This window comes from Periophthalmus magnuspinnatus, chromosome 17, assembly GCF_009829125.3.
Source record: "Periophthalmus magnuspinnatus isolate fPerMag1 chromosome 17, fPerMag1.2.pri, whole genome shotgun sequence".
NCBI lineage: Eukaryota > Metazoa > Chordata > Actinopteri > Gobiiformes > Gobiidae > Periophthalmus > Periophthalmus magnuspinnatus.
In genome coordinates this window covers 20,782,288-20,852,616 of record NC_047142.1, presented here as the reverse complement: position 1 = coordinate 20,852,616, position 70,329 = coordinate 20,782,288, and the positions used below count along the sequence as shown (strand labels likewise).

The following is a 70,329-nucleotide window of genomic DNA, read 5'->3' as shown; positions in this document are numbered from 1 at the left end:
ACAGAGAGAGCGGTGACAAATTTTCAATAGAAAGTGAATCGGAGCCAAAGTCGATGGAGCCAGAAGCGCGACCATGCTCATTTCTTATTTAGAACACAGCGGCTAGCAGGTTAGCTATGTCCATTTAGATATACAGTCAATTCTTATCGCCTAACACTACTTCCTACTGCTGTTCCAAACCAGTTTTCAAATCAAACATGCAAACTCAACCTTTATTTCCCCTTGTTTTGCTTTAGTTCATTTTGGATTGAGATTAATACCGCGGCCTCTCGGGGGACTTTATCTGTAACAGCGGTGCAGTGTCCCTTGTTTACTAAAGCGAAAGTGCATAGTCTCTCCTCTATGTGATGAATGTTGACTATCAGTATTCAACCAGCTATATTCTCATTCACTATACGGCGCAGTCAGTGAGGCAGGAGGAGTCCATTCTGGTTGTGGCCTCGCATAACAATGAGAAACAGAGCTCGAGTCCCATAGAAAACCAGTCCTGTTTATCATTATGAAAGATGCTACCTGCCCGGATTACTGTTTGCAAATAGGAACACTTTTACTATAGAACGTGGTTAAATGCATGTAGCTGTTTTGACATTTTTACACAAGGTTAAGCAGGGCAGCTCAGAAGTAAGTAAATATCCCTTGGGACTTTGTTGTGCTATATTGTTAAGATCCTAAATGATTCACAGATTTTCCCACAATGCCTCGGTGGAATTCAAACTGGAGCTTAGCCCAGTTTGCATGAGATGTAGAAATGAGGGTAATGAATATGCAACAAGATGGTGCGCTCTTTGGCCCTGATCTGAACGCAGTACAACAAGCGGAGGTAATTACCAGAGACTGTACAATTAAACCAATGCATGTTGTTGGATTATGCGTTCCTACTGCAATGCATACCACAACAGAGATGTATTCTTCCGCTGCAAGTAAACTCAACATTCTCTTTTAGTTATATTTTCTTTTCTTTTTTTAATTTAATTTAAACCATTGTTATTTCGGGGATAAAATAACTAGCTACACCAGTCCTTTGCATCTTATAATTCCGTTGAAATACTTAAAACGTACATTTTGAAACAATGCATATTCATATTCATGCAGTTTATGTATACAGTAGCGTTATAGTCTTTTGGTGGGATAACAGTGGTGCAGTTTGTTAAGGATTCACCCACCAAATGGAAGGTACAATTCCCATATTGCTATTGCTTACTCTAGACCCATATGTGGGTGCACAAAAATACATTATATAAAGCCAAATGCTATGGCAGAAAATATTGGTTTCAAAATGTCTGTGTATAAACGTGGTTGCAAGGGACTACTTATTGTAACATCTTGGTCTTGCTGGTCTAAAGAAGACCTATTGTGCTTGTGTCTGCTATATAGTCTATAATCTATGACATTCGTGGATCATTATGTTACAGTTTGGACATTTTAAATCGCAATATTGATCTAAAACAACCTAATAAGAGAAATGAGTCCACTGACTTCCGCCTTAGAAAACTACGACGCCCAACGGGAGCTGACGTCGCCGTAAACGTCGTCACAACAAAGAGCCGCAGAGTTGTTGGCACCTTCTATGGATAGCTGCACATCACACTAGCGAATCCTACGTGCATCACCGATTAAGAAAATAAAATCGGAGAACAAAGTACAGAGCAGTGGCGGTGAAACTGATCAATGACGTCTTGAATAAAAGAGTATAAAGATTACTCAAACATGCATGAATCACGCTAAATACACCTTTGAGAGGGGAAGTGAGAAGGGGAAACAACTCTAAAAAGTCGATTTTGCTGCTTTACAGTTGCTTGAATATGGGGAAAACAAAACATCATAGGTTTTGTCACTATTATTTGGCTCATACTGAAATCACATTAATTTGATCAAACTATTTATGCTGAAAGTTAACCAAATATGTAACATGTAAACATCATTTATTAGTGATTTGTAATTCTTGTTCGTTTCGTCTTGTTCTGTTAATTACACAAATTGCCTTTATGGGGCAGAACCACATATACTGTATTCTTTTCAACTGCATAATGCTAGTCCACGAAATCACTTGCTCTCTCTATGACACTACATTCTTTACTTAGCTGACAGTTAGACTTTTAAACCGCTCTATCTGATCCGTACAAGCCGTCTACGCGTATCCCTCCTCCTCTCCAGACACTTGAGGAGAGCTTCCTGCCTCCATTGATGCCATAGGGGCCCTGTTTGATTCTTTTGTGCAGAAATAGATGTTGAGGCGTATGCACTGACGGGAGCATTGGTCTGAAGCTGACATCCTGGTTCTACAGAAGATCATTAAGAAGAGGCTTTTGTTGAACACAGAAGAGGCCTGTCCCGTTTACTCAATGCACATGCCAGTCGAATTTAGTGCTTATCAAACTGTGGTAAAAGTACGTCATTTTTTAGACCCTAACCGACAGAGATGGGTAGCACTTGGTTACATTTGTTCAGTTATATTTACTTGAGTTACTTTTTGAAGAAATTTGACTTTTCATGGTATTTTTCTAGCATGCTAGCAGCATACTTTACTTTTTAATGAAGTAAAAGTACTCTTACTTGAGGAAATGTTTTGGTTACTCTTCCGGCTGTGAGCAAGTCTACAAGTCACAAAAGTTTTATGTTAATATTAAGTGATTCGAACATTTGTGTTTCCTGCACCGCTCCTCATTTTTGTGTAACCTTTGAAAATACCAGGGCATTATTTAATTCTCCATGGAGGTAGAAAAGTTTTATGCCATACTTTTATTTACTAAAACGTTACATACTGGCTGTAAATAAAAAGTGTGAATTTCAATGTATAATTTGTTGTTTTGGTCTTGCTTTAGTCCCTATTTTCCTCTATTTAAACCTGGTTCATTTGTAGTTTAGCTTTAATTTAATCCTGCTCCTGATGTATCACTTTTAGTATTGCTTTAGTCTTGGTTAAATCTCAATGAATAATTTACCCATGTTGTATTGCCAAAGGGGGAGAGCTCAGACTACCTGTTTTATTTCTGTTAAGGCTGTATGCCAGGGTAGAGTTTCCATCAAAATCACTTGCACACTTGCTAAGAAATATTTCAACAACACAAAACAACAAGCAAGACTGTAGTGATTGATTGTGAGCATTTACAGTAGTGCAGGGTGAAGCCTTAGCACCTCCTGTTGGCCAGATGCGGAAGTGCACGTCTCTTTGTCTTGCAGCACCATTGCTCCCTGATTGCAGCAGTGTTGTGAGTCTAAAGCAATCACACAGCATTCAATTATTCTTTATTTCTGTCATTCAAGTTGAGCTGTTTAACTTTTTGGCATATTTGATGTTGTTAGGATCAACTTTGCACCAGCATAGCACAAACAACAATACTATAGGCTACAATTGAGGGGTATTTACAGTGTCCAACTCTATCTCCAAGTCTGTTCCACCTGAATGTGTGGTATTAATTGGTCAGGAACAATTGTTTTACACACATATAATGGGATTCATGTGACAGCACAACATCGCAACTAGAATACATGTATTTAAACTGAGCAAGAGGACAGCTCAGATCTGGTTCTTTGATGAAATTTGCAGATTTCAGATGTGTTGACCTGGTTTATGGTACATATTCCTGTAATTAATGGACATGTTCTTATAAATAAACAAAGGCAAAATTATGGTTTGACAATAGCTTTAGAAAGTGGTGCCTTTTTTGAACCCCAATGATGTCATCTTTGTCAACTGAAAGAGCTATATACATTAGTATGTCAAGTTTGTGGAACCAATTTTACATTTTTACATTTGTCATGTTTGGATATTTCTTTCAATAACAGAAAGTCTTCCTTAGTTATATAGACCCCTGCCCTCTGTCTGAAATAAGCTCTATAATGTGTTTGCAACCTATTAAGTATTTTAAATAGGGCTGAATGAATTTGGGAAAAATATCTAATCTAACTGTGATTTTGACAAACATGGCAATTACGAGATTTGTGATTTATGTTTTAATAAGAGGATTCTGCTCAAAGTTCACATTTTATAACCGTCCAGAAGAATTCACTAAAAGACAAACTAACACAAGAATCGCATTTCAGAACATGTTTGTACAGGGTTAGCAGCTTGTTAAACAGAATAAGACAGGATATTTTGTTGTTTAGGGAGAAAATGATGGTATTTTCTTCTGTTTCTTCTCAGATTCAACAAGATCCAGAACACCAAGAACACCATGAAGAAGGACGGAATCAGCTCTCTGACGTACAAACTGCTGGAGGTACGACGATTTCCCCTTTACACAAACATATCAGTGGAGATCGGCAAGCCCCCTCCGCGCCCATTCAAAGGATAGACTCCGCCAGACTGGTATCTCGGCGTTATCCTGTGTAATACCGTCACAAGCACATCTTCTTCCTGTATTCGTATTGGGATTTCCGCTCGCCATAGTCTTTCTCCTGATCGGGACATTAGGACGGCAGGCTTCTTTTCTGTGGGGAGTGCTTGAGATATCACTGACCAAGAAGACACGCTGCCAAAAACTTGTTGGAGCAGTTCCACCAAGAATCATTTGAGAACTGGAAGCCCTCCAAAAGCATATCAAGCTGGGATATTCACTGATATAAAACGTCTCCTGGTACATTTGGCAGGCAAGGTCGAGAAATTATCACTAAAACTGTATAAAATTGCAGGTAATGGAGAATTCAGAACGGTTTTCTAGACTGTGGCATTTTACACTGAGACGGCATGCAGCGATAAACCATTGGATTGTATAGGGGATATTCGCAATGACATTTTGGGATTATTTCCTCGAGTAGTGAATGTGTTTTGTGCCTGCGACTTCCAGCAGAGGACATCAAACTGTGCTAAAATGTGTTGATCAAACCACAACAAACTTTTTATATCTATCTTTAGACTGAAAGTGACTCAGAGGAGAGACTGGAAGTTTGAATAACCAATTTCTTTTTTTTTTCTGTGTGTTGGCTTACAATGCATTCAACTCAATAGTGTATAATGGCCAGCTCGTTGCACCAATTGGGCATTACGTTAAATAAATTTTACTAGCTGGTTTGTACATTTTAGGACTCATGTATTCAGTACATTGCGATTTTCAGCCTTATCATACTTATATACAGTACATGTTATTGTTAAAACATATACAGTAGGTTATTCAAGGGTCGGCTTTTGAAACGTGTTGTCAGACCACGTAGCCTGCCCAGTTACCGTTCATTTAATTCTATTTTCAGCTACAGTTATTCATTTGTATTGACATTCAGTGCACTCAACGCACCAGTAAGAGCGTAGCCATCTTGGAACTTGGAATATATGTACGCCTAAAAATGAACGTCTCCTCTCCTCTAAATTAGGGGCAAGCGCTCTGTCTCGCTCACAAATAGACACAACACAATCAGTACCGTTATGTTTATTACATAAAGCTTTCCCACATAATGATTTGCGTCATTACAAGTGATCTGGTTGGATTTCTTCACTGTAAACATGTTTTTCAGTTTTACAGTAGCTTGAGGAGAATTTTGAAATTATTAACTTTTCAAATAACTAACTTTGTCGCCGCGCTTTGCCTGGAATGTTTCAAAGTATGGCATTAAATGTTTCAAAATACCTTACATTCATTCATTCTTTGATTGTTAAAGCCTTGAATAACATGCATTCTTACTTAAAATGGCCCACTTTTACACGGATCTGACCTGTAACTTGGTCTCTCCATGAAGATAGATAAGTTTAATGCTCACTGTGGATCATTACAGGCAAAGCAGCAACGTCTCTGTGGTGACAAGTCCTCAAGTTGCATAGTGTACCTTTAAAGTTAATATTTTTACTCCTTTTAGATTTTTAGATTTCCTCCCCATGAAGAGGATTGTTTTCAGTTGAAGTAATCTCATACCTTTTCACTTCATAATTAAATAAATAGTAAGACTGGCCAGGTAAACACTTAACTATTGTGTGTAAAGAAATACACTACCAGTCAAAAGTTTGGAAACACTTTTTCATTTATGTTTCTTTGCTATTTCCTTTTTTATGTACACTATAGATTCTCACAAGACATCAAAACTGTGATTGGCACATATGCAACGTAATGAACAAAAGTAGTAAACTCAAAATGGCTCAAACTTTTATTTTATTTGACTAAATTTAGAATTTTTAAAAATGGCCACCTTTTGCTTTGTCTATTGCTCTGCACTTTTCTTTGACCCTTGACCCTGAAAAGACATAGCTGCGATGAGAAACCATTTCATATGAATTCATGATGACGCACATTGAGAGAAGGTCAAGGGTTTGCAGCTCTGTCAGCAAAGCAAACGGTGGATACTTTGAGGATTTCGTTGGGTTATTTCACTTTTTTCATTGCTACATAATTCCATAAATTATGCTTCATATGTTTGATGACTTATGTGTGTATCTAAAAGTAGTACATAAGCAAAAAAAAAACACATCGAAAAGAATGTTTGTCCAAACTTTTGCCTGGTAGTGTGCAAAAAATGAGAATTGGTAGGAAGTTGTCATTGTGAGTGCATACAAAGGACACTATTTCATTACACAACCTGCCGTCTGGTTTGAAGATCTATTCACTATGGGCCTATTGTTTTCATGTCATCTTAGCAACCTTCATTTTAATACCGGAAAAGTTTATTATCCCGAGGTGAAGGCAAAGATGAAAGTGTGAAACTTATCATTTAGTTTGACTGGCATCTGTTCATTTAGTGTCTCCTTGAGGCTGCTGCAAGGCAAATGAATCTGCCATCGCACCTGCCACAGAAAGATAGAACTTAATATCCTTTGTTAAGTTGTTTTTTTAATGTTTTGTACATTTTTCTTGTCTTTTTATTTAATATGTTTTATATGTTAATTTTTGTCGCCTCAAACACCAAATGGATGCCTTGGAGAGTAAAGATAAGGGGAAATAAACAAAGGAGACTATGGGACCTTATGAAGAGAATGAAGCAATGATTTGTCAGAAATGTAAATGTCCTCTTTAAGACAAAACTAATTTAATGGAAAACTGTTGAGCTGTTATGGTTTGTTCAGCTATGGCAATTTAAAAAGCACTTATTCTACAATGAACTATATCAATCAATCTCAAAATTAAAACATGAATTTTCTAATTTGTTGCCTTAAACAAGGATTTATTCAGAACAGATACAATCTGTAATATCTAGTATAAACCAAATCTGTAACAAGACTAAATCAGGTCTAAAAATGTATTAAAGTCTGACTAAAGTATTTCTGTATGAGTACAACACAAACAATGCCAAAAAGTAAATGTATTTTATAAATGAAGTAAAGCTAGTTTCTTGTTCCATCATTGGTACCCAGGCCACAGTTTGAGAATTAATGTTTATAATATCGGCGGATAACCAATAGTGTGAGTATAAGTTATAAATCAGTCTCCCCACAGATATGTTGACCTTAAATTCAAGTTTTACGTCATAGTTTTACATCTCATTCAATTTTGTTTACCCAAAGCAACTGTTATGAATTTGAAGTGTATGTATTAATTTAAATGAACATGAACTGTTTAGTAAAAATGAAAATATGACATGCACAGTGTTGGGAAGTAACCAAATACATGTATTTTGAGTAAATTTGGTGCAGTTACTCTTTCATTTAAGGTATTCATGATAGTTACTTTTCTAAAATCAAAGGAATTCATTATGGTGTTTGATCTCACAATTTCGTCTTCAAACTGCACAGTATTAATGAGCAAAACAGAAAACACCATTCATACAGAGCATACATGAGCAGTTTCTCCTTGTTTAATCAGTAATAAATGCATGCATTACAAATGGTGCAATTAAATACAAGTATCCTTCCCAACACCAAACATACAGTAATACAATGATTCAAGTCACCATTTCATTTTTACTGTATGTATCATATATCTTTTGTCAATCTCTGGCCCTTTTTTGCCCTGCCTTGGGGTTGACTGGTTCCCATCTGTTCTGCCTTTGCTCCTGTCTTTCTGCCTGCAGCTTCTTGGACAGCACTGCACAGTCACATCTCCACACGGTCCTGCTTTATCCTTCCTTTTTGTCTCTCTGTTTTCTCCTCTTTTATCGTCTCTTCTTTCAAACCGCGCCAGTCTTTGCCCCATGTGTCAATGGACCACTCTTGTTCGTTGCGGTGGACCCTCCTTCCCATTCAATACCTATCGACAGAGATTCTCCACGTGTCGCCATGTTTTTTGCCTATGTCTATTCTCTGCTCATTATTTTGTGCCTCCTCGTTCGATTATCTACAACACATTCAAATAGATCTTTTACGGACTGTTTACAATTTCCTGTGCAATATTCAAACATGTATTTTCTGTGTAAAACTGGTAGGAACGAGAATTTTGTGAAGATATTTGAAGGTCATTTGTTTACTGCATTATACTACATACTATACATACTACTATTGGTCACTGTTAGCATATAGGTCAACTCATATAACCAGTTTGTTTTGATTAGCAGTGTGGTCAGCATGTGTTGAGCACCTTCATTGTGGGGTAAAGAAGTTATTTTCTGCCAATACAATGGAGTAATAAAGATATGATTGGAATATTTGATTATAATTATCTTGAAGATGTCTATTACTACCATATTTACTTCATTTTTGAGGTGCAGCCTGTAACTTCTATGGTAGAGGCCCCACCTCCTTTGGTCCATTGCATTTCCTGAAATGTTCCATAGTATGACATTAAACTCATCTGTCTTGTCTTTATTTAATTGCAGGTGTTTTTATTGCTCAAATAGATAGATAAGTTTAAGTCTACTGTGGAACATCCCAAAAGTAAAGCGAGTCCATCTCCATGGATATAAGAAGGTGGTAGAACCTCCACCAGAATAGTGACATTATGCACTTTTAATTTTTAAATTGTGTATTTATTTGTGCATATCTTTTATAACTTGACATTTGGAGTTATTTTTTGTCAACACACACTTTTGTGTGCTAAATATACCTAAATGAAGTATGTCTATTGCTATTATTTTAGAATGTACCGGTAACTTAAAACATATTTGGGAGAATTTCTGCACAAAAAATTCTTCAGCTCCTCTACATTGGTGGAAAATAACTTCTACAACCAGTACTGTGTTGATGGCAACTGCCGACCATGTCTTTTCTTCAGTCATAACAGAGCTGACATGTACAGACAGTATAGTGGACGTGTTTGAAGTGTGTTTTTACAGATTCTGTGAGGAGTCTTTGAAGGTCTCATGCCCTTTGACCTTTGGAGTGTCTCATCTCAAGCACACCTCAAACATCAAACTTTTACACCGCCGACTCCGAGTGAACTTTTCAGGCCTGTGTGGCACTTTTTAAACATTACTGTATCTCTGACTAGGGTTTTTGTACATTGAATGTTGAAAATGTTATATCTTATATAGAATGCATTATGTCATATCAAACCTACTTTTTCTATACAATCAATAAAACTGATGATGGCTTAACGTTGTCTTGTAGATCACTCTTTTCTTTCAAAATTCAATGTAAGGTTTGCTGCATGTAACATGGAAATACAGTAGATAAGTTAAATGCCATACTGTGGAACATTCCAGGCAATAACATGTCCATGAAGAGGTACCAGGTAGAAGACTCGCCACCAGAAAAAGTACATATTGTACATTTAATACAATAGAACTAAATGTATACATAGTAGTCAGTTTCTGTGGCAACCCTTTTACAGGCACAGGCAACTAAAAGTCATTGATGTCTATGATTAAAAGTGACCTTTTATTATTCATTTTGACAAGTTACCATAGACACCTCATGGTAGACCATATACTGTCTGTGAGGTTGACATGTTTTACTAAAATAAAACCAGTGTTACGGCCTGGCTCGACAGACTGCAACAAAGAACAAGGAGGACACAGGCTGCAGTGTTTTAACCATTGTTAAAACCCTTGGACTTTATTTAAAAAGCAATAATGGTTATGTTTCTGTTATCAGTATGTGGATTGTGTACAGTGGGTGAGCTTGGTGCGAATGACAATCAGTAAGACAACGTTTTGCGTATGTGAATGTTGAGGTGTGTGAAGATGCAAAAACAAAAGAAAAGCAGCGGCGTGGCGGACTGGAGGATGGAGTGTGGAGAGAGCGAAGAGGTGGCGGAAGTAGCCTTTTATACTCCGGGGAACACTGGGCCCTCGTGGTCCCCGGAACTCTCTGTCGCTGTGCCTCAGACAACAAACACAGCGATAGTAAAGGGTCACCGTGACATCAGCTTTGTACATTTTACAGGAAATGTTTTGTATTTTTGTGCAAAATCCAACTTTTTTTTTTTTTTTCCCCATAGCCACTGTGTTTTTCCTGCCATTGTCCAAGGAGTCTGGTCTCATTTGTAATGCCGTACCAGTATCTCTGCTGCTCTTGTTGTGTTTTTATCAGATTCTTGCTTCACAAAAGGCTACAGTCCCCAGTGAAAAACCTCCAAGGAGAAATCGCACACACATCCTCCCATAGCAAGCCCCAAACACAGCAAATATTCAGCTTAAACATAGGCAAGGTACAGCAGAAAAGCCAAAATGAAAATAACCTTGGAGAACTTTTACATACTTTATTATTGAACCCATCACCATCAACAACTCAACTGTCACTGTCTTGGATAATACAAAAATAGTATTTACAGTGCTATATCTTCGCACCCTGGACATATTTTTCTTGTGCTCAAACTGTAGGTGTATGATTTGATAGCAAAGGTAACAAAAAATCGATGAGTTTTTATGCAACTTTTCACAATGCAGTGACTTACAGTGTCAGGTCATGCATCTTTACAGTCCACTGAACATGCAAAAAACTACAATCTGAAATAGATAACCTGATCCAACATATAATTTCATACAAAGTTATTCCAAGTGTTTGACTGGATAAATGCTCTTGATAATGAAGACACAAAATATGGTCTAATAATACATATGTGCTATTCACTGATGACCGAATGGTGATCAACAAATATATTTTAAACTTACAATCCTTGCCATCACAGAAAGAAACAAAGTTATACTTTGTTTTATTTGGTCTGTAATAAGGTAATCAAAACAGTCTAGACTCCACTCTATAAAAAACGTTACATCATTGATTTTGAGAATAACAGACCTCATAGAAATACTCATAAAGCAGTATACTACAGTTGTTTACCCTCTCTGCAGTCCAGGTATAATAACATTTTATTGTTTTTCAATATTGCTTGTGATTACAAATAATATACAATCACGTTTGGCCTTAGTCAACTACTATACATTATATTTCAATTCAAACTTAATGAGGACTTGGGTATATTTATTGCTAGGCTAAACTTTATCACAGATGTGCACACATTTCAGTACTGCATGAACACAGTGACAGGTCAATTACCACGTTCATGTTGCTAAACCAAACACATGTCTGGAGATGATCAAAATTATTCTAAACAGAAAAATGTATAAAATTAATTTTCTCTCTAAATTAAACAAGAGAACTCAGGTATGTCAAAATAGATGTACAGTTTAGTTTATAATTTAGTGATCCTTCACACTGGTTAGTGATGGGTGACACCAGTGACATTTGTTTCTATTTGAAGCAACATAATACTATGGCAATATTAGTTCTGTATTAAAATGCATTGAAACTTCTCTACTATTAACAATTACCTTGGCATATAGAGGCTGTTATTATTTCCATTCAAACCCAGTTTGAACTGATGCAAAACTTACATGTATATACAGATATAGAATTTAAACAATGCATTTTTTTTTTAAATCTAAGAATTTATATTTGCAGATGAGATTCAGTATCGATATATATTTTAGCATTGATCCACCCATCACTAATACAGGTTACAAGGTTCTATCAAAGCCCCTTTGTTGTGATTTACAAGCAGAATATGCACACATACATAGTCTACACAAAACTCCTGAAGAAAAATGGAAGGGTACTATGATGAGGACTAGCCATTAATCCTGTACTTTTTACATGACGTATGAGAGGTATAATGTTCTGCCCAAAAAGGAATTTGCTATAAAACATTGTGGTATTAAATGGTCGGTAATATCTGTGTCTAAATTATGTATGTATTTCTTTGTCAGGCAAGGTACCAAATTACCTGTTACCCCACTTTTATTAGCTTAACATCTATTTAGCAACATGTCAAATAAAATAACTATTTATTTACTTAGTGTTATCTTGGCCTCTTTTCAACATACCTGCTCATACCTGCAGCTCCATTCACTTGCATCCATCATGTTTAAAAACATTATTCATACAGTCCGTGCTAACAGTGATTTCTGTCTCAGTTCTGTTGGACAGAGGGCTGTTCCGGGCTGCAATTCTTGAGCCTGGAGCAGGTGGCCAGGCGGTTCCCTTCCCAGTACCCAGCATCCTGGCCGTCATGGCAACGGCATTTGGTGCAAGGGTCCACCCAGACCGGGTCTCCAGCCGGGATCACCTGAGTCCGGGAGTCATCCACGTAACAGTTGGGTCCTTCATGTGAACAAGAAGGTAAAGGTAAAGAAACATGAGGTATAGAGTGCAATCAGTAGGGTTTCAAACAGCATATGTTGAATATATGAAAGGTAAAAACAGATTCAAGTGAAACCTGATATCAAATTATTATTTTGTTCAAGGTGTTTAGTGCCACATGTCAGAATTATGGTAATTTCACAATTACTGGTCAAACAGTAAATGATAATGAATGTATAGGATTTTTTGTGAGTTTCACTTTTGTGCAGCTCAAAATCACTAAATTGTTGGTTTAACTACACAAATAGTTAAAATAAAAACACAATCAGAGTGACTGCCATACACATGAAACCAGCAAATGGATTGTTTGCAAGGAACTCAAAAACTAAAAATGTGGAAGTATGGATGTGTGGCTTGCGAATTTTAGTTTGGTTGGATGTTCTCAAAATGTGGCATATAAAGTGAAAAGTGTGAATACACTATCACATCAATAAGAATATGACTTTCAGGCTTATGTCAGGTATAACCTCTCTTTAGAGGCACACTGCTCATATTTCTGTAAAGGCCACATTTCCTAGTCCAGCCCAAACAGTTTGACCTTCATGATGGACAGACAAGCCATTTTTGTTTCCCAGAGGAGGCCTTTGTGTAGAGGCAGACTCACCCTCTTGGCACTCGGGACAGCACTTCCCGGGCTGGTACACTGGGTTAACACAGGGGGGAGGGGCACAGTCGGCCACCAGACAGCGGGCAATGCCATCACTGTCACAGGTGCACTGCTCACACTCTGACGGCTGTAGACGAACAAAACACACTAACTGTAAGGACTGTCTGAACTACAATTTTATATTGACTATAAAGGGTGTCAGTATCCGGAGTATTTTTATATAAAGGCTACATACAATATTATATTGCCTGATATATTTAACACAATACAACTCTGACCCCCTCAGAAGAGGGCGCCATTTACCTCTTATTCCCTATTGCATGTTAAACAATGCCACTTATCTTTTTCATATTATTTCAATTCATTAAGTTTTAAAGAAAATAATATTTTTGCTATTTCTGTACTGTGCATACAAAAATGACCTTAAAATATTTATATGATATCACACAATTGTGTCTGAAGAATTATAAAGACTACTGCAACACAAAGACAACTGCAGAGTAGCGTAGTTGGAATATAGATCTCAAAGCAATCTTGACTCCAAGTCACGTTATTTATGGTTAATCCAAACGTTCCATCTCTTGCGTAAAAACGAACCATTTCAGATTCTTCATACCAACATAACATGATCATCTGGACTGGAAGAAAATAGGAAATGGTAGCAAATCTCACCTGGAAGTTCTGTCCCAGGTCGTAGACCACCCCTCGGTACTCGCAGCCGATCCTCTCGCAGCGGGGGCAGCAGTCAGTGGGGTAGTGACTCACGTGGATGCAGGCGGCCGGGAGAGACGTGCACTCGGTGCGGGCACACGCAGAGCCGTCGGCCGTGCACTCACACTGAGTGCAGTGGTCAGAGTCCAGGAAGTACCATTCCCCCACGTAGTAAATGCTCCCGTTGGCCTCACAGGTGCCCTCATGGTGCCCGGCCACAGAGAAACCAAGCCCGGCCCGCGCGCACAGTAGCAGTGCCAAAACTGTGCGCACCAAACGCGCATTGAATGCCATCTTTCCAAAAGCCATTTTCAGTTCTTCGACATAAAAAGTATAAAACAACGTATTTTATAGCTTGGTCTAAGTTAACAATTAAATTCTAAGAGTTTACATTGTAAAGCATCCAGTAGTCCTGCTCCTGGCTGGGCTCTAGCCGCGCCTCGCTTCTCCCAGTATGCTCCTGGCTCCGCGCTCCGTCTGCTCAGTCCGGAAAGGAGAGGGGTGGAGGAAGGGGGCATTATGAGGGAAGGATCTCTTAGAGTTCAACTTTCTCAAAGTTCACCCGTCTGCGTCCCACCCCGCAATACATCATCCTAAATTAGGTAATAAAGACTTTTACTGAGCAGGTGGCCTTTATAACCATGGGACTTTTAGGGTTAAACAATTTCTTCTTGCTTCCATGGATAGCTCACGAGTCAAAGGATAAATACAACTAGCTTCATATACCGTTTGAAAAAACACACTAAAAGATTTTCTGTTCATCCAAAGTACACAACAACGAAGCTGATGGAGCTGCTCTCGCGATATCTCCCCATAACAACAAGAAAGTTTGTCCTAGCAACAGCAGCCGGGATAAAGCCAAAGCTAAACAGAAAAGCAAAAACGGTAAAAATGTGTCTTTCTCTTTATAATCTAGCCTAATGTGCTTGGTAAAATATTCTACTATCAAATGGATTTTTTCTAACGCTGCTCTTTGTTTTCTCTCGTAAAGTTTAACATGATATCACAGCTCACAGAGATCACAGCTAGCTCATATTTGGCACCTCTGACTAGCTAAGCTTCCATTTAAGGAAAAGCTACATTTTATTATGGATAGCCTATTTTTAGGGCCATATTTTTAGTTAAGATCCTCTAAGCATAACCTACTCACATAAAGTTAACATTTTAGCATGTTGTCAAAATGCCTAAATTTACAAGTTACACAAGTAGTTTGTTTACACTGTGTTAATGTTAAATTACTGGTTGTTTCCACTCCCACATTACAGTTCCATGCAGTCCTCTGATGGACAAGAGTTCTGGAGTCCTGGCCAGTCTCTCTGGAGCCTCATCAGGGAGCATGTGTCCACGTCAGAGCTGCCAAAGATCTATAATGCCCTGGGACACTCGCTGGTGGACAGGTACACCGAGGCATATCAGGAGGTAAGAGGTAATACTTATTTGGATTTGTAAGAAGTAGGACTACTGCTTTGCCCAAAATACTACTAAGTTCATATAGTACACTACTTCCAAGTTTAAACAAACATTCAAAATGACAGATATTCATTCATATAAGCCCAGACACTTGCAAATATGCGTGAAGTGTCATGCCCAGGTACACAACGGCTAGCCATGCTGTGGTGGAAACAGGGTCTGTAAGTTGTGGTGATTTAATCTGCATAAACAACATCGAAAGACACTGAAAGTATTGAAAAGTAACACAGGGACCTTTGTAGAAACAATACAGAAAAGATAATTGACTGGAAAACAAGATTAATTAATTGAATAATGTTAGCGTAGTAATTTATTGTTTGAACCTTTGACATCATTTTCCCCTCCATTATGTCAAAATTAAGCAAGGCGGCCCCCCTCTTTTCAATGGCTTATATGCCGTCTCTGTTTTTGTCATTTAGTCCAATCAAAAAATCCAGTAAAGCCACTGCGCCACCTCAAAGAATTTCCTTTTGAGCAGAGAAGAAAACGCGCACATAAGCATTCCTGACCAAACCGTTTGAGAAGTGTAGAGTTACGTTGTGTAAGTGGGTTGAAAGTGGGTTAAGTTCACTACCATATTAATAAGGAACAGCATTATAAAAACATAGGTATATGGTTGAGCTTTCCTGGCACTGTAACAAGTCATGTCTAAAATATGAACCAGACAGACTTCAATATTTATTCAGCACAGCCAGACTGACCTGAGAAGATGAGGGGGACACAGAGGAGAAATTGTAACAGTAAATGGGCCAACTGCCAAATGTTCTTCACGCTACTGTAGGCACTGCTAAGCAATGTGTATGGATGGGGTTTTTTTAACATCGTCATGAACAAATTTACTCTCACGTCAACCCTGTTTTCTCTTTCATTTGGGTAAATGCTGTAAAGTCAAACTGTTGGTATGTTTAATTTTGAGTCAGTGTAACTTATAAATTAGCATTCAAAAAACTTATGCCATCTTTTTCCATCTCCATTTTTAGCAGATTAAAATACACTCAAAAAATAATTTAAAGGGTAAGTCAATGTTTCACTCATCACCAATGACAAGTACAAAATTATTGCAAGAACAAAATGAGCATAGGATTGATATACACTATATTTTGACCTAAAGATGCACTATGTAATATTTTTGATGTGTGTGCCCAAAAATACTTGCATTGTGAGCAGGGTTGTCTCTCCTCAGATAGGACCTGTAACTTGCTTGTCTCCATGCAGATAGATAAGTGTAATGTCATAATATGGAGCATTACAGACATAACAATAAGGTAAGGCAAAGGAACTTAGTATAGCGTAATTCATACACAAAATAATTCAAAGTGCTTTACAGAATAAGAAAGACATTAAAATCACAATACAATAAACCAAAACATAAATAATCATAAATAATTGTCATAAAATAAACATTAAAAAAGAAGAATAAAAACCTATCAGTCATATGCACAGCTAAACAGAACCATTTTGAGCCTGGAGTTAAACACTCTCACATTATCAGCAAGAATGTTCCAGGTTTTAGTTGCAGAAAACAGAAACTCTGATTCTCCATGTTTAGTCCTGACTCTGGGCACCAGCAGGAGGCCGGTCCCTGAGGTCCTCAGAGTGTGAGATGGTTCATATGGCACTAACATCTCCATGGAGACAAGCAGATGGTGTAGAAAAAAACACCAGAAAAGTACCATAGTGCACCTTTAAATGATTGTGGAATTAAAACTATACTAATGATCTGTTGCCTGAAAGCTGTCAGTATCCACAGTATAAACTTCCTCGCTTTACACATGACTACATCTTAAAAGTGAGTGGAGTTTGAATAAACATGCTACTTCCTCTACTCTGTTCTCTTTTTCCCTCCATCATTCCCTCTCAAACATGTCTGTAAAATATTTCCATGTGTTTGGATGTTATCTACGACCCGGGCCTCCGCTCTGAACAGTGCTCTGTGTTTGGGGAAAGTGCTGGGTCATGGTTGGCCTCATATCTCCCCTGCAGTCTCACGGAGCACTTCCTGCTTCACATACATCATCACTGTACACACTATTATTGTTATGGCCAATCCAAGCTCCACATGCGAAAAGCAATAATGTTCTCCAAATGAATAATGCATTTTACTGTGTTTTGGTAATAGTCAAAACAATGACCAGTGTTTCCCATTATTAGAGGAGACTATGATAGCCCCCTGTAGTCTAGTACTTTATACTTGTACCATTATCATAAATATAAATAAATCTGTAATCAGTGCTTTTTTGAGCAGTGGGGGTAAGAAGTGACATTTATACACCAAAATATTGGTTTAAATAAAACGATTCAAATACGTATCACTTATGCCACCATAGTCTTCATATAAACATGTGGGAAACACTGAATCACATAATAATTTTGATACTAAAGAATAACCTTGATACCCAATACTGATTTTGATAGCAATGATAAAAAGAGTGCTCTTTTTTACATAATAGACCCGTTTTCAACACAAAATAACATGACTTTTTTGTGTGTAACATGTGGTCTTATGCTACTTCTGAGAAAGCTCAAGATTCATCTAAGGGTGTGTTCACACTTGCCCAGTAACCACATCAAAATTAGGACTAAACGGGCACGAAACCCAGATTTACACCTCAACTAGACCAGGACTAGACCAAAACTACATTTGGACAAAGGTCAAATTTGGTCATTTTGTGTGTTTTTTTTCAGTATCCTGGTCAGATGACTATTGTGTGTTGATTCTTAGTATAGATTAGAAACTGATTTTCAATACTTTTTCAATACATTTGCTACCGCCGTAATAATAATACAATAATAAAATAATGGAAAAAAACTGTCTGTAGTTGAAAAGGCCAGCGTGTAAGAGTTAGCAGTTGGATCTACAGTGTTAAAAGGTTAATTCTTCAGTGTGGATAAAAGCATTAGTAACACATATTCCCTGTTCTGTGTGAGTCAGAGAGATAGAGGAGCTCTTCGCTTCCTTTTGCTTTGTATTGTATTTCTATTGGACTGCACCACAATGATGAGTCTTTTGGCGATTAAAGGAAAACTAAATATGCAGTGAAGTGCTTGGTCATTTTTGTTTCTAATATTGATTGAGTCCTGCAAATGCAATTATGTTTCTCAGTATAGCAATTAAAGCTGCATTATCCAATTTTCAAACCACGACAGGAGGAAGAATTCAAATCTATCTAACTAGTTCCTAGCTCTTGCAAACCCTTTAGCACATCTGTAGTACTCATGCATGAGTCTTTTGGTGTGTGCACGGCTTTAGCACAGCTTTTTTCATATGGGGAAGTGAAGCAAGGTGAATCTCAAATGCATAATAAATCCTAGTGATGCTTAATTTCTTTCTTTAATATTAAATAAGACAGCATGCAGCAGTTTGATTTTGTCACAAAGTTTTTTGTTACAATCTGTCTATTTAAAATACTAATTTAGTGAGTACCCCACATTTATTTGTTAGTATTTTAGTATCAATTAAATCCAAAACTTAATAATAATCATGATCAAGCTGATGTCATCAACATCCCCTGGGGGTGTGATGCTAACTGTAGGCATTGCTCTGTCTGAGGCTCTGTTAGACCTAAATTTCAGTTTTAATTTAACACAATCTGAGCAGAAAGAGCTGACTTAGTTGGAACTACAACAAGTGAGCTGATTTGTACTGTTAAACAAGTCATAAAACTACCATCACAAGTTAGCTAGAATTAGCCAACTGTTTTTAGACACTCTCACCCATTTTATTGAGTTTTCAGTTAATCTAACAACATATCATACTGTGTGTGCCAGTGTGTCATCATGGTTTAGTTAACTGCTGAACATTCCGCCATAGCTGTACATGAAGAACACCCCAGGCGTACCGTCACTGCAAAGTACCAATATACAAATGTTTGCCTGTAAATATTTACACCTTTAAAACCAATATCATCATCTATTCATCTATTCTTACATTTGCAAGATCCATTTATTTTGTGATGTGGAATTTGTTTTGAAACCCAGAACATATGATATTCGGTATGTTAATAAATATATTTTGGAGTGTTATAGGGCCGTATTTAACACAGCATTTTTATAAGCAAACCAATGTGACATGTTTGTTTTTACTTACATCCCTTTTTCATTATAGACACTAATGTAGATGCTCAAATTACCCAGATCTGTGCCACTTTTGTTCCTCCAGTGCACACATCTCCCCAGACTGAGGCCCGAAGTTATTTCCTGTGAAAATATACATCACAGCGCACCTTGTTTAACTCTCAGGTGTGCGTTCAAAGCTCTGCATCTCTCTCTCTTCATTCTCTCAATGTCTCCAGCTCCTGTCTCTCTCCTCTTGTCTACTTCTGTTTGAGCACTATAATGAATTCCATCCCTGGGCGAGCTACTCTGAAAAGTAATAGTACCCTCTCCATTCCTGCGCTCCATCAAGGTCCCCATTGTCTACGCCGGTTACATCAGAGGGAACATTAGACCCCTTTTTTCAGGCCTCCTACAAGATCAATCTGGCAACCTCTGAAATGTAGCTCTCCTCTACACAAAATGGACCCTTAAAAGCTCAGCGGATTTTGCATTATAGTTCTTAAAATAACTCCCGAAAGAAGTGTAACATTTTCAGGGGAGGGTCCACCACCTTCTTGTCTCCGTAGAGGTGCTATTGCTTTGCCTGGAATGATTCACAGTGCTGTATACTTTTCTCAAGGTATTTTTGAGCAATAAATAAATAAATGAGCATAGATATGTGTAATGCTATACCGTTGAACATTCCAGGGAAAGCAATGACACATCTCCATGGCGACAAGAAAAATGGCCAAAAAAGCTGCATAGTGCACACCTTCAAATGAAAGTTTTAAACATACAGAGGAAACTAGTTTGAGTTGAAAGAGTTAAGTGTGAACGTGTTAATAGCCCACACAACTTCCCAGCAGTAATTATGTGTTACTTTCTAAATTATAGGTTTTATTGGAGGTTTAAAATGAGTTTTTGTAGGAGCTGTCTCGTTGCTGTGGAAATGGCACAAATGCTGTTTGTGTTTCCCAGGTGCCTACCAGGTGTGAAGTAATATGGCAGCTATTTATTATTTAAGACCAACTGTTTGACCTGCCCTAATCCCGTCTAGAACATTGTTATTCTGGCATTTTTGATGCTACAAAATGAGTTGAGATTCTAGTAGTAGAGGTGGGATATAGATAGAAAAAAATCATAATATCGCAATTACTGTTTCCTCTCGAATCAAAAAAACAAAATTACATAGTGTTCCTGGTGTATAAGGAAATATTTTTGTACTTTTAGCACAATACTTGAAACTTAGCCACAACATTTTTAGCACATTTGTCTGAATATTGAATAATGTCACTGTGATAAACTTGTCATTATCACTTTTCCACAACAGGAGTACCTCATCTTTCTAGTACTGTGTTAATGTTTTTTCTGTGTAATAGTTTAACTCAGACCTCTCTTATTGTTACCATTGGCTTCATAGTTATAGCAAAACATCAATCCAAGCTAAAATATCTGTAAGAAATAGCATTTTCCCTGCTGCATCATGACAGAGTAACCTCAGCTGTCGCCTCGGGGACATAAACGTCACTCTCTGATCTCAGTCAGGGTTCAGCGCATGGGGTGCAGGGCCACACATCTCTGAATCACTGCTGGTACGGCTTATTGCATTTTGCCCCCATGAGATCCAAGAAGAAATTTAGACCAAAATACTGCATCGGGCTGCACAATTAATCAGACGGAAGTGGAAATTGCACTTTTGAATTGTTGTAAATATCAAATCAGAAATGCTTCTTAGGTCATGGAAACAACAAATAGTTTAGACCTCCACAAATATGTTCTGACACATATGTTTTTTGTTTTTTTTCTGCAATTTTCGTACATGTTAAAGGTGCATTATGTAACTGTTACTGAGGTGTACCCTACCTGCCCTTCTCCACGGAAATGTTATTGTCTTTCCCACATTTTTCCACAATATAGCAGTAATTTTTCCATGTATTCATGTACGTCTCTCCACAGAACTGATTTGTAACTTGGTCCTGTGCTGTCACCTGCTTGTTTCCATGGAGATAGATAATGCCATACACCCACTATTAAGTGCAATAACGCCACCATGGAGAAAAGACGGCTGATTTTGAAGGTTGGCGGTTCGAATCCCGCCCTCGACATAAACATCACTGGTTGAGCGGACAGAACCACTAACCCACAGGTTGGCGGTGCAAATCTGGCTCCCACAGATGAATGCTGTCATTGTGTCCTTGGCCAAAACACTTCACCCACCTCATCCCTAGTGTCTGTGCACACTGGTGTATGAATGTGTGTGTGTGAATGGAGTGAATGGTAAAGCTCTTGAAGCCTTGAAGGTCAAAATCGCTATATAAAAAAGTGACTATTTGGCATTTACCAGTGAGAACAAAAGTCTAGCTTGGAAACATATATTACAAACGCATAATTCAACTTGCCTGAAAAATCCTCGTCTTGGTACATAGAGCTCTAATACACACCACTAAGTCTTACCCATGTTTGTTTGCAGATGCAGATGTGGCAGAAGATGTTGGCGGACACTCAGCGTGGAGGGTGCAGCCGTACCGGGACCCTCCTCTCTGGGTCGGGACGACACAGAGCCCCCCTGGCCGACCCCCCTGCAGTGAAGGAGCTGGTGAGAGCCGAGGTGTGCATGTTACTGCAGACCCTGAGAGAGAGGGCGGGCAGGTACGGACGCACTCACAATAGTAATTAAAACAATGTAATATCTTATGAATGGTCAACCTCAAAATGGCACAATATAACCATGGACTGTATATAACTGAAACCCATGAATAGTTAGGCACAGATTCATTCATCTACACCAGTACTAGCAAAACCACTTGCTCATTTATATTGCACAATTAAAAACAACAGAGAGTACTAAAGTTCATCACACACTGAAAAACAAAACATAATACAGTACAAAGATATACAAACAATCAGACATTTGCAACAACAAGACAATAATGAAATAGTAGCACTAGTTAAAAGCCAGATCATAGAGGTGAGTCTTTAATATACTTTTAAAATGATCAATAGATGTGGCATGGATCAGGAGCTCATTGCAGAGTTTTGGGGGTATGACAGAGAAGACCCTATCACCTTTAGTTTTGAGATGGGATTTGATCTGAGGGTCCAGGAGACCGAGTAAGCAATCAGGAGATCAGACAGGTAACCTGGGGCAGCATCATTAAGAGCTTTAAAAACAAATAGTAAAATTTTAAAATCTTCACTGGCAGCCAGCGAAGTTGAACTAAACTGGGGTGATGTGGTCTTTTTTTTAGTACCTGTTAAAAACCTGGCTGCAGCATTTTGGACAAACTGTAATCTGCTGTAATCTGCTGATGCTGGTGTTTAGGAGACCCGCATATAAGGAGTTGCAGTATTCCAGTCTGGTAGTTATAAATGCAGGGATAATTGTTGCCAAGTCTTTTGTACTAACACTTTTCTGAACAATTTTCAAAGTGCATCACTCAAAATCCCAATAAGACACAATGAAAAAAGACATAAATCAGAAATGCACTTTTCATCTATCTGCAGCAGTGGTGGAAGGTAACAAAATACAAGTACTGGTAGTAAAGTACTGTACTTAAGTAGAATTTTTAGGTATCTGTACTTTACTTAATACATTTAACAGTAGATACTTTTAACTTTGAATCCACTACATTTGAAAGGAGGCATCAATACTTTCTGCTCTACTACATTTTTTTAACAGGACTGAAAAGTCAAAAGTACTTTTCATACGATTTGAGAGGTTATTTTTTTACCATGTTTGTTGTAACATCCTGATTAAAGTTTTTGAGTTCAAGCTTTGACTTTGCGCAAACAAAAATAAATACACAAAATTCATAAGAAAGATCAAGAAATTGATTTGTATTGCTACTGTTGGCCAAAATATGTGTTATTTTTTATCAATACCTTTACATTCAACACAAATAAAATGAACACAAATACATTTTTAAACAAGTATTTAAATACTTTTACATAAGTAGATTTTACTTTTACTTGAGTAACTTTTTACCTCTGTATCTGTACTTTTACTTAAGTAGCGGAATTGAGTACTTCAGCCATCATGATTTGCAATACCTATTGTGTAAAGCAGAACAGACATGTTTTTATGTATAGTAGCAAAATTGAGCCAGTCTTGACTTGGCCATATTCTATATTTTAAGATTTGAAGCTGGATAATGATTCTCTCCTTTTGTAAATTGGTTGAATATTTCCGCATGATCTCCTTTAGCCACTTGGCATTTCTCTCTTGGTACAAATCCAATTCTGGCCAAATAATAGAAGAAATATGAGTCTTTGGCCCTAATAGGGTTGCCCAAATGTACACCACACTGCATTTTATTTTACATTTTTTGGTAGGGTGCCTGGAAATCTATTTCAATGCCATGTCTAATGTTTATAGCCCTGACCAGAAAATGAATTAGGACTGCTGCCCGAGCTATAAAATTAAACGCCCTTAACCGCTGCCATACGGTGCTCTCCCAAAGTTAAAATTCCATGAAACAGCCGTAAAACTTCTTCGTCTAAAGCAAATATTGTACTGCGTTCTTTTCCACTTCAGCTCTCAGACAAAATATTCGCGCTCACATTGTTGGAAAAGCGCCCAAGTATTGAGAAACCATTATGTTGTTTTAAAGTGCTGATGTCAAGAAACAGTATGGCCTCATAGTATAAATCATTTATTTTTAGATCCGAGCTGGCCTTGTGTTTGAATTAGAAAATCATTCATGTTCCTTTTTATTTGAATCTCTTAACCTGGCACTCATCTCAATTAAATATTTGAAGTGCAGGAACTTCTGTGTAAAAGTCAAACTAATAATTTACGTAATATGGATTTAGCTTTGAAAAAAATGAACTAACATATTTAAGTAAAAAGTTAAATTGAAAATGACATATAAATACGGGAGTCTCCACTATCTTGTTTTTTATGTGCGTTTGTCATAGTGACTTTTTCCTAATTGGGGTTTTAGGTTAAGACCTCTCTCTCTCACACTCTCGCACAAAAAGCACCATAAAAACCCATATTGTGTTCCGTGTCAGTTACTAATAGGATGGAAAGAAAGAGGGAGCAAAGGTTTTCAGAGCAGCCATGTTGCAAAGTGCTTTGGGAAACGTGCAACAATGGTGCAGTTACAACACAAGGGGAATGAATATTTATATGCAGCACAATAGCACTTTTATATGAGATGCTGTTAGGCTTTTGCGAAATTTGCAATAAAAAGGCAAGTTTTTGGAGATGTTTTTTTAGTAAACATTTAGTAAAAGTTCTGTGCTGCTACTACTAATACTACTGCTGGTGCTGCTACTACTACAACTACTGCTACTACTATCCTATAGCTACTTCCATATGTTTACTCTGGTTTTTACTGCTGTATTTCAACCATTTTTCAACCATTACTGCTTAAAGGGCCCAGACTAAACTGTTTTCTGATCTATGTTTTAAAGTTTTTTCCTCATCACAAACATACCTGGGGTTGTGTTTTGTTTCATTCACACATGTTTAATGCACAAATCCTGCATATTTCTTCTCTTCTCTCAACAAAAAACACGCTGTTCCACCTTGTGATGTCATTTGGTAATACAAGAAGTCTCCAATGTGTTTTTAAATTCCACACACCTTCACTAGAATCATTTGGATAATTTCAGCCTTGGAATTGCCAGTCTCTACTAAACTAAAGGTAAAAGGAGCTGTTAACTTGAAAACTACTACTTCATGACATCACAAAGTGGAACAGAGCATTTTAAGCTGTGGAGATTTAAACAAACTAATAATGCAAGACTACAAGATGTGTGAATGAAACAAAACACAACTCCAGGTATGCTTTTGATGAGGTAACAGCATTAGAGCATGACTAAAAGCTCACAAGAGTCAATTTTGCACAATATAGAACCTTTAAACAACAATTATCTGTATTATTACTGCTGGTATTACTACATACTACCACAATTATCTCAATTACACAGCAAGACTGAAAAATACTCAGTTTACTTTGAATTTACTTTTAATCTATTAAAAGTGAAAAATAAATGCCAAATATCCAAATAAAAGTTAACAAATGCACATTTATTATTGATTTATTTGAGCAGTTCCAGTAGTAAAAAATCCATAAACACAAAATACTATACAGAACCCCAAAGGAGGAAGCAGAATTAAAGTACTTTCAGTGTTTGTACTGAATTGCATTAAATAACTGAATAAGAAGTATGTTTGGAAGTAATAATAATGATTTATAGTACTTTTTGGACACTCAGAGACATCTAGTGTTTAATATCTACTTTCTTCTCTTCTCGAGCCATAGCCACGCAGACATCCTTATTCGTGCTTTAAATTTTGTGCTGACAGTTCATTTGTTTTTGCCTGCGTCACTGCGCTCCCAGCAACCCCATCCCTGCCTTTAAGAATGTGCCCTGTATGACCTCTGAGGTTTAACCAAATACGACTTCCATAACACGCAGGGGGCGCTGTCTTTGTCCCCAAATGTTTACGACCTGCCAATTTGTCCACTTCCTTTTTAGTGTCATTTGGACCACTGTGTGCTGTTAAACTAGCCCTTTAGTCTTTTATTATGTGGCTCTGATTACTTAAAGTCATTTATTAACACATATGCTATTTAAGTTTAAGTTTGTAGTTAATCCAGATGTTTAGGATGAAACTGACTTAAGATTGTCTCAGGCATATAGTGGGTTTCACTTGATTTTAAAATTACTACAGAAAGGTTCTACTCCTTTCTTTCAGTATCAGTCAGGGCTGTAGTACTTTAGTGGTTTATTTGATCAACTTGCTGATGGTATATGTATTTTATTTATTCTGCGAAGCAACCAAATTAGCTCATAAAGTTCATTAAACAGTGTGGAGTCTCTGTGTCTCTGTGTTTTCTCAGAGCAGAGGTGTAATGGCATGAGCTATATTATATTATTATATTTATTTATTTAATCTGCATTTTTTCATATAAATACACCATTTTAGTACTTGTGCAGACTGTATAAATAGTTGTTTTGCATGTCAAATGTTTTAAGAGCTTTTGCCACGCCCACTTTTTAATCGACTAATCACAGGACATGCCTTTAGTCAATCAAGAATTTGTTTAGCCTTAGTATCGATACTTCAAATGAGTATCTGGTTGAGACATGAGTTTTAGTTTTGAATAGTATCTGGGTTTAGACTTTTTGACAGCCCTATTTGTACGTCGACCGTTTTTTAGGTGAAATTGAAGATTTAACTTTGTCCTTTTTTATGTGACCCAGATCTGTTTTGTTCATCAACTATGAGTCAACTATGTGGAAAAAACAATTAGCGACTAAAACTGTCAATATAAATGTCAACAGCAGTTACTTCTTGCCTTGTGAAATGTGTACAATTTGTACTACTGTTTAATTTGAGAGTGGACATTAAAATGAATCTTTTTCTCTTACTTCTCAATCTTATGACATCATATAAATATTTGAAAATTGTTCTTAACTCAAATTTTACATTAAAGCAACATGTAAAGAAACTTACACAGACGATGAAGATAAATCTAGCCAATTTTAGATACAGCAAGCAGTCTAAACCAAGAAGCTGCTAAACTGCTAAGCTGCTATCACTATGATAATTCTACATCTAACCTACTGTGTCACCAGCTGGTCACAGAGCTGTAAGATAAGACTGAAGCCAATCCGTTCTGTCAACAAACAGGCTCTAAAAGACCTGGACGTGAAACCTTTTTGCCATCACCATTGCAGTATTTTGGTTAAATATAACCTGTTAAATGGGGAAAAGTCTTTAAAACTGGTCTTTAAAATCTTACATGCCTGGCTCCACCACCATTTTCTCATGTCTTTAAACTGAGAAGCAGACACTCCAGATCTGCTACTTCAAACAGTTTAGTCGTCCCCTCAAGAAAAAGAGCCTCAGCCAATCTACTTTCTCTGTGTGAGCTGTCCAGTTCTGGAATATTATAACATCTCACACAGAATTTTAAAAAAACCTTCTGAAATCTTGGTTATCGATACTTAGAATCAAGTGTGTGATCATATTTAATAATGTCATGTCTTTGTGCTGCTGTTGTGCTGCCTGCTGCATGTCTGTTGTCTTGTGTCTTTGTTGTCAGCTTATGTGGCTGTTGTACAAGTTTATGTCTTGTGCTTTGCAGAATGCTGTTATACTTTTCACCCAGTAATCTGCTTTTATTTGGCTTCTTCACTTTTATATCTTTTTACTAACGTTTTGTATATAATGTACATTTTGTCTTTTGTGCTGGCATTTAACACCTCACCAGAGGACTACAGTTGGAAACTGGCTGTATAGCTAATACAGGAGCATTTACAGAAATGTTTTTTTTAATGTGCATTGTTCCCACTCAAATAAACAAACTGTCTAAATACATTAAATGAAATGCAATAAAATAATCCCTCCATCCATTTTCTTTCGCTTATCCGGGGCCAGGTCATGGGGGCAGCAGTCCAAGCAGGGACTCCCAGATTACCCCCGGACACTTCCTCCAGCTCCTCCGGTGGGACACCAAGGCATTCCCAGACCAGTCGAGAGACATAGTCCCTCCCTCCTATCCTGGATCTTCCCTGGGGCCTCCTCCTAGTGTGACGCTAGAACAGATGCCTGAGCAACCTCTGCTTTCTCCACTCGACTTGGAGGAGCAGCGGCTTTACTCCAAGCTCCCCTCGTATGACTGAGCTTCTAACCGTGTCTCTAAAAGAGCACTCAGCTACCCTGCAAAGGAAACTCATCAGACTGCTTGTATTCACAATTTTGTCTTTTCAGTCATTACCCAAAGCTCATGACCACAGGTGACGGTAGGAATATAGATCGACCAATAAATCGAAAGCATATCCTTTCTAGTCAGCTCCTTCTTCACCACAACATTCCAATACAGTGACCGCATCACAGCAGACGTTGCACCGATCCTCCTGTCAATCTCACGCTCCATCCGTCTCTCACTCTTGAACAAGACCCCGAGATACTTGACCTCCTCCACTTGGGGCAAGGACTCTCCACCCACCTGGAGAAAGCAAGCACCTACTTCCAATCGAGAACCATGGCCTCAGATTTAGAGGAACTTAAAGTAAAATAAAATCATTAACTCTGCCTTTATATATATATATATATATATATATATATATATATATATATATATATATATATATATATATATATATATATATATATATATATATATATATATAGATATAGATATAGATATAGATATAGATATATAGATATAGATAGATATAGATATAGATATAGATATAGATATATATATATATATAGATATATATATAGATAGATATAGATATAGATAGATAGATATAGATATAGATATAGATATAGATATAAAAACCATTAAGTAGTAGTTAGATAACATATTAAGTTATATATTAAGTTTGACTGATCATATGTACTAGTAACTAGTCTGTTCCCTATAAAGTTATGTTAAAGTGAGATTGGGAACAAAAATACCTTACAATCCTCCATAGCACCTAGTGTTACAAAACAGACTTTTTGTGAAGAAATGTTTAGGGAAAAAAGAGGAAAATTACAGGAAGTAGCATGGAATATCTCACCCATTTCATCCAAAATCCAGGCGAAAATACTCACAAGGATTTTTGACAATTTAGACAATGCACTTTGTGAAGGTCTACAGACTTGCATATTTGGTCTTTTGGTCTTTTTTCACTTGTCAGGTGGGTACAAAATGCCATGAATGATGCTCCACTTTCAGTTTCAACTATGAAAAAGGAGTTTCACCAAAAATCACAAGCTATCATTACAGCCTTCAAGACAGACATGGCCCGGGGTACTACATTTGTCCTTGTCTTCGATACTTAATCTTACCATTCATCATCACAAAATCTTAAAGTGGAGAGAACTGACCGAGAACCCAAGCCAAAAAAACAGCGACTTTGCCCTAAATCAGATTTGCTGGTTTATAAAATACTTCCCAAAGTCTTGAGGAGGATGTCTGGTGCTTTGTTGTAGCAGCAGTATAGGATCAGTGCCAGCAGAGTATTGAAGTGTTCTGCCAACTCTCCTGTTTGAAGTTTGTCTTATGTTTTCTATGGACCTGATCTGAGTTACCGTGAGTGTGACTATGTTTATAAGTGGGGATTTGACCACTTTCATCGTTCAATAGGATCAGGCTCAAGTGGATACAATTGATTCTGATCTGAGTCTTACAAAACACTTCTATTTTATCTAACAGTACACAGAGCAGTGCAGTTCTGTAATGGTTCAGAAGGGCAAAACATACCCAAGGTTATAGTCTCCATTTATCAACAGAAGATATATTTTTTATTATTTGTTTGTTATTGAGTTTTGTAAAAGAGACCCCTTTTCAGATTAACCTTCCCACTTTGATGTTGTAACCCATCTATATAATTTATCGTGTTATTGTTGTTGCTTAAATCTCTCTCCTTTGCAATGTGTCCTTGAGTGTTCAAAAATAGGATTGTTAGTTAAAGGATAAAAATATTTACTATCATGATTTTAGTGTATGGAACTGGGACTACACCTGATCGGGACCAAACCAAGTCTAGTATCAGAACTTAACAGGGATGTGTCAATGTGCGCAGCCATTATACTTAATAACTTCATTTGAGTAAAGTCATTGGTGATACTTTTTATGGAGGGTGATTTAGTACTAGTATTAGTAACACAACATGGAAGTAATAGGCTAATAATGGATGGACGACAGTTGGTAGCGTGTTCGTTCACTGATCCGAAGGTCAGCGGTTCGAATCCCACTCTCGACGTCTGACCCACAGGTTGGCGGTGCAATTCCAGCTCCCACAGAATGAATGCTGTCATTGTGCCCTTGAGCAAGACACTTAACACTCCTCGCCCCCAGTGTTTGTATATGAATGAGTGACTGGTTCTTTGATGTAAAACGCTTTGAGTGCTTTGAAAATGGAAAAGCGCGATATAAAAAGGGTGCAAACGAGTGGGTGAGAGAGTTGCAGATTGGGTGATTATTTAGGTTTTGATTTGTGTGATTTTAATGTCTTTCTTATTCTGTAAAGCACTTTGAATTACCTTGTGTACGAATTGTGCTATACAAATAAACTTGCCTTGCCTAAAAATGTGACCATTTACCAACTAATAGATTTTGGGGTGTGAGCAATAACTTACATTGTTAAATTTAAATCTTCTCATTGAAATAAAAACAATATTGGTAACAACAATGAAATCTTAGTGCTTATAATTTTGTTACATTGACTACTAAATATTTGTAAGCGGAAAAAAAAACCCTCTTTGTTCCTATTTGTAGTTTTACCTCAGAGAGCACATTCACCATAATCATTGTCACTGGCACGAGGAAGCACTTAAATAGAAAACAATAGGAGATGTTACTGTTTAATCCAAGAGTTCAGAAGGAACTGTTCTCTGTAAAACTGATTTATCTCTCAGCCCAGGTGTGTCCAATGCCCAAGGTCTGAGGCCCATAACTTTAATCCAAACCTTGACTTCAAATAGCGTACGTTGTGAGGTATTTTAATATGAAAAAGACAAATGAAAAGACTATTTGCATTTTTGTTACAGAAATGCAGAGGAGCTGCTGTCCCTTTACAACCCTGAGACTGTCGGCTATGCTCTGGGTCACACTGACAGATGTTACAGCAAACTATCGGAACTCAGTGATCCCAGGTTTGTAGCAAAAGAAAAGTTACATTTTATAGAATATTTTTTTATTCCATTTTCAATTGTTTGTTGTTTTGGACAGATCTGCGTCACGGCTCTCCACCCAGTCAAACACAGAGGCAGAAGTTGAAGCAGTAAGAGAAAACCTGAACATTGATGGAATCGAACAAGTGGTGAACCGACTCAAGTAAGTATAAAAACTATTGATACTATACAGTGGCATCATGCTGGGGGTGTTCTTTCTGTATCTCTATGGTGGAGTGTTCAGCTGTTACCACATTGACGCAATGCACAAATTCAGGAGCCTGTGATCAGTACAAGTGTTCATGGTTCTGTATAGGTGTAAGATTTTCAACAAAAAAGGTGACAGCGACTAACTTTTGGCTAAAGCTAGCTAGCCGTTGACTGTAATGTTATTTGAGAGGGACGTGTGTAACAGCTCACTTGTTGTTTCAAGTCAGCTCTTTATGGTCAGATTGTGTTAAAACAAAGCTCAGAGTAAGTCTAACGTGAGTAACAGAGCTTCAGATAGAGCCGACATTAGCATCACACCCCCAGAGAATTTTGATGACATGGACACATGTAAGTGTAAACATGACATCTTAACTGCGCTAAAGCTTTATACAATTTACTTAAAGTGCATATTGTTGTCATGTTTTCTAATTATTACATTGTTTGGTGAGATACTACCTGTTGTAAATATGTACCATAGTTATGTATCAGTCAAGTTGCGTGTTTGTGATGAAAAATTTAAATTAAGGTAAGTTACACAAGTACCCTAATGTTCTAAAAAGGAATCCTTCTATCTGTGTCAAGGAACATGATTTTCTGACAGTTTAAACATTAATTTAACAAAATAAAGGTGTCAAATCATAACTATTGTGTAAATCGGACAAGCTTTGGCGCCTGTGTTCATTATGGTTGCTAGATACTTCATAGATATTTCATTTGCTGTCCATCCCCAACAAGAAAGTAAAATTATAAACTGGTTTTAAACAATACCTGCTTTTTGATTCACACCATCCACTGCAGCACAAACTCAGAGTTATTCAAACCTTACAAGCTTTGAGGTACAGCTCTTAGCCAAAGAAAAGAAGTGGTTTGAGAGGGGAGTTAAAGAGACAGTTTTTGTTAGGAAAGACAATCCATCTTTGAACAGGAATGGAGGGCTTAGACATGGTTTCTTTCCTATTTATAACTCCATCCTCAGACCAAAATCAAAACAAGAAAAACAATAGTGATAGCCTGTATGCTAATAGGTGTGAGAGCAGCCATTAGGGGGCTGAACGATTATGCAAAATATGACTCAGGCACAATTCACACTTAATGTAGTTTAAAAGACCTTCCTAACAAACAGGAACTGTATACAAATAGGTCTGTTAGGTTCAATGTTCCATCAGACAGATATAAAGCAGTGTCCACCAGCAATCTGACCAGAATTGAAGAAGCGGGTTGGATGAGCAGCGAAAAGTCTTCACTCACAAACTTTTGTCCAGTTGGCAGAATACAATTTTTGCTAACACCAAAATTGTCAGACTGGAGACAACTAAGATTTTTATTAAAATTGGCACTTGAGTTTTAGCTTGCTTTTCTTTGCCATACTAACCATCCCTATAGGTTAGTTCTTAGTGTATACAGTCCTGCAAATGCTATTCATTAAAACTGGTGACAATATGTACTCTCAAATGATTTCAGATGTGAAATAGTACTTTCTTATCCAAGACGGTGCACCTGGAAAGAGACTGAAATATGACATTCATCTTGTAAGTTTGTCTGGATCCCCTGGTGCTTCGTCCTCTGTGGCCTCCTCATCCTCTCTCCATCTCTGTCTGTAAAACCCACAGGGACATGAATGGAGTCAGCCCTATTTCTCTCCACTTTTCTAACTTTTTCCTTTGTGTTCTTTTCCATTTCCTGACTGGACCAAAACAAAAGCCTCTGCTGTCGGGAAATGGATCCCAAGCGAGACCAGAGTGACAGAAGAAAACACTTTGATTTGACATGTTTGAATGAAGGATTATGTAAGCAGAACACTGTGGAGACAGAAATGGGGCACGACTTCTAGCTATGTCCTCAGAAATACTCAAAATCAGGATTCAATGTCCACTTGGGAGTTGGGAGAGACAATTGGGAGAGGATTGTATATTGTTTCCTAAAAATTGTTGTGTTTAGTTTCATTCAAACATCTTTAACATAAAACTCCTGCATATTTAGGCTGCAGTCTCCTTTCAAATGGAAAAGACTCATGCGACGCCATGTGGTAATACAGGAAGTGCTCCATTATGTTTTTAAACTCCATGCACATTCACGAGAATCATTTAGATGATTTCATCCCTGGAATTGTGATCTTGTTACCTTTGTCCCACAGTGCAGCATTAAACTTATCCCATGGAGAAAAGCAGGTGATGCTAAGTTGTTTTTCAAGGAATCTTTGAGCACTAAAAACAGCTCTAATAGAACAAATGCTAGATAGACTAATTCAATGTAATTCTAAGCAAAATAATATAATCTCTATAGAGACAAGCAGGGTTCAGACGCTCCACCTTTAAGTTTTGTCTTTCAAATGTATTACTAAAAGCACACTTACTTAAGAGCTTGAGTGTGAATATGGTGTATAAAATGTCTTAAATTCTACCTGAAACAAACCCAAATCTCATTCCTGTCATTTCTTTCTCTCAAGGTCACTTTTTATTGAAGAATGTGAAGCTTTGAAACAGGAGATCAAACAGCTGCAGGTGAGAGCTGGACGTCTGAAAGTACATCCATAATCACCACTGTCTAACATCAGAAAAACAATATACTATACATGCTTACCCAGGCAGATCTGGAGTCTGTCAAGCCGCGCCAAAAAACGCTGACATCGCTTTTGACCGAGTGAAACAAGGCATTCAAAAACATGAGGCAGATGCATTTACAAAGTTTTTAAAGTGCAAAATAACACACTTTAGTTTTTCTCTCAACGTTGAAAAATCCCTACTTTTATTCCATAGTTTTATTAATTCTCCATCATCTCTCGCTCACATGAACACACACACAGACAAGTGGTTGTTGAGTTACATGCTTTTTAGGGACATTTCATTTACTTACATTCATTTCCTGGAGACTGACCCTAACCGTAACCATAATTACTAACCTCGAGGGCGTAACTTTTCTAATGTAGCACCAGCCACCTTTTTGTGTCCATGTAGATGTTATTGCTTTGCCTGGAATGTTCCACAGTATGGGATTCAGTTCAAATCTCCATGGAGACAAGCAAGCCAAGTTACAAGTCAGATCTGTGAGGAGGCAAGACCGCTCATGCTAGGAATGCATGCATGTTTTTCAAGGTGTTTTGAGCAATATAAACACCTGCAACTGAACAGATACATAACTTTAATGCCATACTGTCAAAGCAAAGCAATAACATCTCCATGGACAAAAACAGGTGGCGAACTCTCTAGAAGAAAAGTTACACAGTGCACACAGTTAAAAAAAACCCTCTTATCTTTAAAACATATTGATTATCTAGTATTGAAGTACTGCGTACAGAATGCAGTCCCCACAGTGTTATAAATACCCTCCCTCACACACAAATCCAAATCCAGGGATAGTTTAGCTTAAGTCCGTTTTTTCCATTGGTCTGGCCAAGAGCTGTGCAGTGCTGCTGAGTGAGCTCGCTCTGCCTCTACTTGCTCAAATGGCTTCTGGTACACAGTATGTTTGCAGTTCAGAGCCAAAGAAGGGCGACACTCACACGCTCGCTGGGCATTATGGGAAAAGAACAGAGAGTGTGAGTTACACAGCAGATGTAGAGCTGCAGAACACATGTGTAAGGTAGCTCTGATCTGTCTAAAGCAGTCTGAGTGTATAAGGGGTTTAAGGTTGGTTGGATGGTTGGTTATTGTCTTAAGGTCACTTAAAAAGTCATAGCTGATTTTTGATGTTGATCCAAGCAGTTATTGTCATTTTTAATGGACCAACACAAGGACAAAATTGTTACCATATCGCCCAGCCCTATATCTTAGTAGGGCTGGGTAATATGGCAATTTTCACAATTTTCATCATGAATTCTGATTAAATTTTATTTTTGAACAATATTTTTTGTCAATTATTATTTCATGAAGATAAATACATTTTGATCAGTGCATTTTAACACAAAAATGTAAAGCATTTCCTCTATAATGTGAACTCTGCTCCAAAGCACATGATTTTACTTGACAATTTGAAATAATTTGTTCTTGATTTGATTAACCCTGCATGTTGCCCTTATGTACGCTGACCTGTTCAGTCCTGATGAAAAGTTCATTGTTGCTTGAAGTCTTTTTTAATGTGTTTTTATGAATGTTGTATAGGACCTCACCAGCACATTAGATCCATCTGTCATTAAAGTACTGTGTCCCATTTTGCACTCAAACTCTGACAGTTTTACAAATAAAACCATCGCTAAACATCCCAGTACCTTCCTTGGAATTTTACACAAATTCAACCCATAACCTTTGAACAATTATTTCAAGCTGAACTAATCTTTGAATTCAGTACTTGGAAAAGAATTTAGTTTTGAGTTAATTAGAAAAATCTGTGCATTTCCCCACTCTCATCTTTTTCACATCTCAAATCAATTAGATTTTCCACACAGCACTCAGTCTGTCATGAATTACTCTGTACAGGTTTTTCCCTTTGCTGTGAAGGTAATCTAGTGTTGCATGCGAGAGGAACCATGATTACAGCTGTTCTCCAATGGGGTTTTCATGGGTAATTGTAGTGGAAGTGTGAGATTGTTGCTCATTTAGGTTTACTGTGTGCACTTAAGACTAAAACAGCAATCAAATGTTATTTCCAGCATTTCTATGATCTGGTGCAATTTGATGACAGTTCAATATGATATTATATTCAACATTGTGCCCATTGAGCTGGGTCTGGAACCACCACGAAGGCTATAGATTTGGGAATGTATATGGCTGACTTATAAAATCTTCATATATTGACTAATGCTATAGTACAATAAAGTAGTATACATGCGATAGCTCGTGACTCCATCTAGTGGGAGGAATGGACATTGCAAAACCACCAAGGATATCACATTCTGAAGACTAACCTTTTTTAATAGAATAATCACCTTACATTTTCAAACAAAACACAAAGGAAGTCGAGTTTTTCATATAAACAACAAGATAAAAGCAGAAGGAATACAAATAATAGTCTATATGGATGCAAACCTCATGTGAACCCATAAAATCTATTTCAGTTTTTGTTACCTAGGAGGATTTTGGGTTCCACTGAAAGAAGTGAAAGAAAATGAACCAAAAATACCCCTCTAGTCTGTTTGTTTCCAAGAATGACAGAATATCATGTATCTGGGATTAAAAAAATGAAACCTAACAAAATAGAGAGAGTATAAATATAACCCATATGATTACATGATACTAAAACACACTTACACTGCTGTAATTTTGAAATGTGTCTGAAGACAGATTATTCAGTATTGACAGACACTTATGCTTATGTCGTTTACTGGCTCTAGACTTGTATTTCCCTTTTTTCCTTATTAATGATTTACCTGTATTATGTCCTACTTGTCCCATTGCTTTCTGGCTGCTTTCACTTATTGCTTTATGTTCATTGTTTACTGGCTGGTGCCATTAAAACGATATGGCAAACTCCAGAGGGATTAAATTAAGCTACTTTCTCCTTCATCATTTTCCTCCAGAGAGATATTTGGACGAATAGTCAGCAGAAGGATTTGGAACCAGCAGAACCCACACTGGGAGGTGAGGCCTTAGACTTATATTGTACATTGCTACCATCTAGCGGTGAAATAATGTTGTAGCATCTTTATGTAGTTTGTCAATATATTGTGTTTCTTCTGTGTTTAGATTTAAATGAACTCAGACATGCCATTCAGAAGGATTTAACACAGTACCCTGCCCCATACGCTTCATCCTTAAAGGAGTTGAAAAACACACACAGGTCAGTATAATTTCCTTACAATATTTATTTAAACCTACAGCTTACCAGTCACACTATAGACTCATGAGAATGTCAGTTCTAATGTGTTTTGTTTGTCACCTCACAAGGGCTAATGCACACTTAAATTGAATTAGTTAAAAATGTACTTGCAGATTAACAATTATTTATCATATGAGCCCATTTTACTCCAGGTTGCTTGTTTCCACAGAGATGCTTTTGCTTTGCCTAAAATGTTCTACAGTATTTTGCAACATTTTTGGAACATTTTACCTTTACTTTTTTTTTTTTCATTTTGTCTATTTCTTCTTTAGATTGGAATCAGTTTCTTCTCCTCGGCCTCAAGTATTTAGTGCTCCATCCTCCAGAAGTGACCACACATATTGGAATCACACAGCATTCATCCAACCCAGACCTCCGACTGGTCCTCCTCCCGGTAGGACATCTAACTCATCCAAACCAACAGGCCTCTCCTCTCTCTCCAAAACCCACCGTTCCACAGCCATCGCCGAACCAAGAAAAACGACACCTCCAAAACATAACATCTTAACCTCATCATCACGATCAAGTCTTTCCCCGATAAGACGTCCAGACAGTAATTCTTCTCTCGGGAACCATAGTCCACGCAGCACCACCTGCACTGATACCTCTAGTTTTGCAAGAAAATGGCAGGAAAACTCACCAATCCATAAAACACATTTGACACCTCATGGCAGTATCAACAACAAACGCAAAGAGGGCAATTTGTCCCCTCAGATGGAGAGGAAGCAATGTCTGGGGGGTCAGGGGTCAAGAAACAACAATATAGGATCTTCAACCATTTCTCCTCAAAGTACTTACAAGGGTAATAAAGATGATAAAAGCAGTGATTGTTCTGGAGAAAGGTCGAAAGCATCAAATGAGCCACAAAATATGACTCCTGGGTGTAATTTAGTGACTTCAACACATGGTAGCACAAAGAAGAGCTTGGATATGTCTTCAAATAAATGTGGAATGGGACTTGCTAATAAAGAAATGACTACAGCTAAAAGTAGTCATCATGAAGAGGCAGTAGCAGTACTATACAAGCCAATGGGGCATGTATCTTCTTCCTCATCCAAAACGGTGCTTAAAGTTACTTCAAGTCAAATGCATAAAGAGAAACAGGAGCGGACTGAGACAGAATATTTGAACAGGTTTATCCAGCCAGTCCCACCGCAAAGACTGAAGTGACAAGTGACCTGACAGGGTGGGCTGGTTTAACTGTAGGCCTTTTATGAAAACAAAAAAAATGGAATAAAGAACTGGTGAAAACATTGTCTTAAGAGAGGATTTATTGGGTTTTGTCATAACAGAAATGGTTGTATCTTGATTCTTTAATGGATGCAATAGTTTGTATTCATTTTCAAGCATGTGTCAGCAGGTAGATGCATTGTAAAAACAATTCAGGGCCAACACCTTTAAATGTAACATAACAGCTTTTGTACATATCCAGGGGAACATGTTTTAAAAATCATATGTTTGCATCTTTTTTTGCAGACTGCATCCTGTTATGATTTACATATAGCTTTTGTTCAATGTTCACATTCAGGCGGTAAAAGGTACCAGACCAAGTTACAGGTCAGATCTGTGCAGAGGTGACCCTGTTAATACTAAGAAACCATTATTTTGAGGAAAAAATAAAAATATATCTTATTAAAATTATTAGAACTGGATATTCTCAATCTCAAAAGTGGAATAGGTTTTTTTTTTTTTTAACAACATAAATAGGGGGTGTCACCATGAGCTGCTCAGGATTGGGTTTTCTTTCATTTAGGTTTTTTTTTTTAATTAATTAATTAATTAATTAATTTATTTATTTATTACTACACAAGTAATAATTATATATATATATATATATATATATATATATATATATATATATATATATATATATATATATATATATATATATATATATATATATATATATATATAACAATATATATATATATATATATATATATATATATATATATATATATATATATATATATATATATATATATATATATATATATATATATATACAACAATAATAATAAAACTATTGGCCATAATAGGTTTTCATAATTTTCTCTGCCGCAATGATAAAATTGATAAATAAACTGATATAGACACTATATAGATACTTTTAAAGATAGTTGGTCTTGGTACACATGAGCAAAAATTGTTCCAGACTTTTATTTTGAAGTGCAACCCGGAAGCACTCGTCAGGATCATCCAGCCGAGTGTTCGATGTCGCTGAGTCAAGTCATTTGCAGCTAAACTAGTGTCCATACAACAGGTAAGTCTAAGTTTAATTTGGATTTACACTTTCCAAAGACATTCTGCTTGTAGGATTTACAGTTTTTGTAGTCAATCGTACTAATTTTATGTTAGGAAAACTTGAGACTGTTAAAACTCTATTAACCCAGCGTTTAGTTTGTTGAGTTTAGTCGCTTACACATCATTCATGATCATGTTTCCTGATTTGTAAATGCTTTCCAACAATGTTTTTACTCAGGACCCATTTATTTCCCTCAGATTTTTACCGTGGTGCACTGAAGAAGGGGAGCCATCAACACACTGATTTTCTTGTCAAACCTGTTTAGGTCCTCACGTTTTGCAGACCTGAGACTATTTCTAAATGCCTTCGTTTTATTCCACTGACTGAGCTCAAGATCCCTTTTCCATAATAACCTAATAATGTTACTTTTCAACGTTTTTCCCTTGCCCAAACTATTGTAGATGATGTAGGTTTGGAATTAAATGTAGAATTATAGTTTTCACATTAACATAACCTGGATATCTTTTGTATTCATCTTCTCCTGCTATAAATCTCTTTGTACATTATTTTAAATAGCAATTTATTTTAGGGATGCACTGATCCAGGTTTTTATGACTATACTGGCTTTAAGTGTCTGCTATCAGTTGATACTAGGGCAAAGACTTAAAGACAAGCAGCATATGGCACAAAAAAAAGTTTACAGAACAGTTTTGTAAAAATATGGTTAAAAAGGTTAATATTTTGAGACATTTTGGGCCAACATTATCCAATAAAGTCTTATTACACCAATTTATAGACCCAAATGGCTTACTGGCCGAACTGATAACTTGGAAAATCCACCAAAATGTTCAATATTGGCGCTGATGTCCGATAGCAGTCTCATATTGGTGCATCTCTTATTTATTCTTAGTTTCCCAACAGGAATTAATCATATCTTTAGAAAAAATGTTGCATTGTTCAAAGTATCAGTACTAACTCAAAACTAGACAAATACCATATGTTTTGACCATATCAGCGATAAACTCCTAAACTTCTTTATCCTCCTCTTCAGCCTGAGATGTGGTGGGTGCTGTGGCTGCTCGGGGCTCTGCTGGCTCTGTTTTCCTGCCTGGATGTGTGGTACTTCCTGCGGGCCGGTGTGGTCATTCTCAAAGCCTGGTTCCAGCCTCCAGTGTTCGACATCACAGCAGAGCAAATCCTCTCGGGCCGCGTCACATTCAATGACATCGACATGTGTCATATGAACAACGCTCGCTATCTCCGAGAATGTGACTTTGCCCGCTTTTCCCTGTATACTCGTAACGGTGTGTTCAAGGCTGTGCGAGCTCTGAGGGCCAATATGGTGGTAGGGGCTAACACTATTCGGTACAGGAGGGCGTTGTGTATTGGAGAAGCGTATGAGCTGAGGAGTAGGATTGTGACATGGGATGACAAGGCCTTCTACTTGGAGCAGAGATTTGTGTCAAGTAAAGATGGAGTGGTGTGCGCTGTCATGTACTGCAAACAGTCAGTTATACGCAGCACCCCTGACCAGATCATGCAACATCTGTGCAAGAGGAAGGTAAGATGAGATACGAAATCCTATTGCTATTTAATGTTTTTTTGTTGTTGTTTTTTTTTAATCAAACAGTTAATAAGTTAACTTTATCAAATTAAGGTGGAAGTTAGATATTGATTGTTACTCACTGCCAAATATAACAAACATATAAACAATAACCATTTGTCTGCACAGCCTACAAACTGAATGAATGGGATAGAACCTTTATATCAGTACCAGGCTGTTCAAAACATATCAGTCCTGAAAGAGCACTATCAATAAAACATCTATTACTACTAACTAATTCTACTGCAACTCTTGTACTTCCAAACTATTTTAATCCGGCCTTTCAGAATAACTAACTTTACAGATGATGGCACAACCTTAGACATACAAACCGGCACATGGCACGCAGTCTACTTTAAACACAATGTAAGAATGTATGTATGTGAATGTAATGAAAAAACTGTTAATGTTACAGAATATTCAAACTGTCTTACTGGCTTTGGCTTAAAGTTTGTTTTAAAGGGGTATTTCAAATAGCTTTGAGTTTAGCAACTATGAAAAGCACTATTAAAATTATATCTATATTCCTAAAATTGACTATATATACTTACTTGTCTAAAAGCCTGCTAGTGTTTAAATGATTTCTTCCTCTGCCTCAATTGAATCATGACTGGTCACATCTGTGGTCTTCTCCTCCACAGGTTGAGGTCCCTGAATTCCCAGAGGATCTTCAGCACTGGGTGAGCTTCATCTCGGCGAGCAGTCAGGCCCTCAGAGCTGAGAGTGGACTGGATGACAAGAACAAATGAAGACCATTTATCTTCTATTGTTAAAAGTCCTACTGGTAAAAGGAAGCTGTGTCATCTGCTTTCAGTGCAATAATGGGTACAGTGTTGTTGAAATGCACTACTAACATGAGCGACAATAAGTAAGGTTTAGTACAGTAAGTTTGATGTTTACAAAGCCACAAAAATTACTGTATTTTTCTACTTTAATAAAAAAAAAACGAACTGTACTGTGATGAAAATGTATCCTAGCCTTAATGCTAACGCTGCTGTCTACTTAAAGATCAGCTATGAGATGCACTAAAATTGTGAAAAGGTGTTTGATTGAACTTGTATTAATATGTTAGCTATTTAAAACCTTTAGATATATGTGACTACTGTATCTTATTTTAAAAAAGGAAAAGCCTACTTGTGCCTTGATACTGTTGTTGATGGTAATAAATCATAAAGGATACACAACTGCATTCATGTTATCAGTGGTAGAATGTAATGAAGTAAAAGTGGTAAAGTATTGCACTGGAGAACACATTTTATGTATCTGTACTTTTGGGAGCAGGTATCTACTTTCTACTTCACTACATTTTTGAACAGGACTGTAAAGTAAAAGTATTTTTCATTATTGTTTGAGAACCGAGGGGTTTATTTTTAACATGTTCATAATTTGAGCAAACAAAATATATAGATAAAAAAAGATAGATTTAATTGTTTCTTCACAAACAAAATCACTATATTTGAAGCTTTATGAGATATGAAATTATGCATGAAATACTTTAATTTTTTACTCCTGAATTACTTTATCAAAAGGGATTTTTTACATGTCATACATTTATTTTTACTTGAGTATTTTTTGCTCTGGTATCTGTATTTTTACTTAAGCAACAAAACTGAGTACTTCTTCCACTACTGCTTGTTATATTACCAAATAGCCAAACCACTCAAAGGATTGTTGGTATGTATACCACCTTTATACGTGCACGTACATTTTTTATTTTAGTTTTCAGCAATACCTCATCAGTCATCTTTCATCTTCCAAAATAATGAAATGTTCAAGGTTTGTTTTGGCAGTACTTTTGGTTGTGTTCTGTACCACCATAGACTGTATAGCGCGAGCGAATAGTGCAGTCACGTGTCAACCCAATGCGGAAGTTCATTCATTCTGCCGGTATCTTCCAAGTTGTATCGAGTCCCATGGTTTCGCACTTTCCCGTACAGTCTGTAAGTACTTAATAACACAGATATACAGCTATGTTTTGCATTTCTATTCTTCTGTTGTAATACATCTAATAAGCTATTAAAATATTTGTAATTTTTTGCCAGTGCCCAGTGTTTGCGTTTCCAAGGCCAGGTGACAGCCAAGGTAGCATCGGGCTAAGCTAACGTGATGCATCGCCAGGTTTATGATGCTAAGGCTATAAAGCTATAACTTTCTAAGAGACCGACCGCTAGCTTATCAGACTGCTGGCTATTCTATTTTAATACATTTTCCTTGTGAGCTTTGTCTCCAAAAGTAGTTTCAGATAATGTTGTTAAAATGACATTCATAAGGTCAACTGTGTTTAATATTAGTGGTTTTCAGATGTGGATTGTGATGGTGTCATACTGTCCGATGGGGGGGTTCCCTATTGATTACAATGTACTTTGCCATGAAATATCCAAAAGATCAATTAATTTATGTTTAACTTGATGATTTCTATCAGTGATTAGACCCATTAACTTCTTGTATTACAACCAAAACAGCATTTTAACAATATTTATGTTAGTTTCTTGGCCCCCACGTATATTCAATATTATTGGCCTATAGAAAGTTATGATGGCATCTGGAACCCAGCAATAGTTACAGGCACAATAAGAAAGACAGTTCAGGAAAAGTAGATTATTATTGTACTGAACAGAAAAGGCCGCTTTCCCTGTAACATGTAGAGGATGCCCTGGCTTTTGATGATATCCTTAAAAGTGTTACTGTAACGTATCAATGACGTTATTATAGTTTTCCAATTGAACTTCATTTTTTATGTTATGGTAAAATGCTTTCAATGAAGATGATAGATCTAACTATTAAAAGCATAGTCACTTTGTAGTGTATTCACCTCTGTATTTAACCCCTCAAAATGCATTATTTTGGATGGACTAGAATGCCATTGGTTCAATGTGTTAAAAAAAAGCAATGACTGAATCTTGTTTTTTCCAGAGAGATGCTGCTGCTCCTGGTGGTGTGTGCCCTCCTCCTGCTCTTCTGCAGTCTGGACGTGTGGTACTTCCTTCGGGGGGTGCAGGTGTTTTTGGAAGCCTGTTTTCAGCCCGGCGTCTCGGACATTTTAGCCCAACAAACCGTGGATGGCCTGGTCACTCCTCACGACTTGGACTACATGGGTCACATGAACAACTCCCGATACTTGAGGGAGTGTGACTTTGCTAGATTTCATCATTACGTGAGGAATGGTTTCTTCATGGCCTCCCGTAAACTGGGGGCCAAAATGGTGGTAGGGGCCTCTACAATAAGGTACAGGCGATCCTTGAATTTCCGCGAGGCCTTTTCGATCCGAACCAAAGTGCTGGGATGGGACGATAAGGCATTTTACTTGGAGCAGCGGTTTGTTTCCAAAAAGGATGGCTTTGTGTCAGCCATAATGCTCTGCAAGCAGAATATGGTGAACAGCAGTCCAGAGAAGATTATTGAGCATGTGTGCAAGAAAAAGGTGAGCACTAAATTAGATACAGTATCCACCTAAGTACAAAGGCAAGCCTAAACACTGTGTAACTACTGGTGTTGTGGAAGTAATACAAGTATCCCAAGAGTTTTAATACCATGGGTGTCTTAAGACGTTTATTCACAGCACAGGACCCAGAGACAAGAACACGCAACACCACATTGTGCTATATTATTCAATTAATTTGGCAACGCTTCCACTTAAAGATGGTTAAGTAACTATGATTTGTGTACTGACTGTTCTTGGCATAGTTATGACTTATTAAATAAAATAATTCTTCTAATATTGATCCAAAGTTCTGTCAATGATAAACAGGATTGTTAATATGCTCAACAATTATGTAATCTGGTAATAAGTGATATTACAATAAAAATATAGATGTAATTTTGATGGATTAGTCTTAGTCTTTTAATGTTAGTGTAATTCACTAATATAGTAATGTGTCACAGATATACTGATTGATTTCTCTATGTTTCTCTCCATTAGATTGAATGTCCTGAGTTTCCAGAGGACCTTAAACATTGGATCGATTACATTACAGCCAGCAGCCAGGCCCTGAGAGCGGAGAGTGGACTGGAGGACAAAAACAAGTGACCCTGCTACTTGAACCCTTAAAGTATTATGTCCTTATTAACACATTATTTCTTGCCCGCACATGTAGATGCACAGACAATAGAGTCTTTATTTATTCCATTGAGAAAATCCTGCTGACAATGTATTTTTCTAATATATGATATGGGAGCAGAAGGGTACATTATTGAGTCATACAAGAAAGGATTCTTGTAGGTTGCACTGAACTTGACCAGCTTTAGACTCTCAATAGTTTTAGCAGCATGTAAAATCGTATCATTCAATCTACATCAGTGCATGTTTTGAAATATTTTGTGCCTGACTGCTAGCTTTAGTTTAGAGGCTTATAATTCACACATTACATTTTACCGACAACTAGTTATCATAATAATACTTGAAAATACTTGAGTGAGTGGTGAAACGACAATTTTAACTTGACTGTCAAATGTTAGCACAACATAGTAGATTATTCAAGGGATTCTTGAGCCAGTTTAGTTTTGATTGTTAAAGGGGCAGATTGCTTTCTATTTTCTGCATGTAAAGCTTGTAGGGCAAAGAGAAAATATATATATATATATATATATATATATATATATATATATATATATATATATATATATATATATATATATATATATATATATATATATATATATATATATAATCAGCATTAAAATCCTTCCCTTTAATGCATCAAAACTTAAGTTGATGACCAAAGTAATGTATGTTTCTGTTTGAAGGATGTCATGTTGTAATGTTATTTATGTATCAATTGCACTTAACATGTCATAATACTGTGTACAGTCTCTTCATTTCATCCTAAAGTATTCATAATTTATTGAGATTTATGTACCATAGAGGTTATAGGATGTCTTGTGTTTACTATTAATAGGCATTTCAAAATAAATGCATTCGAACAAGGATAATGAGCGGTTTGTTCTAGAGCAGTGGTTCTCAAACTTTTCAAATCATATATCACTAAAGAAAAGTACCAATCAAAGGCACTTCCAATCTACCAATCAAAGTACCAATCAATCAAAATCAACTATATAACGAGACTACTCCAGGTCTATATGTAAGGTAGATTTTGATTATTTTCCCCACCTTTAAGAGAGCTGTGTAGTCACATTTTGTACAGTTATCTCTTTGCACTGAAATAAAAGCTTTATGTGGATTCTTTAGGCAGCAGGTTAGTCAAAACAAAACATGGGCCTGCACTGGAAATTCAAGGCCGATAGCGGATTTGTTAAAAAGTGCAAATATTGGCCCAACATATCGGTCAACCAATAAATCTATCCATTTTTAGTTCTAAACAAGAAATGATCTAAAAGTGGATAAAATTAACTCCAAATTAGGCAAACCAACAAACTGAAAAGTTGTCCAAGTATCACCTGAAGGAGTCCTTACACCACAACTGAGAAACACTTTGTTCTTTTACAGAAACCATACCTTGTCACTATGCCAACGATCACCAGTATATTGAAAACTGATCATGTTGTATTGAAAGGTGAATGGATAGGTATTATGAATATAGACCTATAGTTAAAATAATTACTTTTTAAATAGACCACCAAAATAAAAGCGTGTAACCTTACTATTTAGTATTAAAGTGCTACCTTGACCTTACTGTCTTATATATATATATATATATATATATATATATATATATATATATATATATATATATATATATATATATATATATATATATATATATATATATATATATATATATATATATATATATATATATATAATATATGTGTGTGTCTGTGTATATATATATATGTGTGTCTGTGTATATATATATATGTATATGTCTGTGTATATATATATATGTATATGTATATGTGCATACAGTCTGCTCTTGACCAGAAAAAGTAACGAATTATACAAGAAAAAAATATGTATTTATGGGTAATATAATACGGATATATAAGATTAAATGTATTGTAATTTTATGAACAAATTAAAAATATTAAAACATTAATTACAGTTGTACTTCCGGTGATGTAGATGAACCCCGCCCATCACTTCCTGTAAACAAAACAACGGCAGCTGTCAGCGGAGTCTGGGGGTTTCGGTATTTTCGAGCAATTTTTCCGTCGACGTTTATCTATTCCGATCATGGCCCAGACCGGGGTAGTTTTGGACAAGGACCAATTTAACTGCTCAATATGTCTGGACGTGCTCAGGGACCCCGTAACCATCCCATGTGGGCACAGCTACTGCTCGGTGTGTATCCAAAACTACTGGGACCAGGACGACTACTTGGGGATTTTCGCTTGTCCCCAGTGTAGGCAGAACTTCACCCCGAGGCCTGTTTTAGCTAGAAACACTATGCTAGCAGATGTTGTGGAGAAATTTAAAAATACTAGACTCCAAGATGCACCTTCTGTTGCTGCTGCTTTGCCTTCAAACCAGATGATCGCAGAAGCAGGAGCAGGGGACGTAGCGTGCGATGTTTGTACGGGGAGGAAAAACAAAGCAGTCAAGTCGTGTCTGGTTTGTCTGGCCTCGTACTGCGATCATCACCTGAAGCCTCATTACGACTCAGCGGCCTTTAAGAAGCACAAGTTGGTTTCTGCGACCCAAAATCTCCAAGAGACTATTTGCCCCAAACACGATAAGTTACTGGAAGTCTACTGCCGCACGGAGAGACAGTGCATCTGCTACCTCTGTCTCACGGATGAGCACAAGGGACACGACACGGTGCTGCTTGAGGCGGAGATACAAGACAAACAGGTAAATAAGACCCTCTCCCACACTTTTCACTTTTCACTCAGCTACACTATGTAACTTTTCAATCATGTTGTCACCATAGTCTCTGCCAAAATCTGTAGGAAACCCTGAAATACCATCATATTCTACAACTCATTCACAATCAGAAGTAGCAATCTGATATTGCAGTGCCACACCCCCTTTTAAACAAACGTTACTCATACATTAACATCTTGCTGATAACTGCTGTTACCACTTTTTATGAACTGTTTTATGACCAAGGTCTATGTTAGCTTGTGATATTATTTCTACAAAATGTTACTACAGAATTACATTTGTCTATTGCTGTTACTGCTTATTTTCAAGACCTTTTACTTTCATTTTGTAACATGCCTGCGCAGTGCAGATTAAATGAACTTTGCATTGAATCATAATGAATAATGATTGATAGGATTATATGATCAGATTAGATTAGGCAAGGTCATATGGCCATGGTTGATTATGATTAAAAGCAACGTAGCTTTTGCAGTTTACAACCCTTTCCATTGTGTTATAACAAATCTTAAGAAATGAGGGAAGGGTGTAGAGAGCAAAAGGCGGTGGAACACTCAACGTTGTGTGCAACTACAAAGTATTCTGGGACATGGCTTTCTTTGCCTTCTCCAAATTATAGTATAGGCCTATAGAATTACAGCATATAAGACATGAGGATTCTTGTTTGACAATTAAAAACATGATCTGTTTATTTTGTATTTTTTATTTATTGTAATTTGACTGTTTTCTTGTCCTTTTTGCAGAGGCAGCTTGGTGAAATGAGACAAAACTCACAGCTTAAAATACAACAAAAAGAAAGAGAGGTTCATGAACTAAAGCAGGCCATTTTCTCTCTCACTGTAAGTGACCTCTTACTTAAATCAGATGCTACGGCTGCACAATATATCACAATCGGATCAAACATTTCAGCCCTATAATATACACAAATCTTGCCCCACTGAATGAAACAATTCCTTTAACTTTCTCTTCCCTCTGTGTTTTGTCTCCCCCTAGCGTTCTTCCCGTGCAGCTGTAGAGGAGACGGACCACGTTTTCACAGAACTGATCCGGTCGATTGAGTTAAAGCGTTTTGAAGTGAGAGAGTTGATCAAAGCTCAGGAGAAGACTGCGGTCAGTCAGGCCGAGCAGCTCCTGGACAAGATTCAGAAAGAGATCACTGAACTGAAGAAAACTGAAGCAGAGCTGGACACACTGTCACAAACCGACGACCACATCAACTTTTTGCAGGTAATTGACCGCTCTAATGTTTTATTCCCTTCTCATCCAGATTAACTCTTTATAAATATATTACAGGGGCAACTATAGCTAACAGGGGCTATAGTTTGGTTTGAACCTTGCTACTGGCATTAGCATTCTGCTGTTGTGTAATTAAGCAAGATTTTGCCAGGGATTTTTTTTATGGATAACTGTTTGCTCTATTTTACATCATGAGAGTAAATATTTTAGGTGAGAAAACTAGTTCCTCTATATACACTGAAATTAAAGTAAAGTATAAACATCTGAGATTAAATTGTTGTTTTGAATTCAATCACAAATAAAACAAAGTCTCAACTCATGTTTTTGTCCTTGTCCTGTAGAGCTGTCAATCTTTGGCCCCTCCCCCTGACCTCTCGGTGTTACCTCCGATCGCCTCTGACCCAAGCCTTACCTTTGGTCCAGTGATGACCGCAGTGTCTGACTTCAAGGGACTGCTGCAGGAAGTCTGCCAGGGCGGGTTTGTCAGCATCTATGAAAAAGGTAAACAGTTTAGATGTCTTGTACAATCAATATTTTTACTCAGTTGTCTCCTCTCCCCTCTCCATAATAGATTCCTATAGGCACTTTTTCAGCCAGTTTAGTACTATCTCCTTTTCTGTAGTTCAAGCGCAGTTTTAAAAGTTTTTATAATTAATTTCTTCTGGAATTTTGTCTAAGGATGTCACAGTAACAATTTTAGTTACAATTATTGTGAGAATAAACATCAGCATTTTACAGCTATTATAACCAAACAGTGAAATGCTTTGTTTTATTTCACTGATGACCTCTAGTGTGTGGCCATCATTCTAAAATTCTCATAATTACTATTTCTTACCAAATCAGTTTATAGAATTATCTTAACATCCCTGATTTGATCTTCTATTCAGTGAGAGATGTGGTGATTGTGGGTCCAGTGAGTGTAGTAGAGCCGCTCGACACAGCTCAGCCCATTGTTGTGGAGGACACAGCAACAGAACAAGCACAAGGTGAGTTATCAATCCATTTGTTTCAGAATGATGAAAAGTTAGGGCTGTTGCCATAGTGACTAACAATTTAAAAGTACATGTATCAAAGGGAAAAAGTCCTCAAAATGTCGCCTATGACAGGAAATGAAACCCATAAATAGTGTTTGCTATAAACTTCAAAATTACATCGAGTGTTTAGCAATATTTTTTGTTTTTTATTAAGGTATTGACAAAATCTAAACTAAAATAAAAACATTTTTTGGTTGTGTTTTTTGCTCTGAAAAATACAGAAAAATATGAATTCTTGTGAGATTTTACCTCCACAGACCTGATTTATTTGGCCTGGAGGAGGGCCTCTCCTCCTTGTTTCAGCTGAGAAAATCCAAAAGCTCAAACAATTGTTTACCGATACACAAATATCACATTGGTCAGACACAGCCTCTATATTCTTTAAGGACAGCTCTTGTTTGTGGTTGGTTTTGTATTTATATGTAGATGGCAGCAGTTCATTTACAGAAAGTAGCACTGAGTACAGTTTTGAAGAAACCGTATTTCAGTAACTATAATGAATAGTTGCCTCATACCTCTATATAAAAATATTATTAGCTATTTCCAAGTTTCATTTCTTCTGACTGAGTGCATTTTCCAGATTCACAAACTGTTTATCTTGGTTCCAACTTTTAACAATCCCACCATAGTAAAGTTGTTTACAGTCTTATTTTGCTGACAGTGTCAGAAAGTATTATTGCCATTGCAGTACATTCTCACACTTTGCTGTCACTTTGCCATTACATTTAAATTTATTTTTTCCCAGCCATGAATCTTCCAGTTGGTTTAGAGCAGCACCCAGTGAACCCCCTCAACCCTTTTCTCAACCCAGGACCAACTGTGTCAAATTTTGTCTTCAGTACACATGGTAAGACACAAGACATGTCGACTACACCTGTAACTATGCACATAAACCAGGGCAAAGCAAAGGTTTGGAACGAGTACTGGAACTCAGTACCCAGAATTAAAATAAATAAATAAATAAATATGTAAAATAATTTAAATAAATAAATATATAAAACACACAAATATTGACATTTTCTATACAGTGTAATAGTCTTAGTATTTACCTGAAATGTACAGGACAATAATTTCAAATTGTTCTGTGTTGTTGTGCAGTTATATTTTTTTAATTTTTTTTTATTTACTATTTAAAATTTAGTTACACATTTTATAACAGAATAAAAAAAAAAAAGATATTTCAGAAGTTTATTATTCCCATTGCTGCCCCAACAAAAAATATGAGAAAAAACGCTTCTGTTAAGTCATTTTAAGAGAAAAGTGTTAGACTGAGATGGTTGACATGTACAGGAAGGACTGTAAATATATGGAGAATGAACCGAAGACTTAGAGGAAGACCATAGTAAGTAAATATTTTAACTGCCCAATATTGCACCTCAATGATAAATAGTTATTTGACTAATTATTTGTGAAATAAAATGAAGTTAGTTGGTCGGTGCAGGAGAAGAAGATGCAGAGGATAACAGGGCTCATGCATGATTAGTCACAAAAAGGCATTTGATTTATACAACTACACAGACAAACTATTCTTCTACCCCTTTGGTCTCAGGTTGCAACATTGTATCTGGACATTCAAAAATGTTTAATTTGTCATGTTTTGGTTTTTTGTCAGGCTCTGTCAAACTTTCCCTTGGAGCCAGGCAGAGACACCAGCGCCGGAGCCATTCAAGGAGAAAATAGACATTATAATAAACATTTTTATTATTACCGGTACTTTCTTTTTAATCAGCGCACTGACACATGTGCTAGATATACATCACAATTTTGTTTACTCCCATTGCATTTTTGGTTTTAAGCAGAAGAAACTGAGCCTCCATCACATTTTGACAGTATCACCTCTGCCTTAAGTATTTTGGTTTTAGTATGCAATAGTTTATTATTATTTTAAATTCATATCAGTTTATCATCGATTTGTATTTATTTTGTGACTGGCATTAAAACAGCAAAATGTGTGAAAGTTAATGCTTACTGCGTCATTTATCCGAGTATCCCCATGCATGTTTTTGGACAGAGGAACTTGGACAAAGTGAGTTGGTATGAAAACTTTTTAATCAAAGCGCACCATTTGTCTGTTCCCTCGTTGATGAGATTTATAAAACGTTATAACTTGTCTCTCCATGTGGCAGCCTCTTGCAGCGATAGTAAAACTGTTGAGTTGTGAGAGTTTGTGCCTTGAGTACAGAATTATTGGCCAAGGTCTGCTGAGCATTTTTATACAACAATGTAACTCATACTGAAATCACTCCCATTCAGAAATAACACTTTGCTGTTTCCCATTCACGACAAAGACTTTTGAAATGTAAAAGTGTTAAATTGTGTTTTTTGGAACTAGATAGTGTTTGTGGTGGTAAAGAATGGCACTACGGCTGTATAAGGCAACCCCACAAACATTTATTCAGCAGTATTTAATAAGTAAGTTGTTTTTACTAGGTCTTCTACTTTTGTACTTTTTTTTTAGATTACTCTGCTTATTACTTTTTATTCCGCTCTGATCACTAGGCTACTACTTTACCTCTACTTGAGTAATATGATTTTAAAGATGCACATTCTGACTTTTCTGCTGGGGGTTGGTCATATATTTGCTCCATGCGGGTGTTATTGTTTTTCCTGGAATGTTACACAGTATGACGTTAAACTTCTCATTACCTTGAAAATCATGCATTACTGTGAGCAGGGTCACCTATCCACAGAACTGACCTGTAACTTGGCGTGGTTGTGTCACCTGCTTAGACGTAAATAGGTAAGACAGTTTAAAGAGCCCATATTTCGCTATTTTCTGATCTGTTATAATGTTGTTTCCTCATTTGTTTCATTCATTCTCTCAAACTGAAAACACTCTGTTCCACTTTGTGATGTCACGTGGTAATACAGGAAGTGCTCCACTGTGTTTTTAAACTCCACACACCCTCACTAGAATCATTTGGATGATGTAAGCCCTCGAATTTCCAATCTGCACTGAACAAAAGGTAAAAGGCAGCTGTTAACTTGACGCCTACCACTACATGACATCACAAAGTGGAACCAAGCATTTTGAGCTTTGGAGATGTAGACGGACTAATAATAAACATGTGCGAATGAAACAAAACACAACTCCAGGTATGTTTTTCAAGGAGGTAACAACATTATAACATGACTTAAAGCTCACCAGAGTCAATTTTGTGTAATATAGGAGGACGTTTAATGCCATACTGTGTAACATCCTAGGCACAAATCAGTACCATCCTCTTGGAAACCAGCAGGTGACAGACCTTCCATCAGAAAAGTTACATAATACACCTGTTTGTTACTCTCTCCATCCATTTCACTTGTAAACACACATTTACCCTGACTGTTAAATACACACACACTGTTCTATTTCCTGAACTTTGCGCTGCTCTGATTGGCTGAAAAGGTGCAGGTGTAACCCGAAACTTTTGCACCTGCGCTAATATTTGTCTTTGACGCTTGAGGCGCTTAGACACGGTGGGAAAATGGCAGCCACGACTATTTCTGTTGAACAAGACCAGTTTTGTTGCTCTGTGTGTCTTGAAGTGTTGAAGGACCCCGTGACCATCCCGTGTGGACACAGCTACTGCCTGGACTGTATTGAGGATTACTGGAACAGACCGAAGCAGAAAGGCCAGTACAGCTGTCCACAGTGTAGGCAAGTCTTCAACCCAAAACCGCTGCTCTGCCGAAACACCGTGCTGGCTGAAGTCGTGGGGAGCCTACAACGCACAACCTCACGACCTCCCACTCCGAACCAAACCAAACCTGGAGACATCAAATGCAGCGTTTGTACGGGAAGGAAAGGCAAAGCGGTGAAAGCGTGCCTTACGTGCGCCGGAGCGTACTGCACTGCGCACCTGAAAGCCCACGAAGAGCGTTTCCACCGGGGACACAAGCTGATCCCAGCCACGGAGGAGTTTAAGGAGAGACTGTGCCCGCTTCATAATGACAAAGTTCTGAAGCTGTTCTGTCGCAGTGAGCAGCAGCCCGTGTGCGCGCTGTGCGTAAAGGACAAACACAAGGGCCATGAGCACGTCAGGCTGGAGGAGGAACGGGCCGCGCAACAGGTCAGACTACGGTTCAAGTTAGCAGAGAAAGGATCTGTGCTTTATGTCTTGTGTAGTTTAGTGTATATCATAACGGCACACTCTCCCCACTCCCTCTGTGAATGAATAATATAATAGAGTTCCAGGCTGGTGAGTATCTGGGCTTGGCTTTGTCCTGGATCAGTGTTGTTAGTCATAGTTTGCCACAAAAGCCACTATCAATGGGTTGCTAAATGGGGAAAGCAAGATCTACATCAGTCCATGAGCTGTTTTCTATGTTTGGCCACTCTAACTGAATAAAGTCAGGATTTGTGTCCTGCTTTTATAGGAGTCAGGATTCTTGGAACAACACTTTACACCATATACGCTTTGACTTCTTTCTAGAAAACCACAAAGACAAGTTCAAATAGCCTTTACATGCAATTAAACTTTTTTATATATAGGTCAATAGGTCATGGGTCACTTCACAAGGGTTCATATAAGGAAATGGGTAGGAAAAACATGGTGGATTTTGGACACAAGCATATTTCCACTGCAATATTTACTGCCTAAATTGAACTTCTTACCCCCTTTTCTTCACCTTTTTCAACTGCATTGCAAATATTAACAAATCACAGCCCATAAATCAAGTTGTTTGTTTGGGTTGCTCTGAACCAATCACAGGTCACTATCATAATAAAACTACAAATCCTTATCTTACTATACTCAAGTTTATCTAAATACAAACAGAATATAAAAAAAATGGTTTGGTGACGATTTGAGACTCACCTTTGTCCTTTACTGTATGTATCCAAGTATTTGCACTTTTCCAAGACGCTAGATTAGATTATAATTTCAGACATCCAACAAAACAAAAACTGAGCCCAGTCTTTCAACATAGTATTATTTTAAAACCAGCTTATCAAAATGCCAGTAGTGTGACTGTACAATAACAGTTCCCAGGTATACGTTGATGTTGAAACTTTCCCTTTCAAACATATTTTTGAAAGTTTTAACAATGGGATTCTGTTCAAAGTTCATATTTAAATCGCATCCAGCAGAACTGACAAAAAGATTGAAGTAGGAACTGACAAACTAACGCAAAAAATAATGTCAGAACAGGTTTGTGCAGCTCTGAACTTTAGTCCTCTCATGACAATTGCTATATGGAATTATCGTTCAATATGTTAATGCCGGAAGGAACAATACGTTTTGGGGCTCGTGTGTACAATTTCTTTGCAAAAGTGGGGAGATTTGGTGTATTTTTGTTTTAGTAGAATAATATTTGAGTTGTAAAAAGTTATTGCTACATTCTGTCATTTATTTGTTGTAGCTCGGCCTTTTTTAATGATGCGGTTTATTTAATCTGTTCTATTTTGTCTATTCTGTATTCTTTGTGCACTTTTTATGCAGAGTAAGACGGGACATTTTCTAAGGAAATTATGCTACTTAAAAAATTGAATGGACAAAATTAGCAAATCACAAAGGCGGCAAATTGCAATTACGAGTCGATTGTGAGTAGTTTTGCAGACACGTACCTGTATCTGTTCCTTTTTGAATGTGGAAGTCGTATAAGAGTTGAAATGTGCTGTTTTGGCCTCGGGGACTGATCTTGGTCTTGTCGTCATCAGAGGAAACTGCAGGAGAGCTCTTTGAAGTCTGTGCAGAAAATGAAGGAGGCTGAGAAGGAGCTGCGATTCGCCATCAGATACATCAAGGTGAGTTTAATGTGCACCTGAGAGGGACTGAGTTACACAAAAAAATGTTCTGGTGTATTCAAATGACCTGGCTTTTTGGATTTCTGAAAGAGTGTGGTTAAAAATGCAAAGAAAGACATATGACCAGGAATGCACTCATCAATTAAACTGGTTTTAGACATTAATTATTAGTGTATATAGTCTTTTTATAATGGTCAAAGAAACAAGGCTTCATATTAACCCTGCTCAATTTACTTATACAGATGACAACAGAGTAAAGTTATACCTTTTAACTACTAAACTGTACGAGTCCATGTAAATAAAAGCCATACTTTGGAACATTCTTCATGGACATAAACGTTTTATGCCATAGCTTGGAATATTATAGCCAAAGAAACATTTCCAAGTAAACAGGCAAGGACAAATTAGAATCAGGTTTGTGGAGGTACAAACCTGCTCAGAGTAAGGATTTTTTTTATTTTTCAGTGCAAGAAACGCATAGTTTTTTGGTTAAAAAGTTACATTCTATGTCTTTTCTACACATGTGAGATCTGACTTGTAAAACTGCGACTAAATTCAGAAATGAACCAGGGCCAGGACTAACCATCTCTACATCACGGCTAAACTGGACCAAACCAAGACAAGCCTAATCACAGCCTTACTTCTTCCTGTCTCGTTCATAGTTGTAGCGTCTATGCTTTTATGAGCCCTGTCTTATCATTACTGTCCGTAGCACTCCACAGAGGCGGTGGTGGAGGAGAGTGAGCGTGTCTTCTCCAGATTGGTGCGTTCCATAGAGAAGCAGAGCGCGGAGCTGGAGGAGCTGCTCAGGTCCCAGGAGAGAGGGGCCGTGGGGCAGGCGGAGGAGCAGCTCGAGAGGGTCCAGAGAGAGCTGAGTGAGCTGAGGAGAGGAGGGGACGAGCTGGAGAGACTGTCCCGTACAGAGGACCATGTGCACTTCATACAGGTGAGGCCAATCAAAGAAAAAAATGTCACAAACAAACTAAAAAAACAACATGATTAAAACGTATAAATGCGTGCAGATAAACAGAATATACTGCGTTTCATCGTAGCGAGACATGAACACAAAAATCGCGTGATCTGATTGCAGTACAGCCTTGATTCATAGTTTATGTAAACATTTTTGCACTCTCGTTAATACCGATGCGGTGAATTTGAGTACTGTCATCGTTGCATACAAAAATACTTTCTAATTTGTGACTAATCTCAGGTCCTGTCAGTAAAATAATTAGTATACAGAACACTACTATAAACCAAGAGTTTTTGTTTGTCATTTAAGCTGAAAATTACAAACTGTAAATTGTAATTCAATGTGATTCATTTTAGTTCCCCAAACCCCACTTTTGGGAACTACTGGTTAATGGTTGTTTCCAAAATACAGAAAAATCTTGTTACTTAAGGCAGAAGCCATTTTTACCATTACCATAATCAAGTATGCATTTTAAAAGTGCATGACCATGAAGACCGCTTACGATAGGTGTTTTTATGTTGTTAGTATTCAAATCGCTGTGTCTGATTTGGTTGCATTTGCAGAAGTCCAAGTCTTTTCATTTCCCTGTGAAGAGCGCCGAGCTGCCCAGTACAGACGCACTCACTTATCTGATGTACAAAAGCATGAGAGCAGCGCTGGCTGACCTCAAAGACAGTCTGGACCAAGCACTGGAACGAGAATTCAGCAGGATCTCAGAAAAAGGTACATCTCATACTTTGAATGGATTTCGGAATTAAAGGTGCACTGTGTAACTTTTATGATAGAGAAAATGAGACTCCTAACGTATGTCTGCTCTTTCTAGTCATTTCATTGAAGGAAACAAATAACCAGACGATTTATGAAAAAGCTCAAGGTATGAAACGTTTCCAAGCTGTTTTACTATTACTGTTAAGTGTAGTTCATTGATGTATATGTTTGTGTTTGTTCAATAGCATCAAAAGTGAAAGAGCTGGACTTGACAAAATCTGAGCCAAAGACAAGAACTGATTTTTTACAGTGTAAGTAAGGCTTTAAAATACAGTATTATTGTCAAAGTTTTAAAGTTCAGCTGTAGGCTTTGTACCAAGTGATTTGCTTTTATTTGCATTATGCATTTCCTAATGGTTTGCATATGTAGAGGCTTTAGCTGTATTATTGTAATTACTCAAATGAGATCGTTTCATCAATGTCAGTCAATCCAAACTGGTCAAGTTAACTGTGCTTCAACCTATAAAGTACAAAGGTTTCAAAGTCAGATATTTAATTGAACTTAATGCTAAATTTCTCTGTGTGATCCTACTCATGTAAAAACATGCTTGAAAACAAGCATTTTTTACATAGAAACGAACATTCCGATTAATAAAATTATATATATTTAAAAAAAAAGGCTGCATTAAACACAGTATCGACAAACTAACGCTTGTGTCCCAGATGTCATCCAAAATCCTCAGTCCATCAATTTTTCACCTCTGTCAAGGAAGTAGAATCTATATGATGGAGTAGGTTATCTCTGAGAAATCAGTCCTCTTGAGATGGATTGGAGATGCAAACAGTCTTCAAGGGGCAGGAAGGTAGCTGGATTGAATAGGCAGTGAACTGTTTTTACAAAGTATATTGGAGCAATAAAATCACTTGTAATTTAATAATTGCAAGATGCATACATTTGAATGCCATACTGTGGAACATAACTGTGGAGCAATAACATCTCCATGGAGACAGCAGGTACACCACCAGAAAAAATAACATCATACATTTTATTGTACTGAGGTAATGTGTCCAACAGATTTTTGACACTTATTCACTCATGAAAACACCCTAATTTGTGATTTCCCTCTTACCAGACCACCACGACTTAACCCTGGACCCCAACACTGTTAACCCCTTCCTGGTGTTCTCGGAGCGGGGCCACGGGGTCACCACTCTGGCTGAAGCCCAGCCGTACCCAGACCACCCAGACCGCTTCACCTCGTGGGCCCAGGTCCTTTGCAAAGCTGGGATGGCCGGACGCTGCTACTGGGAGGTGGAGTGGAGCGGGAACGGAGGGGTCTCAATCGGGGTTTGCTACAAAAACATAAGTCGTAGCGGAGGAGGCAGTGAATGCAAACTGGGACATAATGCTAAATCATGGAGTCTGGACTGTTCCTATTCTACTTGTTCATTTCAGCACAATAAGGAGAGTTTGACAATCAGTGCACCATGTTTTAGCAGAATAGGGGTGTACTTGGACTACAGAGCCGGGGTACTGGCTTTCTACGGTGTTTCAGATAAAATGGTCCTGCTACATAAAGCCAAAGCGGCGTTTGCCCAACCACTACATCCAGGATTCTGGGTGGGACTTGGTTCAACTTTAAAACTGTGCTCACCATAAGCATAATACACAGGTGGGATTTGGCTTGTAAGTGGTTGCAGAGTGGTTAGCCATGGCTATTTCTGCACAAAGCAAAGGCGTAGCTTGGTTAAGACAATCTCTACTTTAAGCATTAGGGATGGGACAAGATCTCAGCCACAAGATCTCGCACACATGAGAAAAATGATTGTGAGATTTGTATTGGACAAAAAAGGTTAAGTTCTGGAGGAGTTACATCTCCTATTGTCAAAGTCTCATTTTGTCTCATTCTCGTGGACCCAATCTTGTCTCGTCCCACCCTTATTAAGCATGCATGTTCCTGCTCGTGCCGTTTCTCCAGGTTGTCAGACATGCGTGCATTGTGTCCCTGACAAAATGGTAGGGTAGACTTTGGACAACTTTTCACTCCATTGAAAGTTTTCTTTAAAAAGTTGAAACCAGTAATTACCTACAACTCCTAAATTAATCTATGTATATAATAGCATATGACGTTTTCTGCATATACTGTGTAAAGAACTATGAAAGACCAAAGCTCATGGACTACCTCTAAAAATACTTTTGGAAAGTTGATCTTAAAATTTTAACTGTACCCACTTCTCTACATTAAATCCAATCAAAAGCTGTGTTTAACAGTCTAATTGTGCATAATCTGTAACAAACAACTTAACACAGAAATTGTGCTCATTGCATAGTATTTTATTAACTGTGCAACAGTGGATGGACTTTAGATCTTGTTGAAGGCGGCGACGTCTACACTCTGGACCTGCAGACAAGAACCACAAGTTAATAATTGTGCCAATATGTATGGTAATTAAAGTACGTTTTATTCTGAAATTGGCAATGGATTTTCTTAATGTCTAATAGTTTTAGACTCATTATGTTACAAGCAATTGAGTGTTTGCTCACTTTGAACAAAAAAGTACCAACACCAACTACTTTTAAATTGAGTGTGCCTGCAAGCAGTTGTACCAATATACCCAAACTCCACCATTACTTTAGGATTATAAAAGGAGTTTAATACTCTTCTTCGCATTAAAGGTCACTATGCTTTTCTCCATGGTGATGTTTCTGTAGTACATCCCAGGCAAAACACTTTCTACCATGTGACTTAGTTACATTAGATCTATGGAGAGGCAACCCTACATGTAGTAAAAATGCATGTTTTTCAAGGTATTCTAGACACCTATAATTGAATACATACAAGATTAGCAAGTTTAATGCCAGCCATACTGTGAAACATCTAAATAACATCTACCTGGATGCTGGCCCTCCACAAGAAAAGTTACAAAGTGCACTTTAAATGATGCCTGCCAAGCCTTAATATAAATACTTACATGGTCTTCAAACTTGGTGATCTCCTCCTCTAGGATATCTGTGCCCACTTTATCGTCCTCCACCACACAGTTGATCTGCAGTTTCTTGATGCCGTATCCAACCGGGACCAGTTTGGATGCCCCCCACAAGAGCCCGTCCATCTGTATAGAGCGCACACACTCCTCCATCTTTGCCATGTCTGTCTCATCATCCCACTGGAAAACAAGTAATATGGCATAAGTCATCAAGAATAACTTTACTCTTTTTAATGCCGGTTAGTAAGTGGTATACAATAGGTAGCAAGTAAATATTTGTCATTTTGGTTTCAGAATAATGAAAAATAAGGACCATAAGCATAGTGACAAAGAATTTAAAATGAAATGCATCTTTTGAATGGTAAAAAGCAAAAATTAATAGCTCATGAGGCTTCTAATAGTAATATTAATACTATTTTTATATTAAATAAAGTTGTCAGGTGGTCAGTGTTATGCCCAACTTGTGCAAAAATGTACAAAAAAAGACTTACATTTCCAAATAAATTTTCTAAAAGCACATTTTAGCCATGGCACAATATTTTCCAACATATACTGCTCAATATCTCAATGCTATGGTTTCCAAAAGTATAATTAAATGAAGGTAAGTTTATAGTTTTGTGTACGACCACACCATACGCATGCCTATCCCTACCTTATTTATCTCTCCCCTTCTTTCAATCTTCTCCTTTATGTGCTTCCTACTATCTTATTTCTTACTGCTTAAGTGAAAATGCTAAAGGTTTGGTTACTTACAGGCTTGACGTCCAGGATGATGGAGGACTTTGCAATGAGAGCAGGTTTCTTGGCCTTCTTGGCGGCGTAGGCGTCCAGTCGCTCCTGTTTGACGCGCTCTGCCTCTTCGTCTTCCTCGTCGCTACCGAACAGGTCCAGGTCATCATCCTCATCCTCCGAAGCGGCCTTGGCTCCATTCTCTACCTTCTTTTGCTGCACGGGAGCTGCCTGAACTGGGCCCGCCTAGAGGACACGAGGGCAAATTATTTAAATAGGTTAAGATACAAAATGCCAGGGTTTCTCAATCCCTGAAGAAACTAGGGTTGTCAAAAGTATCGAATATCAGATACTAATCGATACTAAAACTACTATTCAAACTAGATACCTTTTGATACCTGCTCAAATGAGTATCGATAATAATAATAATTAAAAAAAAAAAAGTCACATTCACAGGATAAAAATTAAGCTGTGCCGAATAGCTTTAGAATGACCTTGAGCTGTATCAAAAGGAGTACAATAGACTAGAACCACATAGATTAGTATACACCCATGGATCACAATGGAACCTACCTGGACGACTGAGGGATAACACAAATATAATGCCACGTGGTAAGTACCATTATTTAATATTGAAAATCACATTTTATTGTCTGAGAAAATACAGTTTTTTATTATTATTATTATCATCATGGTATCGGAACTGGCATCTATTCCTTAGTACTGAAATTGAGTTGGAAATTTTAGTATTGACAACACTAAAAGTCACTTATGTAAATCTCTACAAATCATTAAAAAACAGGCAGAATAAACTGTATTTTTGCTTCTTGTATCATTAACATGAAAGTACTTTTACTGTTAAACTAAAAATGTAATTATTTCATTAAAAGGGAAAATGAAGCAACTAAGGATGAACTGAACAACTTAAATGTGTGTATATGTGACTATACTGTACCCAGAACTCACTGTAAGGCTTTATGGTAAATAGTGTCCTTATGCGCCATTTCAAGAGATTGGGACAAAAAACATGCTAAATGACAGTACTTTTATGGATGTTAGCTTCACAGAAATGGAATAAGGATCATGGTCTGTGTAGTTCTTATCAGTGTTACCTTGGCACATGGGACAGCAGGGCTCTTCTCCAGCACAGCAACTCTGGACTCCAGCTTCAGCAGGGCTGCTCTCAAATCGTAAACAACTAAAACAGCAAATTTACATTAATCCAAAAAATCCCACTAGATTTTATAATCAAGGATGAAAAAGTCCCCAAATTATCCATGTGAAGAGGAAAAAAAATCCTTTCTGTCGAGTTAAACATAATGCTAAAGATAAACATTTTTTCCTCATTTATTATTTTTCTTCACTTTATTCTACTTCAGTCCACATCAATTCAGGCTACACAAGCCAACTGAGTAGGTGACGTATGAAATTATCATTTTATTATAATTTGTAAAATACAAACCAAATAAAGGCTGAAATTTGCTTTTAGAAAATACATGCCATTTTGATTTAATAATGCCACTGTCTTTGTTATAAAAGGTATTTTTGCATGCGTCTCGTATACTTCACATAACGATTAGCAAATTATGATTATTATTATTATAGTGATGATTATTCTGATTAACCATATCTTCCCTATCGAACACACTCAAGTGTTATTTTGAATTTTGGACTATTTGGAATGGCCAATTTATAAATAAAGTCAATATATTTTCTGATAGATTGAACACATTAAGTTTTGTGTGGAGTATAGTGGCACCTTTGTGCAGTGACTGGTTCTCCACCTCCAGACTCTTCATGCGAGAGATGAGCTCCTGGTCTCCGGCTGCAGCGTGTGAGGAAGACTGCACAAACATGAAGCAAAAAAATTACCAAACAAGCAGAGCGCAAAATCATTTTAAAACTATCCAAACCAAACCAATCACACAGGAGGTTCAGTGAAGGCCCAAGATCAGCAATACCACAAATGATTCAACTTTGCACCCAAAATCTCATACAGAAAAGATTAAGCGTTTGTTTAAATTGATTATTACACACACACACACAATTAAAACCCCAGTAGAAATAACCAATAAGGAAAAAAGGAGCAGGAGTAATGCCACCAAAGTAAACAAGGTTCTGCTGAATGGAGTTTGTTCAAACAGACATAAAATTATGCTGCTATATACTAGCAGTATTACTACTGTTCAGACACCCAATTTTTGCTAAATGATGGCAACAATTGTTTTATGCAAGCGGTCAGTGTTTATAAATATGTATGCTTTTTCAATAGTTTCAACCCCATTAGCAGCAAAACAACTTTCATTGCTCCTGTCCAGTTTTTTCCAAAACAACCATTGCTTATTATTAAACCCATTAAAAATGCTCAAATCCATGGGTTACAGATTGATTTATGTTTACATAAAAGGAAGGGGAAACCCATGAATGCAAGCAACCCAAAACATTAATTAGGACAACTGCAAAAATTGCAAAATTGCAATTATTAAAAAAAAAACAAACAAAAAAAACAAACTCCTGGCTGGTTAGATGTACAAAATGAAATGCCATAATTCTTCAGGCTGATCCATGCACCACACTCTGGTCAGACTTACGTTCCTGTGCTGCCGTTTAGGCTTCCCTTTGGCCTGCTGCAGGGCTGATTTCGCCTGCATCCAACAATCGCAGGACAGCAGAGAAAATACAGGAGAGAACAGTTAAGAGAAAGAAAGTGTAAAGCTAAAGATTAACAAATCAGTAGCTTAAATAAAAGTATACAAGTGTTATAGTAAAGTTGTGGAAATCTTGACTAAACATGCTTTAATGGATTTAATGTGTCCAGAAATGTCAGGGATGTGCCAGATGGAACAAAATGATTACTTGGAGTAATATAAACATTAGGTTAAAAAGGTGCACAGGTGGAGGGTCCACTATCTGCTCGTATCTATGCCGATGTTCTTGCTTCGCTTGCAATGTTTCATAATATGGCAATAAACTTATCTAAAGGGAGACAAGCAGGTGACACCACCAGGCCAAGTGCTCTGTGACAAGCGCAGTTTGAATGTGTGTTTTTCAATGTATTTAAAACAATTCAAGTGAACTCCTAATTGAATAAATGCAAGATAGCTTGAACGCCATATTGTGAAACATTCCATGGAAAGCAATAGCATCTCCATTGAGACAAACAGGTGGTGAACCCCCCACACCAGAAGGTTGTAATGACAAAAGTCAAACCAGGGATTCTGTACAATAGACACTCCTATACTCTATAAAAAGATATTTTCCATTGTCAGATATGAGCCACAGTGAGAAAGGAAGCTTTATTACATTACAACAGTATATGGATCAGGCTCCCAGGAGTGTCATTAGAAAGTGCTATTTCAACACTTTTGACAACACGATGATTTAAGATGGAGTACAGGCCTACCTCCAGAGGGGGGCACCTACGGCTAATTCGCTGGTCCCAGTACTCACTCTGTCTAGGGACGTCTGGATAGTCTGTCGGGACATAGCAATCTCGTCTAGGATGGCACTAGCTTCTCTGTCCTAAAGGCACGTGTAAGTACAGCAGTGAAGGGAGGAAAGGGGGACAAGAAACAGACACAAGGCAAGGACCACAACCTCAAGACAAAGACATGCACAAACCAGTGCAGAACTAGGGCTGGGCACCTTTCCATTTCTTTGATGCTTTAATGATACTTGGTTAACAGTGTTTTTTGTATCAAATCCAATCTTCATCACCACAAAACAGAATAATAAAATTATTTTCCAATTTCAGATCTGTGACGAGGTGAACCCACTTAGAGTAATACATGCATATTTTGGGTAATAAAAACACAGTAGAATAAATGCAAGATGAGTATGTTTAATGTCATACTTTGGAACATTCCAGGCAGAGAAATAACATCCCCAGGATACAAGTGTGTAGGAGACTCTCCCAACAGTGCAAGGAAAGAAATATTTATTCTTATTGTTTGTGGTGATAACACTCGCAACTTTCTATAATGGTCTCAAAGGGAAAAAGTTTTGTCATTTTTTGTTGTAGTACCTGTCTTAAGTCTTCTGTACTATTAATACCCCACCCTATATAGAATAGTCATGGATATTAGAGGAAAGGAGTAGCACATGAACATCCAATTAGCATTATTCAAAAACATCTGTACAACTGACTTCAACTTTCCTATTAAGGATAAATCATGTGGCATTGAAAGAGTCACTACACTACGTGACCCTCTGGTTATTGGGCAAATGCTTACCAACTGTGCCTTAGTGCTGCCCTTTTAGTTTTTTCCTTTTATGTGACAAAAGCAGGATTTCACAACCCTGTTTTGTCCAGTGTTTGTGTAAAAAAAAAAAAAAGTGTACATGAGTGTTGGGTAATTATATATAATTACGCACCCACACACTCATATACACTTATTTTTTTATGTAATACCCACTGTATAAACAAAGTATATGAAAATCATTTCAATTGATAGTTTGCAGTGACATCATGCTGTGGGTGTTACATGTATCGCTATTGTGGAATGTTGAGTAAATACCAAAGCCTCGTTTCCATAGGGCCAGTACAAGGCGGTACAGTGCGGACCCTATGTGGAGCTTTTTAGGGGTCCAAAGCGCGCCGCAGGAGATACAACATTCTAAAGGGTTCTGAAACGTATAGGATCTGGCACTGGCTCACTAGGGGTTGTTAGTTACGCCCCCGTCATTGTAGGACCGGCAGCAACTTCAGCATCTCCATGATCCGGGCACGGCTCCGGGTCCTGGAAATGTTACCTAATATTAACTTAGTAAACTTAATAAAATCTAAATCGTACCTGAATTATACTCTCATACGGATGACCACCAGAGAATCACAAAAAGATATTTAGTATTCCAAGTTTGTGGTGCTGTGAGACAAGGTTAAAGCTAGAGTAAACACGAAACTAATTAGGGTATTTGCACCTCTTTTTACCCCTTTTGATTTAATGCAGTTTGCTAGTGTTAGCTGCATTATACACTGCAAATGTAATTTATTTATTTTTTTAATCTTGATGGGAGTGGCATGCACCGATAAACAGGAAACTGATTTATGAAGCAAATCAGCTCAACATATAAGTTGACATCACTGGAAATATGGCAGTATATCACACGATCAAGTCAGCGTCTGGTGAGAAACTCTGATTTTATGTTTTGCCATCTTAATGGTGATTGTTTATCTGAGAAATGTCACATGCGCCACTACTGGCGTACTGCTGATCCTGCAATGACTGTGTATATGCATAGGCATATCCAGTCCCAAACCCTGTGAGGTCATTGTTGTGCTGCTGTTGATCTGTGCTGATGCTCCAGTACCACCAATCTTTTTATAGTTGTCCTGCGCCTCGTGTCAGTGCAGACCCACATCACGCCATTGGGTGTGTCTTGCTAGACCTGTGTCATGCCTAAAAGCATCCCGAGTTGTCTGTAATTGCTCCTCAGCTCGGGGTGTCCCCCATTATTGGTCATGGTGTCAATAATAAATAATTGTTCAGTCATGATGCTTTTTGTACAATCATCGCAATCCTAAAATTTGTCATTGTGATATCCCAAGTTCAAACTAACTTACTCTATTACACCAAAAACAAATGTCTAAAATGGCTTGAATGGTGCTGTAGAACTTTATCCTTGTTATCTGAGAGCTGTCATGGCTGACCCTCTGAGACCAGAGGGACGTCCTGAGAGGCAGAGGCAGCTGCCAAACCACCTGACCACTCACACCAACAGGCCACTGCTAAATAAGACTCATTCAGCTGCTGTGGTGCTGAGTCGGCCCAGAGACCGTCTAACCCACGATCTGATCATGTGTGTAATAATGTACAGGGCAAGTTTGTGGCCAAGAGGGGCAGGCGGCTACTGTGATGTAGGGCTGCACGATTCACAATAACAATAATAATATATTATTATTATAAATAACATCTTTCAATTATTTTATTATTGACATACATATTTGTCAAATTAAATGATTCTCCGCCACTCACCAGGCTTAGTTTAAGGTTTGTTTTTCATGTGAACATAAAATGAAAAGCCTGACGGTGGTTTCTCTGCATTGTGACTGTCAATATTTTTTCAGCCCATTTCCTGTTAATGGAACTTTCAATTGCAAATGCAACATTCCAGTCAAGATGCTGTAATCAGGAAAGTTATGCTGATGAATTTCAATCGGTCTTTAGTTAGATCAACAATAAACACATGCCAGTGTCAGCATTGTGCTAGCTAAAGTTTGACCATTTTTACCTGATGTTGTTGCTGAGGGACGTGGCCACTCAGAGACTCGTAGTAGCGTCTCTCGGCGTCATCGTAACGGTGTTTGTCGAACCAGATGTTGTCAGCGGTGAGGCACTGCAGTCCTTTCATGATGGTACTAGAAAAACACAAGAACATGTTCTTTAGCAAAATGCATTTGTTTTTACACTCTAGGCCATGGCCACAGACAAGGGTTTAGTTTTAAAGTAACAGTGAGTGACACTAATTCAGAAACTAAACATAAAAAAGATTTTATATTTTAATTACCAGACCTTCAAATTATAACCACCCCAAATCCCTTCACAAAATTCTCTCCACACTGATAAAACATTGTCCATTTGTTTGTAGCCAATGACACACAGACGCAAAGACAAAGTCAACAGGACAAGAACAGAAGCACTTAGGTCTACAGAGACGGCAGTAGCCACACACACAGTCTGACGCGGGCGGCGGTCATACTTGTCCCGTTTGGGCTTGTTTTCGGTCTCAGAGAAGCCTCTCTTGCGGGGGGCAGGCCCTCTGCTGCCTCTGGCCCCAGACTCGGTCTCTGATGAGGTGCGGTTGCGGCCCTTGTTGTCCTGTCGGGTCCCGGAGGACCTGACCATTGTGGGAGATGAGTGGTTGGGATCTTGGTTTTGGTTACGTTTGGCATGGAAAGAGCGGACATTAGGGCTGCGCGGGGAGGAGCTCAATGGCCCGTTACCACTGGAGGTGCGTTGCCGGTGGTAGTTACCCTCCGCGTGGTCATAGGCGCTGCGGTTGTACCACACCTGCTCGGCCTGGAGCCCCTGAAGCACAGGGCTGCGGCCGTAGGAACCAATCTCCTCCTCAGGGCCAGAGCTCTCAGACTGGGACAGACGGGAGCGCCTCTTCACGCGCCCAAACTGAACGTTGTCTCCACTGATGATGCCCCTCTCCTGCTGCACAGCGCGCGAGGCGGGGTGCTTTGGGCTGGATGGGTCCATCGCACTGGGACAGCTGCTCGACTCACTTTGGAGTAAAGAGAGAGAGCAGGCGACAGGGAGAAGCTTGGGCTGTTAGATAAGTTAAACTCAAGAAAGCAGTGTTAGCAAATGCCAAGTGGGCTATAGAAGAAAAAAAAAAAACTATTAAAAATTATTCCCACAGTGGATTAGTTAATTTTGGATTAAAATGGCCATGTCATGATAACATTTCATTGATCGACCTGTTCCCAGAAAACAAAGCCAAGTCAAATTCTGATAAGTGCAGAGTGCACAGGCTGAAATTAGAACCATTTTATGCAATGCACATAGAAAATTCACAGTTCTTTAATCAAGTAAGTAATTAATATACCTGACAACCAATCAAGGCTGTACTTTAAAATCCACAAACAATCCCCCACATCAACAATTAACTGCAAAAACAATTTTTGCCCAGAACCAAAATCTCTTCATGCAAAGACACTTGGACAACAATTTTCCCAAACAATGCAATTTCACACAGTTCAGCCAGTGTTGCAGCCCAAAGTATTACTCAAATTTAATTTAGATTTGCTTTATTTTCAAACAACTCTTCATAACCATGGTTATCCCTCTTCAGCATGGTTTTCAGCTGTTCTCCTTTTGAACACTTGAACCCACCTCACCAGTTTATGTCACTGTTAGAGCAGTTCAGATACAGTGTGGCGTTCTTACGTGTTTACTTTATAAATCAAATTGAAAATTGTTAAGTCATTTTACCTGGTAAAATCCAATTATATACGTTTTTAATCAAAAGTTTAAGAGGCAATTTACCATATGTTAGGAGCATAAGCTGCAAAGCAACAGAACCACTTACCTTAAACTTTAGGAGTCTGATCAGAATCATACAGAACCATACAGAGACACAACACATTAAAATACTGCACACATTAAATCAAATGACATTACTCACGAGTAAGGGAACTATGTGCATAATAGGCTTAATGTTTAAACAGATCACGCTTGATAAACTGGATTTTCTGTTGGCTTTTGGGTGATGCACTGATCATTTCCACCACAGTCAGTGTTTCTTGGATCTTGTATCTTGGATTTACACACTTCGTTACACCAAGTACCTTCTCAAGTTTTTGACAGCTCCAACTCCACTATGACCACGTGGCGCAAGAAAATCAGATTCCGACCGTTCAGATTAACTTTTATTGACAATACACGTTTCACTGTGAGTCAAAAGAACAAAATGATTCCTTTATTTCACTTACTTGTTGCTTTATTCGACGTTTACGGCTCGACAAGAGGTGTGCGCGTGCTGCCTCCGCTGTAATCCGACAAGGGAAGAGGACGGACATAACCGGGACGACACCATTATTCACACACGTACGGTACCAAAAACACGTTTATTTGTATGTCTAAACACGATTATTTTTGGCTTTATTACGATATTAACTCATGTATTTTTCCATAACATTAAAATACACGTACAAACGACTTTTCACACACAATAATCTGAGCCCTATTTCTGAAATGGTATCTTCCAAAAGTCCCGTCATTCAACGTGATAAACTAACCAAAGTATTAGTATTTTAAATGGGGAAATTGTATGATTTAAATTTAAAAGCTCTAGAAAACACGCGGACTTTGTCTAAAACTATAATGTGTGTGTTTTTTTTAAACTACATGCATTTTTCTTATTGTCCAGCAGAGGGCCAACTCTGAGTGGAGGAGCAGCTGCACAGTGAAACTATGAGCAAGAATCTGGAGGAGCTCATACTTTTTACACAAATGTTAAGTGTCCAGGATGTTCGCAAATGTAAGTGCTATTAGTATCAAGCTATCTTTGCATTGTTGTTGTTCTGCATCTGTCTGACCCTCTCATGTCAACCAGGATGACCTCCTCAAACTGTAGTTAGAGAGACTCATGTTGAATCTGAATCTAAATTTAAGCTCATACTTAATTTAATACCTGTAACATCACCATATGACCATATTATGTATGCATATCTTACTTCTTTATAATTTATGTAACATCAAAAGTGGGACATTCTCTAAATAAGTAGGACGGGGGACAGGGACAGGGCCCTAAATGACCAAAAAAGGGACCTGGCCTGTAACTTTGCTTAGTGGCATTAGTTGCTTGTCTCCATGGAGTCAGGTCAGTTTGATGTCATAAAATAAATAAATAAATACAAATAATAATAATATTAAGTGCATTCCAGGCAAAGCTACAACATGTTCATGCAGAAAAGCAGGTGACAGTCCCAATACAAAAGTTACGTAATGTAT

At 37.7% G+C, this 70,329-nt stretch overlaps 8 protein-coding genes across 12 annotated transcripts in view; 6 read left to right on the top strand and 2 right to left on the bottom strand.

The window, feature by feature from the left end:
- Positions 1 to 9,385, top strand: part of b4galt2 (UDP-Gal:betaGlcNAc beta 1,4- galactosyltransferase, polypeptide 2) — a 200,804-nt gene extending 191,419 nt beyond the window's left edge. The window contains exon 8 of the mRNA XM_033982609.2: positions 4,145 to 9,385. Coding sequence (XP_033838500.2) covers positions 4,145 to 4,295 — 151 coding nt within the window. The 3' untranslated portion in view covers positions 4,296 to 9,385. The remainder of the gene's footprint in view (positions 1 to 4,144) is intronic.
- Positions 9,386 to 11,676: 2,291 nt separating this feature from the next.
- zgc:113531 (uncharacterized protein LOC541359 homolog) lies at positions 11,677 to 14,256 on the bottom strand. The gene is made up of 3 exons (XM_033982702.2): positions 13,713 to 14,256; positions 13,038 to 13,167; positions 11,677 to 12,394 (listed from the first exon to the last, which is right to left on the bottom strand). Exons 1-3 carry the CDS (start codon positions 14,058 to 14,060, stop codon positions 12,204 to 12,206), a joined length of 669 nt encoding a protein of 222 aa, XP_033838593.1. The 5' UTR covers positions 14,061 to 14,256; the 3' UTR covers positions 11,677 to 12,203.
- A 764-nt stretch (positions 14,257 to 15,020) lies between these two features.
- ccdc24 (coiled-coil domain containing 24) lies at positions 15,021 to 38,016 on the top strand. The gene is made up of 8 exons (XM_055228248.1): positions 15,021 to 15,170; positions 21,727 to 21,925; positions 30,771 to 30,867; positions 30,944 to 31,048; positions 33,542 to 33,596; positions 36,548 to 36,608; positions 36,714 to 36,807; positions 37,119 to 38,016. Exons 1-8 carry the CDS (start codon positions 15,021 to 15,023, stop codon positions 38,014 to 38,016), a joined length of 1,659 nt encoding a protein of 552 aa, XP_055084223.1.
- Positions 38,017 to 39,023: 1,007 nt separating this feature from the next.
- LOC117385764 (protein THEM6-like) lies at positions 39,024 to 41,878 on the top strand. Its single transcript, XM_033983091.2, has 3 exons — positions 39,024 to 39,109; positions 40,143 to 40,652; positions 41,336 to 41,878. The coding sequence occupies exons 2-3, from the start codon at positions 40,149 to 40,151 to the stop codon at positions 41,441 to 41,443; spliced, it is 612 nt and encodes a 203-aa protein (XP_033838982.1). The 5' UTR covers positions 39,024 to 39,109; positions 40,143 to 40,148; the 3' UTR covers positions 41,444 to 41,878.
- A 680-nt stretch (positions 41,879 to 42,558) lies between these two features.
- Positions 42,559 to 45,265, top strand: LOC117385765 (protein THEM6-like). Its single transcript, XM_033983093.2, has 3 exons — positions 42,559 to 42,634; positions 43,608 to 44,115; positions 44,614 to 45,265. Exons 2-3 carry the CDS (start codon positions 43,612 to 43,614, stop codon positions 44,719 to 44,721), a joined length of 612 nt encoding a protein of 203 aa, XP_033838984.1. The 5' UTR covers positions 42,559 to 42,634; positions 43,608 to 43,611; the 3' UTR covers positions 44,722 to 45,265.
- Positions 45,266 to 46,726: 1,461 nt separating this feature from the next.
- Positions 46,727 to 51,903, top strand: ftr67 (finTRIM family, member 67). The gene is made up of 7 exons (XM_033983090.2): positions 46,727 to 47,442; positions 48,216 to 48,311; positions 48,466 to 48,699; positions 49,050 to 49,209; positions 49,596 to 49,694; positions 50,488 to 50,589; positions 51,355 to 51,903. Exons 1-7 carry the CDS (start codon positions 46,825 to 46,827, stop codon positions 51,420 to 51,422), a joined length of 1,377 nt encoding a protein of 458 aa, XP_033838981.1. The 5' UTR covers positions 46,727 to 46,824; the 3' UTR covers positions 51,423 to 51,903.
- Positions 51,904 to 53,127: 1,224 nt separating this feature from the next.
- On the top strand, positions 53,128 to 59,624 carry LOC117385760 (tripartite motif-containing protein 16-like protein). The gene is made up of 7 exons (XM_033983086.2): positions 53,128 to 53,797; positions 55,387 to 55,473; positions 56,186 to 56,419; positions 57,007 to 57,166; positions 57,267 to 57,317; positions 57,397 to 57,462; positions 58,285 to 59,624. The coding sequence occupies exons 1-7, from the start codon at positions 53,213 to 53,215 to the stop codon at positions 58,809 to 58,811; spliced, it is 1,710 nt and encodes a 569-aa protein (XP_033838977.1). The 5' UTR covers positions 53,128 to 53,212; the 3' UTR covers positions 58,812 to 59,624.
- Positions 59,466 to 69,402, bottom strand: eef1da (eukaryotic translation elongation factor 1 delta a (guanine nucleotide exchange protein)). 5 transcript variants are annotated; one of them, XM_033983087.2, is made up of 10 exons: positions 68,863 to 68,868; positions 67,568 to 68,098; positions 67,100 to 67,226; positions 64,319 to 64,390; positions 63,460 to 63,513; positions 62,628 to 62,712; positions 61,981 to 62,066; positions 60,893 to 61,114; positions 60,125 to 60,319; positions 59,466 to 59,553 (listed from the first exon to the last, which is right to left on the bottom strand). In XM_033983087.2, exons 2-10 carry the CDS (start codon positions 68,071 to 68,073, stop codon positions 59,515 to 59,517), a joined length of 1,386 nt encoding a protein of 461 aa, XP_033838978.1. In that variant the 5' UTR covers positions 68,074 to 68,098; positions 68,863 to 68,868; the 3' UTR covers positions 59,466 to 59,514. The 5 variants fall into 5 exon arrangements, with proteins under 5 accessions (XP_033838978.1, XP_055084396.1, XP_055084395.1 ...); XM_055228421.1 differs by lacking the exons at positions 67,568 to 68,098; positions 68,863 to 68,868 and adding an exon at positions 69,309 to 69,402; XM_055228420.1 differs by lacking the exon at positions 64,319 to 64,390 and having other exon boundaries at positions 67,568 to 68,921.
- Positions 69,403 to 70,329: the final 927 nt, after the last annotated feature.

What these genes read in the sequence shown, in the direction of transcription:
- zgc:113531 (XM_033982702.2), bottom strand. Translation starts at nt 14,060, where the DNA reads ATGGCTTTTGGAAAGATGGCATTCAATGCGCGTTTGGTGCGCACAGTT. An exon ending in ACCTGGGACAGAACTTCCAG is followed by an intron (nt 13,168 to 13,712) that starts GTGAGATTTGCT and finishes GTTCGTCTACAG; the next exon opens with CCGTCAGAGTGTGAGCAGTG. An exon ending in CTGTCCCGAGTGCCAAGAGG is followed by an intron (nt 12,395 to 13,037) that starts GTGAGTCTGCCT and finishes GTTCACATGAAG; the next exon opens with GACCCAACTGTTACGTGGAT.
- ccdc24 (XM_055228248.1), top strand. Translation starts at nt 15,021, where the DNA reads ATGCAGTCCTCTGATGGACAAGAGTTCTGGAGTCCTGGCCAGTCTCTC. An exon ending in ACACCGAGGCATATCAGGAG is followed by an intron (nt 15,171 to 21,726) that starts GTAAGAGGTAAT and finishes GTTTGTTTGCAG; the next exon opens with ATGCAGATGTGGCAGAAGAT. An exon ending in TCGGAACTCAGTGATCCCAG is followed by an intron (nt 30,868 to 30,943) that starts GTTTGTAGCAAA and finishes TGTTTTGGACAG; the next exon opens with ATCTGCGTCACGGCTCTCCA.
- LOC117385764 (XM_033983091.2), top strand. Translation starts at nt 40,149, where the DNA reads ATGTGGTGGGTGCTGTGGCTGCTCGGGGCTCTGCTGGCTCTGTTTTCC. An exon ending in AACATCTGTGCAAGAGGAAG is followed by an intron (nt 40,653 to 41,335) that starts GTAAGATGAGAT and finishes TCTCCTCCACAG; the next exon opens with GTTGAGGTCCCTGAATTCCC.
- LOC117385765 (XM_033983093.2), top strand. Translation starts at nt 43,612, where the DNA reads ATGCTGCTGCTCCTGGTGGTGTGTGCCCTCCTCCTGCTCTTCTGCAGT. An exon ending in AGCATGTGTGCAAGAAAAAG is followed by an intron (nt 44,116 to 44,613) that starts GTGAGCACTAAA and finishes TCTCTCCATTAG; the next exon opens with ATTGAATGTCCTGAGTTTCC.
- ftr67 (XM_033983090.2), top strand. Translation starts at nt 46,825, where the DNA reads ATGGCCCAGACCGGGGTAGTTTTGGACAAGGACCAATTTAACTGCTCA. An exon ending in CGGAGATACAAGACAAACAG is followed by an intron (nt 47,443 to 48,215) that starts GTAAATAAGACC and finishes TCCTTTTTGCAG; the next exon opens with AGGCAGCTTGGTGAAATGAG. An exon ending in TGTCAGCATCTATGAAAAAG is followed by an intron (nt 49,210 to 49,595) that starts GTAAACAGTTTA and finishes TCTTCTATTCAG; the next exon opens with TGAGAGATGTGGTGATTGTG.
- LOC117385760 (XM_033983086.2), top strand. Translation starts at nt 53,213, where the DNA reads ATGGCAGCCACGACTATTTCTGTTGAACAAGACCAGTTTTGTTGCTCT. An exon ending in AGGAACGGGCCGCGCAACAG is followed by an intron (nt 53,798 to 55,386) that starts GTCAGACTACGG and finishes TGTCGTCATCAG; the next exon opens with AGGAAACTGCAGGAGAGCTC. An exon ending in ACCATGTGCACTTCATACAG is followed by an intron (nt 56,420 to 57,006) that starts GTGAGGCCAATC and finishes TTGCATTTGCAG; the next exon opens with AAGTCCAAGTCTTTTCATTT.
- eef1da (XM_033983087.2), bottom strand. Translation starts at nt 68,073, where the DNA reads ATGGACCCATCCAGCCCAAAGCACCCCGCCTCGCGCGCTGTGCAGCAG. An exon ending in AACAAGCCCAAACGGGACAA is followed by an intron (nt 67,227 to 67,567) that starts GTATGACCGCCG and finishes GTGTTTTTCTAG; the next exon opens with TACCATCATGAAAGGACTGC. An exon ending in TCCAGACGTCCCTAGACAGA is followed by an intron (nt 63,514 to 64,318) that starts GTGAGTACTGGG and finishes TGTTGGATGCAG; the next exon opens with GCGAAATCAGCCCTGCAGCA.